This window comes from Capra hircus, chromosome 10, assembly GCF_001704415.2.
Source record: "Capra hircus breed San Clemente chromosome 10, ASM170441v1, whole genome shotgun sequence".
Taxonomy (NCBI): domain Eukaryota; kingdom Metazoa; phylum Chordata; class Mammalia; order Artiodactyla; family Bovidae; genus Capra; species Capra hircus.
In genome coordinates, this window is record NC_030817.1 from 8,145,501 (window position 1) to 8,217,589 (window position 72,089).

Below are 72,089 nucleotides of genomic sequence, written 5' to 3' on the forward strand. Positions count from 1 at the left end.
GAAAACCATAAAGATCCAATTAAGAATTACCTCTGAAATGAAGGCTTGTCACCACCATACATTTTTTCCAGGGGTCTTCATCACTATATTCCTTATTCACCTGCTTTACCTTGTAATCACTTCTTTTAATACATATAATACTTTATTGGCCATCTGCATATCACGACTATTTTAAAGAATGCAAGTTCCTTTAGTGAAGGCACATTTTATCTTTTAAAGTCAGCTCTTATTATGAGCTTTTGAAACTGTTTTTTTTTGTGAAAATACTGAAAAAAACAAATAAATGAATAAAGTTGTGTCATGCCTTTCTAGAAGCAGGGTCTCCCTGGTTTGCATTTTTGGAGTAAAAAGTTGCTTCATTTGAAACTTTGGCAACAAGAGACAAATAAAAACAAGAATGTTTGCCTGTGACTATATCTTTGTTTTTTGCTAGATAATCTTTACTGAAATTTGAAGCTACAGGGTGCTTCATTAAGAGAGACAACCAGATTTATCACTACAATTTTGAGAGAAGAAATGGAGATAATCTGAAAGCATTTTCTTTTTAATACATATTGCTCTTTCCAAATAAATAGCTGATTAAAACAGGACTCTTAAAACCAGTGAGGAACATATGGTAACATATTATCTTCATCATATTAAGATCCCAACTTTAAGGCTATCTTTTAAAAAAAAGAAAATGCTGCGAATAGGATTTTTACCCTTTTGCAATAGTGTTTTCTCCCTGCATCCAATACTTCTATCATAAGATTCTCTACTTTATTCCTATGTTAAAAAGAAGTTTCTGTGACTATATTTACACACTGACTTTGGTACAATGAATAGTGAATAGTGTCATCACTAACAAAATAAAATGAAAACTAAACTGAAAGTAAGATCACTTTATAATATTAGCATGGCTTATAATGTCCAATTTTGCATTTACTTTGGTGATGAAATATCTCACATTTTCTTTGTGCCTTTTCTCTGCCAGATGTATCAACCTCAAATATCATGTTGGTACTTTTTCACTGCAGTTAGGTCATAGCTGTCATTAGCCAAGAAATCCTGGGGAAAAAGGAAAACATATCTGGAGAAAACTAAAAAGTAACCAAAAACTCTGTCAAAATATTCAGGTTTGTAACAGGTAGTAGTTCTTATGAAAACAGATTCCAGAAGAAGGAAAAAAAAGAAGTCAAACACTGAATGACTAGTCTGAATATTGCAAAGTGAACCAAAAAGCCACAGATGTTTCCAGGTTTATGTCTGAAACTCTGGAAAGATGAATGATTTATGTATTTTCATTTTTATGATGGGGAGAGTGAAGTGAATTGTTCTGTAAGTAACACGTCATGAGTTGTTGGAACATATGTTGAAAAGCTCAGTGACTTGGATGCTGAAATTGGCCATTCTGCTTTTATTTCTAGTTCTTAGATTTTTTTTTCCTGCTTTAATACAATTTTTATTATTTTTGGGAGAAAATGGAGAGCTGACAGATAACTTTGACTACCTAAAGTATTGAGAAGAAATTTAAGAAGTTTTCTTAGCTGAAAAACAGGCCCTAGAGCCCATGCTTTGCAACAAGAGAAGCCACCACACGGAGAAGCCCGGGCAACTCAGCTGAGAATAGCCACCACTTGCCGCAGCAAGAGAAAAGCCCGAACGGCAACAAGACCCAGCACAGTGGATAACATATTATTTTATTTAAAAAGATGCTTTTGGAAAACTTACTTGAAATATTTCTAAGGAAAGGCAAATAGAATACAAGGAAAAATATTCATATTTTATTTCCTGTATCCATATTCTATAATTTTTAATCAATATTTCTTTAAATTATGTATTTATTTTTGACTGTGCTGGGTTTCCTTGTTGTTTCGGACTTTTCTCTAGCTGTGGCGAGTGGGGTCTACTCTCAGCTGAGTTGCCCGGGCTTCTCAGTATGCTGGCTTCTCTTGTTGCAGAGTATGGGCTCCGCAGGGCCTGTGGCCTCAGTCATAGCAGCCTCCAGGCTCTAGAGCACGGGTTCAATAGTTGCCGCCCAAGGGCTAGTTTGCGCCAAGGCATGTGGAATCCTCCCAGATCAGGGATCAAACCGCCGTCTCCGGCATTGGCAGGCAGGTTCCTCACCGCTGAGCCACCAGAGAAACCCCATGTTCTACACTCTGAAGAAAAATTCTTAAACTCACATCCCTGACAATCGCTATAACAGAATATGATTTTGAATGTATTCATTGTGAATCACACCATTGATCAGTAAGTATTACTGTAATCTGCCGTCATCAAAGTGACTAATATTGCTTTGAATATGATTCAAAAGGTGCTTATATTAACTTGATACATGCATCTAAATTTTAGATTTGCTTGTTCCTACATTTCTAATGTATGTTTTTCCTTCCTTGTCTCTTTACCTCAGACTCAGGAAACCACAAGATGGGTCAGCTATTTACATCATCCCTGCCCAGCTCTTTCAAACATATCTGAAAACACCATTTCTAAATCAGTCTTTAAAATGAATAATAACCCTAACAGTCAGTTTAATATTTACAGAAGAAAATTCATGAGCTAATATACACTAGTTATTTGGTATGATTAACTTTATAGAAATCTAATGTTCTTAGTAGCAGATATGCAAATCTGCAGAAATCTACCAGGATACCCAGGGTTTCCCTGTGGCTCAGACAATAAAGAAACTCTGCAATGTGGGAGACCTGGGTTTGATCCCTGGGTGGGGAAGAACCCCTGAGAAGGAAACGGCTACACACTCCAGTATGCTTGCCTGGAGAATCCCATGGACAGAAGACCTGGCGGGCTACAGTTCATGGGGTCGCAAAGACTTGGACACGACTGAGCGACTTCCACCTCCACCAGTATTCTCTCCTCAGTCTCTCCTCACTATATGCTCTTCCTAATTTTAAATACAATCTGTTACATTCGCACTCGTGCTAGTGAGACTCCAGTTAGGAGATATAAATCACATCAGTTATTATAACAGAAGAAATTAATAAACATAAATTGCTAACTAGGTATGAAGCTGTTAACTAGATAACTCAATAGGTAAATGAAAATGAAGGGTTAATAGGGTAGCAGAGATGTGCCTGCAAACGGGCCTCTCTGCTAGGGCTGGACGTCCTTGCAAACGAGGCGTTCTGCCAAAGAGTCTGGACACAGCCTTGAGTTTAATGGTCCCTTGCAAACGAGGGAGCATTCCCTTCTTGTGATAAAGAAGGAATAGAGGGCTTTGTACAGACTCTGCAGTAGACTAGGATTTTACTCCCCTTTGCTATACGATAACATGTATGCACCTGCGCTGTGCTGAAAAGGCTTATTCATGCAGTCTGGAATTCTGCCTAGGGGGCTTTTATAATAAACGGCAATTAGTTTTTTGCCCAGTTCTGTTCCTCCAGCCAGAGTGTGCGTGTCGTCTGTCTCTTGTGTGTCTTGTTCTGTGTCATTTCACTCGTAATCTCCAACAGAAAACATGAAGGTATCAGGGAAGTAGCAATTTCAGGAAGCATTCTCCTAGCTGGGCCTAAAATCCAAAATGTTTCATAAATGGAAAATTGTCAGCAATCTTTAGTTCACCTTGTAATGGTTCCACCTTTCTAGAAGGTAACTCATGCAGAGATCTCTGACATCTTTAAATATAAATATATATTCAATGTAACCAGCTTTTGTCTAGTACATGCAGTAGAAGCATTAGCCTAGTATGATCTAGTACATTCTAGAAATGGTAGTCTCTGAAATATACGTTATTAAATTCACAATGTTACTTAGTATGCTTAAGCTACCGTGTTAGTCCTCAGTCATGTCCGACTCTCTGGGACCCCATGGACTGCAGCCCACCAGGCTTCTCTGTCCATAGAATTCTCCAGGCAAGAATACTGGAGTGAGTTGCCATTTCCTTCCCCAGGAATGCTTAGGCCGAATCAGTGGTAATTATTTAAACACTGCTGGCACATCTTATTGAGTGAAATCATTTAGGCAATTTTGAATATTCCCACATAGTTTTCTGTATATGGAACTAAATTTTCTTTTAAAAGCCATAATTTTCAACACAGATATTTGGTAGAATAGGTATGTCCATGGATAAAATTCTAGATAAAGATACAGGATAGACAGATAAATCACTAATATATATTTATATATTAACTAACATTGTTCAGTTCAGTCACTCAGTCGTGTCCGACTCTTTGTGACCCTGTGAATCAGCACACCAGGCCTCCCTGTCCATCACCAACTCCCGGAGTTCACTCAGACTCACGTCCATCGAGTCCGTGATGCCATCCAGCCATCTCATCCTCTGTTGTCCCCTTTTCCTCTTGCCCCCAATCCCTCCCAGCATCAGAGTCTTTTCCAATGAGTCAACCCTTCTCATGAGGTGGCCAAAGTGCTGGAGTTTCAGCTTTAGCATCATTCCCTCCAAAGAAATACCAGGGTTGATCTCCTTCAGAATGGACTGGTTGGATCTCCTTGCAGTCCAAGGGACTCTCAAGAGTCTTCTCCAACACCACAGTTCAAAAGCATCAATTCTTTGGTGCTCAGCTTTCTTCACAGTCCAACTCGCATCCATACATGACCACTGAAAAAAACCATAGCCTTGACTAGATGGACCTTAGTCGGCAAAGTAATGTCTTTGCTTTTGAAAATGCTACCTAGGTTGGTCATAACTTTTCCTCCAAAGAGTAAGCGTCTTTTAATTTCATGGCTGAAGTCACCATCTGCAGTGATTTTGGAGCCCCCCAAAAATAAAACCTGACACTGTTTCCACTGTTTCCCCATCTATTTCCCATGAAGTGATGGGACCGGATGCCATGATCTTCGTTTTCTGAATGTTGAGCTTTAAGCCAACTTTTTCACTCTCCTCTTTCACTTTCATCAAGAGGCCTTTTAGTTCCTCTTCACTTTCTGCCATAAGGGTGGTGTCATCTGCATATCTGAGGTGATTGATATTTCTCCCAGCAATCTTGATTCCAGCTTGTGCTTCTTCCAGCCCAGCGTTTCTCATGATGTACTCTGTATATAAGTTAAATAAGCAGGGTGACAGCATACAGCCTTGTCGTACTCCTTTTCCTATTTGGAACTAGTCTGTTGTTCCATGTCCAGTTCAAACTGTTGCTTCCTGACCTGCATATAGATTTTTCAAGAGGCAGGTGAGGTGGTCTGGTATTCCCATCTCTTTCAGAATTTTCCACAGTTTATTGTGATCCACACAGTCAAAGGCTTTGGCATAGTCAATAAAGCAGAAATAGATGTTTTTCTGGAACTGTCTTGCTGTTTCGATGATCCAGCAGATTTTGGCAATTTGATCTCTGGTTATTATTGTAAAATAAGACATCAATTTCAAACTTTTTCCTTGTAGACCACTGTGCTGTGAACCAGATTTCAAACATTGTTTTTCAGCACCAAACAACATATTTTATAAGGTATAAAACTAACATTCAAAATATATTATGATTAAATTCTGTAATCTTGGCTCAAGAACATCAACCATTAAATAAAACTGCTGATTTATCTGTGATATGACAGGATTATCCTGCAGAAAGTGGGATTTTTTCTTTAAACTCTCCTAATTTGAAGCTCTCCTAAACTCTCTTATCACACAAGTACACATCAAAACAACTTCATATTTGGATATTAAATATGTTTTCGGTCACATACATTTATGTTAACTTCTCGGAGTGTTTCGTTCCATACATCTTTTCTGGTCTCCAAAATAATGTATCTAACTGACAAATTTGACGCTAGTGGTAAAGAGCCTGCCTGCCAATTCAGGAGACCTGAGAGACTCAGGTTTGGTCCCTGGGTTGGGAAGATGCCCTGGAGGAGGCAATGGCTAACCACTCCTATATTCTTGCCTGGAGAATGCCATGGACAGAGGAGCCCTATGGCCTACAGTCCATGGGGTCACAAAGAGTGAGACAAGCTGAGCTGCAAACACTTTCACTTTAGGTCATGAGGGTTGGGCTCTCACGAATGGGAGTAATATCCTTATAAAAGAGACCCCAGAGTCGGACCCTTCTCCTAGGAGCCCGCAGCAAGTTTCAATAGAGGGCAGTCTATGAACCCATGGCCCAGCCCTCAGCAAACATTGCATCTGCCAGCACCTTGACTTTGTGGTGATGATCACCACTTCTCAGCCTCAAGAACCTGGAAAAGTAAGTTTGTCCTTTATAACCTACTCAGTCTTTGGTGCTCTGTTATACTCTCCCAGACAGACTAAGATGTACATCTCTCCAAGACGCAGAGATAAACGTTATCAATTTGCCTTTGCGTGCACACACATATGTCTGCCTCTACACTCTGTAAACAGACCTTACATGAGTAGAACCAATATTAGATATTGATCATAGATCTCATTTGATAAGTAAAAGCATTTATTTTAGATACTTTCTCATATATACCTATTGAAAATGTTTATCAATGAAATATTTTAAACAATGAGGTAATTAATCTCATAGTTTATATATACATATATAGATATAGTTATAGATATAGCAAGGTAGATATCAAAAGTAATATCTATTAATGTATCTTTGGGCTTCCCAGGTGGCGCTAGTGGTAAAGAACCTGCCTGCAGTGCAGGAGACTCAGGAGACATGGGTTCAATCCCTGGGTCAGGAAGATCCCCTAGAGCAGAAAATGACAACCCGCTCCAGTATTCTTGCCTAGGAAATTCCATGGCTGGAAAAGCCTGGTGAGCTACAGTGTTCTTCTGTAACTTAAGCCCTGCTTATGACAAAATATGCTTAGAATATAGAAATTTATCATTATAAAGTAGATTAGTATACTGTTATTAAAATGATCCATCAAACTATAAAAGTCATTTTATTGTATCAAAAATTTTATATTTTTTTAGAGATTGGACATAGCAAGGTATTTACATGAAAATAGCAATTATTAAATCAGTCCTTGCAAAACTAAAATATGCTTTGTAAGATTATCCAGTTCCACTTTCACATTTAATCTAATTAGTATGTTCAATTTTTTTGTCTGATTTTGAATGCAGTGTCTTTTATTAGCAGAATGTTTTCTTTTATAATCATCATGATCAGTCAACAAGATTGCTATGCTGTTTTTAAACAGCAAGTGGAGCTGTCAAAAGGAGTCCATTTAGACTTCTTTTTCCTTTTCCCTCAAAAACATGTGATACCTGATCAAATAATTGGTGTACCAGATTATAAACTGTGAAGATGCTTGTATATTGAGATGCTTATAGACCCATAGTTACTGCTCTGTAATCCTAATCAAAGTTCTAAGAATCTATGGAGACTGACTGGGACATTGGAAGGTAAGATGGAGTATATATTTCCTCACTCAGACTTCTGATGTCTATTCAATACATCTGTACAAAACTTTTTACTGTCTCATCCGTGTCATCATTTTTTACTTTGTTTTTTATAGACATCTTCAAGAATATTATGGAAATCAAAAAATAAATACTTTTTAATAAAAAAGACCCTCCCCCACTTTTTGTTTCTATCTCACCTATGTTTGCTGTTGTTGTTTAGTTACTAAGTCATTTCCAACTCTTGTGACCCCGTGGACTGTAGCCTGTCAGGTTCCTCTGTCCATGGGATTTCCCAGACAAGAATATGGAGTGTGTTGTCATTCCCTTCTCCAGGGGATCATCTCAACCCAGGGATCGAACCCATGTCTACTGAATTGCAGGCGGATTCTTTATGACTTAGCCACCAACGAAGCCCTGTTTCTATGTAAGTATACTTAAGGTAAGATATCAGGGGATATATATTATTTAAAATTAAGGCTATTTGTATAGAAGATGTTCTATTCATTTCTTCATGGATCCTGTTGTTATTTTCATGTAATAATATTTTTTTAGTACCAACGGTAACAACTGTGTGTCTCTTTGTTAGAAGACGGGCTTTAAGGTTTTGGAGTATGTATTTTTATGTAAATGTGGAAACCTTTTATATTACATCACTTCCACAAGCATTTCTTAACAAGTATCTGATTGAGGTGGGAATATAAATACCCTTTAGTCACGACCACCTGGACATATGATAGACACTTGAGAAAAAGTTACCCCTCATGGAACTTTGCATCAAATCATAGTTTCTTGACCTTCTTCCTTTTTTGGTTCCATTTTCCTAGTTTCTTGCTAAGTTTTCCCATGAACATTTCTTAACCAATCACTCTCAAATCTTGCATCTGAGGAGCCTAATCTAAAATAAGACATGTGTAAAAGGTAATGCTAGCGGCAAAGAACCCACCTGCCAATGGAGGAGACATAAGAGACGAGGGTTCAATCCCTGGGTCAGGAAGATGCCCTGGAGGAAGGTATGGCAATCCACTCCAGTATTCTTGCCTGGAGAATCCTATGGACAGAGGAGCCTGGCAGGCTACAGTTCATAGGGTCGCAAAGAATTGGACACGACTGAAGACATTTAGCAGAAAAAAAAGCAACAAAAGCCTTTCAGTGGAGGTGATTCTGAAATGATTCTGGGTAAGAATCTCTCAACAGCGGAAACTAAGGCAGGTTTAAAAGGTACCGTGAAGCAGCCCTCATTGCTCTCAACACCACAATAGTCAGATATGATGATAAGCAAGGTGAAAGATTCCTGGCAAGCTTCTGCCTGCCATCAGTCTCCTCTTGCTCCTCTCCCAGCTCATACTTCTAGCTGCTAGCCCAGCTGAGCACAGCAAACTTAGGACCACCTGCAGCTTAGGAGCTTGACTATAAACCACAGAAGTGATAGTTACAGAAGGCCAACAGCTCCCCGTGGACCCCCCCCGTGAGTTTCCCTCCTGCGCTTTGGTACCTGAGGGAGGATGATTTCTGTGACTGACTTGTTAATGTCTCCTCCTCTGATTCTTCTGTTCTTTCTACGTTCATTTCTGCAGATCTCACAGTTGTGCCAGGTCTAACTGTTCCTTAAGTTCACTATTTACAACTTTCATTGTGACTTATACATAGTGGCACACACTTAATGGCCATTCCATAAATATGTAATGAATACATGACAGTGATTTTACCAAAAGAGATCATTTACAAAGTGACTGGGAAATATTTATTTCCAAATAATAAATACTACCTTTTCACTGAAAGAATTAAGATGAGCTAAACTTAATTTTATCAGTGAAAAGGTGGTACCTTAAGCTAAACTTGGGCTTCCCTGACGGCTCAGATGGTAAAGAATCTGCCAGCAATGTGAGAGACCTGGGTTCAATTCTTGGGTTGGGGAGATCCCCTGGAGAAGGCAATGGCAGCCCATGCCAGTATTCTTGCTTAGAAATCCTATAGACAGAGGAGGTTGGCAGACTACAGTCCATGGGGTCACAAAGAGTCAGACATGACTGAGCGACTCAGCACAGCACAGCACATAAGCTACATTTAGAGATGCTTATGAAGCTTAGAAATCAAAGCAATTATTTTGTGAATTTAGAAAAGGAGCAAAAGGAAGGCATAGGAATAGAATATTCACATCCTCAGTTGATAATTTAAAATTGATCAAGCGCTCGATGTACCAACCATTACTTGTTTAATTGGAGCATAGATAAATGTGTACAGAGAAAAGATGATTCATTTTCTCTGCAAATATTGATAGACTGGACCATATTGAACTTCCTTTTTCTTGCTGAACAAAAGAAACATGTTTCTCAATAAGCATCCAGGAAGCATTAAGTAAGTAATTTGTGGTTGAACATGTGAAATTTTATACATCGCAACTAAAAACTAAGCCTTGAAAAACAGCAGTGTTTAGGTGCTGCATCTGTGCAGAAAGATTAAAGTACCACTTATTTTATTCAGCAATAATACAGTGAAAAAATTTAATAGAAATCACTAGGAATTATGTCAATTAAGTAGACATGATATTCAAACATGGGAAAGGGAAGGTAATGAGACTTGATTTCCAAGATTTATTATATATGTAAGAAACCACTCAATGCAATAAAAACTCATGAAAATTAATATTTTCAAGTTAAATTATTGTAGCACATTGTTTATATGTCACTTGTTAATGCTGCTGTCATTATTCACTCTCAAGGTGCTGAATAAATTTTAGTGGAAGCATAAATATGTTATCTTCAATTCAGGATAGCCTTTATTCTGCTATTTCAGTTGGATTGACCATTTTTATTTCCTACTCCACTCTTCCCCCATTAAAATGTGTCTATTTTTTTTAGAAGAAAAGTGAACTATGGTGTGACTGCATTATAAAATATTGCCTTTATCACTTATTTAGCATCTTAGAGATCCAAATTGCATATGATAAAGGTTGCAATGTGTTTATACATTAAAGACTTGCAGGGAGTTATGCTGTGAAGATAGCATCTCAAACCACTTTTGTTTACCATATAGCGGTCTATAGATATAAACAGGTATAGATAACTACTTGCTTATAAGTAATCTATAGGAAGCAAAGATTACTTAAAAGTTAAGCAATGTTTAATAACATTTTTCACACTAAATAAATTATGGAAAATATCAGCTCTAGTATCCATTGGCTGTGTGACCCTAGCTTCATTTCTCCCCTCTGAGATATGTTTCCATAGCTGCAAAGAGAAGGGAATGGCTATCCACTCCAGTATTTTTGCCTGGAGAATTCCATGGACAGTGGAGCCTGGTGTGTTACAGCCCATGGGTGGCAAAGAGTTGGATACAACTGAGCAACTAACACTAAAGAGAAAAGCTATCCACCGAGTCTACCTTACAGAGTACTCTGAAAGCTCTATAGAATTAATGAATGCACATGTGTGCTTTGTAAATCCTGAAACAGTGCATGGCTGAAAAAAAAAAAATACTGTGAATTATTCAATGTATTTTAATTAGCTGTTCTTTTAAGCATAGCTCCAAATTACTTCATTAAGACTAGTGTTTGACCAAAGAGATGTTCATCATGACCCACATGATACACCAGAGTAGCCATCAGAGTAAGCCTTAAATAAAGAGAAAATACTTGCCACAGCATGAAAAGGTATGGATACCATTAACATAAAGAGTGTGAATTTGCTGTGTGGCTCAGGAAAATCAAACAGGAGCTCTGTATCAACCTAGAGGAGTGGGAGGGGAGGGAGATGAGAGGGAGGTTCAAAAGGGAGGGCATATATGTATACCCATGGCTGATTCGTATTGAGGTTTGAAAGAAAACAACAAAATTCTGTAAAGCAATTATCCTTCAATTTAAAAAATAAGTAAATTTAAAAAGAATGCACTTTTAAAATAAAAGCTTTCACAAACAAAAAAGAAAAATTCAAATGATCACTCAACAGAAGGAAGAATTATATATGTTGCTATCATTGCAGGAGAATAGGAACATAAAAACAAACAAACAACCAAAATTATTGTAATTATTTTAAAATGATAGACTTTGTTGGATAACCGTTTGGTGGTATCTGAAAAAACTACATACTTTTACCATATGATCCAGCATTTGTGCTCTTTGGTATTTCACCCAACAGAGTCAAAAACTTATGTCCATACAAAAAACTACACAGTGATATTTATGGCTGCATTATTCATAATTGCCAAAATTTGGAAGCAATCAAGATGTCCTTCAATAGGTGAATAGCTCGACAAGCTGTGGCATATTCAGACAAAGGAATACTCAGCACTTGAAAAAAGAAAAAAGAAAAGAAAATGAGCAACCAAATCACGAAAAGATGTGAAAGAACTTTAAATGTATAAGGATTACTAAGTGAAAAAAGCCAGTCTGAAAAGGCACATGTTGTCTGATTTTGACTATATGACTTTCTGGAAAAGGCAAAATTAAGAGGCAGTTAAAAAAAAAATCAGTGGTTACTGGGACTGGAGCAGGGTAAGGGATGAACAGGCAGAACATAGAAGATTTTTAAGGCAATAAAAAACTCCCTGTGCAAAACTGTAATGATGGGCAGCTGTCATTACATATCTGCCCAAACCCACAGAATGCACAAAACTGAGAGTGAACCCTTATGCAAACTATGAGCTTTGAGTTATTTGGACATGTCAGTGTAAGTTCATCTATTGGAACAAAGATAATGTAAAGGGGATGTTGATAATTGGAGAATTCATGCATTGTGGGGACAGGAGGAAGATGGGAAAATTCAATTTTTGTCTCAGTTTTCCTATGAACCTAAAACTGCTCTAAAAAATAATATCTTTTAAAAAGTGACAGATATTGTCCTTTGTAAAAACTGTACTATAAGAATTAAGATGGGTGAAATTGTCACTCAAGGATTAGGAAACATCAGCCAATCTATATCTCAAAATTATATAATTTCTGTAATGCAGAGGTGTTATCTATGACCCTTCCATGAATAGCCTTGTGATCAATGAAGTGGAGAAACCTAAGGATAGCCCAGCTGGCAGAGAAGACCTCTGAACCCTCAGGAGAGAATCAGGAAATTGTAGCACAGCTAAACTCTTTGAGAAATTTTAAAAGACAGTTTGGAGATATTTGGAGCCTGTGGAAGCCTGCTGGGAACAGGACTCTAAAATGACAAATATGTTGGAAAAATTATGGTACAAGGCCATTATTGCTGGCTGCAAGTGGGATCTCTGGAACCAAAGGGAGCACACAGCTCTTCCTAAATTGAAGTTGTTTATGTCAGAGGTTAAACTGATTTCTATCTAGGCAAGAGATATGCTTACGCATACAAAGAACAGCATAGTAACTCCTGGCAGAAAACCTAACAAAACCAGGGTAATCTGGGGAAAGGTAACTCTGGCTCGTGGAATCTAGCAAGGCTCTTGCCAAATTCTGAAACAACCTTCTTACTAAGGTCATTGGATACAGAATCTGTGTGATGCTGTACCCTTCAAGGATTTAAACTTATTGAAAATTAAATAAATAAAAGTGTGAATTTGTGGGGGAAAAAAAACAATTTGGAAATACTATTAGCTCACATATCTTTTTAAAAGTTCACAATATTTACCCAGTGAAACGTATAGAATCTATAAAGGGCTCAGGCTGATTGTTCATAATATGAAAATACTAAGAAACAGTCTGACAACTGAAACTTCAACTTTTAAAATATGGGACAAGTAACACTGTCTTCTATAGAAAGTCATTCATACTCCTGATCACTAGCCCTCAAAATATAAATCTAAATTATATTTCCCTAGGAAATTAGGAGAAGACTCTTGAGACTCCCTTGGACTGCAAGGATGTTCAACCAGTCCATCCTAAGGGAAATCAGTCCTGAATATTCATTGGAAGGACTGATTGCTGAAGCTGAAACTCCAATATTTTGGCCACCTGATGTGAAGAACTAACTCCTTGGAAAAGACCCTGATGCTGGGAAAGATTGAAGGCAAGAGGAGAAGGGGATGTCAGAGGATGAGATGGTTGGATGGCATCACTGACTCATTGGACATGAGTTTGAATAAACTCCAGGTGTTGGTGATGGACAGGGAGGCCTGGCATGCTGCACTCCATGGGGTTGCAGAGTCAGACACAACTGAGTGATTGAACTGAACTGAACTGAGGAAATTAGGAAAAGAAAAATGAGTTTCTAAACTATAATATTTGTATTAGTCCTCACATGTTGCACTCTAAACTTAAAAGGCTAAGACCTAAGAGGGAGTTTCTTATAGGGTCATTGGGACTCTAATAAGGAAAAAGGGGAAGAAGGAAAAGGGAAATTGAATTTGACCTTACGGTTGTTCATATTTTTCAAAGAAGATATTTGTGAAATTTGCATAACTATTCTAAAGGACCTCTAGCTATCAAAATTAAAATGTAGCATTTGTGGCATTTCTTTATCAGCAAATTTGGAACATATTATCCTTACTCTTAAAAATGAAGGTAAATGAAAATTAAGTTGTGGCTACTGTTTTACATATTAAATGTGCCAGTATCAGAAAGAGGGAATGAAGTAAGTGGAAAATATCAGCTTCTAGCCAGGAAATTAAAATAAAGTAAGAAAAAAAATAGCAGGAACACATAGACCCTTAAATCAGCACTGTCAGGAATGCGACAGACCACTTTTTTCTCTCCTTGTGGCTTTGATTTGCACATGGACTCTGAGTTGCGTTTGTGTCAGAAGGTTTCACTTAAGTAAGGAAAGAAACGAAGTTGGGGCACAAATTGAAAAATGGGCTTTGGTTAAACAACCCGGGTGTGAATGGATGAGAAAAGTTCTGGCCTATCTCTCAGTAGATTCATCACTTAGGTGTGATCTCTATTCATCTGAGGAGTCATGTTTACTCTCTGAACATCTTTAAACTATATTCTTTGAAATGCATCTAAAAAGACACACGTTTCAATCAAGATGAAAAATAGGTATTTCTCCAGAATCTGTTTAATGTGACTGAGTGCAATCTCCTGTTAAAAGTTCCAAAATCAGAATTAATGGAGTTGACATATTTTTAGAGATATCTTCAAAATCAGTTGCCTTTATCGTATCAGAAAGGCTTTACCTCCATATATTATGTGTGTGTTATGTATACAGATATGTTCAGCCACTAAGTCATGTCCAACTCTTTGCAGCCTCATGGATTGTAGCTCACCAAGCTTCTCTGTCCATGGGATTTCTCAGGCAAGAATATTGGAATGGGTTGCCATTTCCTTCTCCAGGGGACCTGATTGAATTAGGTATATAACACACACACCTCCTGCACTGGCACACAGATTCTTTAGCACTGAGCCACCTGGGAAGTGCTATATGTATAAAAAATGTCAACATCAACAAGTTATAAGTTTTAAGAGAGATTTTAAATTCTTAGAACTTATGGTGGTTACAAAATCTTGCCAGAAACTGAGAATAGTGAGTAGAGTTTATGATCACAGTGAAACATACTGCAATTCACATAAAATGGAAGGAATTCCAATGCCCTGCCACAGAGGAAACACAATTTAAACACACCAAAACCACACCCAAACTATCTCACATTTAATAGCAAAAAGTCAGTTTTAAAATGTCTCACGTGCGGCAGTTCTGACCCATTGGCCCCAAGCTTCTCCATTTCTTCATTCTTTTTTTTATTATAAATTTATTTATTTTAATTGGAGGCTAATTACTTTACAATATTGTATTGGTTTTGCCATACATTAACATGAATGGGCGTACACGTGTTCCCCATCCTGAACCCCCTCTCTCCTCCCTCCCCATACCATCCCTCTGGGTGGTCCCAGTGCACAAACCCCAAGCGTCCAGTGTCATGCGTTAAACCTGGACTGGTGATTCATTTCATATATCATATTATACGTGTTTCAATGCCATTCTCCCAAATCATCCCACCCTCTCCCTCTCCCTCTGAGTCCAAAAGACTGTTCTATATATCTGTGTCTCTTTTGCTGTCTCACATACAGGGTTATCGTTACCATCTTTCTAAATTCCATAATATATGCATTAGCATACTGTATTGGTGTTTTTCTTTCTGGCTTACTTCACTCTGTATAATCGGCTCCAGTTTCATCCATCTCATTAGAACTGATTCAAATGTATTCTTTTAATGGCTGAATAATACTCCATTGTGTATATGTACGCAGCTTTCTTATCCATTCATCTTCTGATGGACACCTAGGTTGCTTCCATGTCCTGGCTATTATAAACAGTGCTGCGATGAACATTGGGGTACACGTGTCTCTTTCAATTCTGGTTTCCTCGGTGTGTATGCCCAGCAGTGGGATTGCTGGGTCATAAGGCAGTTCTATTTGTAGTTTTTTAAGGAATCTCCACACTGTTCTCCATAGTGGCTGTACTAGTTTGCATTCCCACCAACAGTGTAGGAGGGTTCCCTTTTCTCCACACCCTCTCCAGCATTTATTGCTTGTAGACTTTTGGATCGCAGCCATTCTGACTGGCATGAAATGGTACCTCATTGTGGTCTTGATTTGCATTTCTCTGATAATGAGTGATGTTGAGCATCTTTTCATGTGTTTGTTAGCCATCCGTATGTCTTCTTTGGAGAAATGTCTGTTTAGTTCTTTGGCCCATTTTTTTGATTGGGTCATTTATTTTTCTGGAATCGAGCTACAGGAGTTGCCCAGAATATTGGAAATAAAAGCAAAAATAAACAAATGGGACCTAATTAAAATTAAAAGCTTCTGCACAACAAAGAAAACTATAAGCAAGGTGAAAAGACAGCCTTCAGAATGGGAGAAAATAATAGCAAATTAAGTAACTGAGAAAGAACTAATCTTTATTCTTGACTTACTTTCCTTCACTGTTTCCACACTCATCTTCCTTTTTCCTTCACTTGCCATGTACCATTATCACTTTCTCCTACACTGATAACATTTTATTTTCTGAAAATTCTAGTTTAGTTTCTTGTTTAGCTATACATTTTGACTTGGAAAGTATCAAAAGGCAGTGGCAAACACAGTCTAAAAGAATCATCTCTGAGTGTTGAAGAATTAATGCTTTTAAACTGTGGTGTTGGAGAAGACTTCTGAGAGTCCCTTGGACTGCAAGGAGATCATACCAGTCCATCCTAAAGGAGATCAATCCTGAATATTCGTTGGAAGGACTGATGCTGAGGCTAAAACTCCAATACTTTGGCCTCCTGATGTGAAGAACTGACTCATTGGGAAAGACCCTGGTGCTGGGAAAGATTGAAGGCAGGAGGAAAAGGGGACGACAGAGTATCAGATGGTTGGGTGGCATCACCAACTCGAAGGACATGAGTTTGGGTAGACTCTGGGAGTTGGTGATGGACAGGGAAGCCTAGCCTGCTGCAGTCCATGGGGTTGCAAAGAGTCAGACATGACTGAGCACCTGAACTGATGGACTGGTTCATTGGAAGGACTGATGCTGAAGCTGAATCTAGAGCTCTAATACTTTGGCCACTTGATGCAAAGAGCCAACTCATTGGAAAAGACCCTGATGCTGGGAAAGATTGAAGGCAGGAAGAGAAGGGGATAACAGAGGGTGAGATGGTTGGATGGCACTACCAACTCAATGGACAGGTGTTTGAGCAAGCTTCAGGAGATTGTGAAGGACAGGGAAGCCTGGAGTGCTGCAGTCCATGGGGTCACAAAGAGTCAGACATGACTGAGTGACTGAACAGTATAGGGATCTTTTTATTCTTTTTTGTTTGTTTGTTTGTTTGTTTTATTATTTTTCTTATATTACTATGTCACAGAATTTCAAGTACATAGGGTGAGACCTAGATATTTGTTGGCCAATCATTTCTATATATTCATATTTTTGGATTATATACATATATATATATGTGTGTGTGTGTGTGTGTGTGTGTGTGTATGTATATATACACAGTCTATGGGATTCTGCAGGCAAGAAGACCAGAGTTGGTTGCCATGCCCTCCTACAAGGGATCTTCCTGACCCACAGGATGGAACCCATGTCTCCTGGATTGCAGACAGATTCTTTATTGCTGAGCCACCGGGGAAGTTTTATGTATATCCACAAAAGTCCCTTGACAGAGGAGAGGATTTGAGAAAATGAATATATGAGTAAATCTTTCTCTTTGAAAAGTCTCCCACTTTAATTTACAAAATTATCTCCTTCTGGGTTAAATTACAAATATTAATATCCACAAAATATTTTTTTAAAAAGTCAAAGTTTCACATGTATAAAAAGTACCACTGGAATTAGGCAGTGCAAATAATGAAAAATTATATGTCTTTTTCTAGAGAAGTATTTATTCAACATGCCAACATATGAAAAAACTGTGGGAAAACTTTGCAGGGATATAGGAGGAAGATCTGCTACATATATAACGGGGGTCTATTTCAGCAAATCATAGTCTTTGCTTAGTGTGAAATTGTATTGGCGCACTTAAGCTGTTATAATAAAACTACTGCAGAATATTTGACTTATAATCAGAAGGAATTTATTGCTCAGAGTTCTGGAGGCTAGAAGTCCAAGACCAAGGTGTCAGCATTATTGGGTTGTGGCAAAGTTACTTTTCCAGCTGCAGACTACCAACTTTTCACTGTCCTCATAGAGTAGAAGGGGCTGTGGAGGCCTGTGGGATTCTTCTGTAAAGACACTAATCCTATTCATGAGTGTTCCACTCTCTTGTCTTAAAAACCTGCCAAACCCCTACCTCCTAAAACCATTCCATGGAGCACTAGGATTTCAACATGTGAATTTTGGGACGGATACAAATGTTCAGACCATAACATTCCACTTCAGTTATATAAAATTTGGGGCTTCCCAGGTGGCATTAGTGGTAAAGAACCCACCTGCCAATGCAGGAGGCATAAGAGACAAGGGTTCGATCTCTGGGTCGGGAAGATCGCCTGGAGAAGGAAATGGCAACCCACTCTATTATTCTTGCCTGGAGAATCCCATGGACAGAAGTTTGGAGGGCTACAGTCCACTGTAGAGCTGGACACAACTCAGCAACTAAATGACAACAATAACATACAAAATCCATATCTTTCTCATATGTTAGCAACTCAAAAGTTTATGTCCAAATTCTCATCTGAATATCATCTGAATCAGGTATGGATGGGACTCCAGTTGTGAACTTGTGAAATCTAATGTGCTGTATGCTTTTAAAATACAATGCTGGAACAGGCATAGGATAGACATCTCATTCCAAGAGGTGAAATCTAAGTGGAAAATAAATTATAGGCCCCAAGGAAGTCCAAAACCCTAGGGCCCACAGGGTCAGGCAATCCTGCAATCTGGACACACTGATATGGGGATCCCCCTTTCAAAATACAATGAGTTGGCTCCTAGCTCCCATGGCTTTTCAGGGAAGAGCACACTTTTCGGCTTTCATGTGTTGGGATTCCATGCCTGTGACTCTCTTGAGTTGGAATTTCACACCAGTGGCTCTACTGATACGAGGTCTTGGTGGCCCACTCATCCCATTGGTTCCACTGAGCATTATCTTAGTGGAGACTCTCTGCAGTCACCACACCTGAGTGCAACACTCCATGGTTCTGGGTCCTCCACAGTCGAAATCTACCTGGAGGCGTAGCAGAACTACCAAACTAGTGACAGGTCCCTGTGTCTACAAGTCATACTCTTTGCCTAGTGGGAAAAAAAAAAAAAAAACAACAGTCCCTTACATCAAGGCAAACTATTATTTCAAATACAGTTTGAGAAATGAGTTAGGAAAGTGAAAAAAAAATAATTGTAATTTAAATGTAATATCACTGTAACAATGAAATAATTGTTCTAATGGTGTGCATAATTAATATGAAAAACTCACCCAGAAAAAAGATTGCTGTGGAAATTCAAAATAGAGCAAGAACCTTGGTCTCAGAACATTAGAGAAGTTTCTGAGAGTAGGTAGGATTTAAGCTGGATGACAAAGAGTAGGTCAGATTTGAACAGAAGCTAAATTTAGAGAGAACAAAGATTAGCCATAATAAAGTATTCCATTAGCAACTTGATTGCCCAAATTAGAATTAATAGAGTTGGCTTGAGGACAGGGAAAGAGATAACAACAACTTTAAAAACAAATGCTAACTGGAGTTAAATTTTGGTTGCAGCATATTCATAGCATGAAAAATCTTTTTCATTTTTCTGTGACTTCTGTACATCAATTTTAATATGATTAATTAATTGTCAATGCCTTTTTTATTGAAGACAACTTTGAAGAAAGGTATTAAAGGAAGAATAAAATCGATAGGAGAGGATAACTTTAATTAGATAATTTTATAGCTAATAATAACTTTATTATGACCATCTATATAAAATAGTCTAAATAAAATTGTAATATTTAAAAAATACTTTTACATGCAGTCTTAGTTCACAATTCACTTAAGATATTGAATTACATATACTAGTAATTATCAACTAGAAAATGCAAAATTTTCAAAAATTCTGTTTGCAATAACAAGAGCATAAGGTTATTAGAAATACAAATAACAAAAGTGTAAATTCTTGGCAAAATTTTTTTAAACTATTATTAAAGAACAAAAACAGATGTTAATAAATAAAGAGATAAAACACAATATGAGTTTTGAAATTGTCATTTCTATCCAAATTAGTCTATAGAATCAAAACAACTGCAATAAAAACAACACATTATTTTTCTTAGAACTTGACAAGATATATTCTTCAAATTCATATGAAAAAGCAAGGTGCCAGAAACAGTCAAGATAATGTTGAGGAAGAATAAGCAACTATCTGGTTTTTGTAGGTATCAAGACTTAAACTAATAAAAACTGCAATTAAGACAGTGCAGTTCTGACATTTAAGATATCAGTGGAGTAATGGGGTCCAGATTAGAGTTGGAAACATTCATGCAGATGTGTGCCTTGATATCTGACAGAGGTACTCCTGCAAATACCTGTAGAATTAATGAATTATTTAGTATGTGAGTGTCCCCCTTTCATAACAACAACAAAAACCACTAAGTTCTGTAGTAATACTTTTCCAGGTGGAGATTCTGATACAAAGTAGTTATTTTCTTCTCCCCTCTAGAAAAGCATTCAATGACAAGGAGAAAAAGAAAAGAAACATACACACACATTATATTTTTGAGAGAATTAGAAAATACAAAAATATAGAAAGAATACGTACTGCTGTGCAGAAAGAGGCCATTAGGCAGGCATGTGAATAGAGAGCACACTACAGAATTCAGGAAGCATTAGCAAAGTATCCTCTCTTTTCTAAAAAAATGTAATTTGTCATGATATTTTATTTTGTTTTAATTTTTATTAGATTATAATTGATTTACCATGCTATGTTAGTTTCAAGTGTACAGCAAAGTGAATCAGATATGTATCTATGTATGTATATATATATATATGTATGTGTATATATATGTATGTGTATATATATAAAACCACTCTTTTTTACATTCTTTTCTCATACAGGCTATCACAATATTATTTTCTCATATAAGCTGCCACAGAGCATTGAGTAGAATTCCTCGTGGTATCTGTAGGTTCTTATTAATTTCATATTTTATGCATACGTGTTAGTCACTCAATCTTGTCCAATTCTTTGTGAACACATGCGCTGTAACCCAATAGGCTCCTCTGTCTATGGGATTTTTCAGGCAGAAATACTGGAGTGGGTTGCCATTTCCTTCTCCAGGGGATCTTTCCAACACAGGAATCAAACCTGGATCTCTCCCATTGGAGGCAGACTCTTTACCATCTGAGCCACCAGGGAGACATTCTCCCACCTTATCCCCTCCACCACCACCTGGTAACATCTGTAACTGTAGTTCCAGCATCTTTCTTTACAGGTCCAAAGGAGTGAGTGTAGCCTGATGGATGAAAGCAAAATTGCTGTCTTTAACCTTCTTTATAATGAATGCATGTTGCAGGGGCTGGCATTAGGAATTTCCCAGGGCAACTGTGGTTTCAAGAAACATGTTTCACAGCAGATTTTACTGAGTTGCCCCAAGAGATCATACTCTATATCAGCAGTTCTTACCCAGGTCTCACAACCCACTGATGTACCAGGTAATGGTGCAATAAATCATATGCCATTTGGTATAACAACATTGAAAATTCTAAATTACATATCTTTTCTTAAATAAGGATGATCCGAGATTATCTCTGGCCATATTTATCTCTACTGGATATTGACATGGCTTTGGCCAGTGTATTTCCTAAAGTATCGTCAATCATACGAGTCAGAACAAAGCAAATGGATTGGGGATGTGTGCAGGGTCCTTTTATGTTAAACCTATTCATGTCAGATGCCTTGCTAATTAGAGATCTGCATTTTTACAAGGTTCTACACCAAAATATATCAGTGAACCCTCATCCTTTTTGCTATAAGACCCTACACTATAGAAGGGAACTTCTGGGAACCCTGGAAAGTTTTCCTTGTGCCCAGATGTCTGCTGGCCAGAGGTTCAACAAAGAAGCTGTGCATGTGTGTTCCTAGTATATTTCAGGAAAACTGAAAGGGACCAAAAATTAAAAATTACTGAGGAAAGGTATTTTTCCCTCATCTTTTTTTCATTTTCATGTTCATGGCCTCATGGCATTTTCCCTTGGGAGAAAGGAGGGAACAGAAGAAAATCTACCAGCAAAGAATCATTTATATAAAATATTTCCCTGTCAACACCTTAATTCCAGCAGAGACTGTTCCTGTACCTCAACCAGCACCACAGTTTGTAAGACAAACCTAATAGCAGGATATGCAGGGCTACACACCTGAAAGAGAACCTTTGTCTTTTCTCAAAAAGAAAAACTCAGGAATTCAAGAATGTTTTCATTACATCTCACAGAGTGCCTTTGATTAGATTGGTTTATTGCTCACTTTTTTTTTTTCCTCCATTGCTCCATAAATGATAGGAGAGAAGGCTGAGTGGTGAAGGCTGGTGGAAGCATTAATCTCTTATATCCATTCTAAGTGGTTGCTTTATCTGACAAAATATTTCCTTATGGCGAGGAGATTGCATATTTCCAGATCTCCTTTGTGTCCTTAATCAGGAAGGCACTAATAGATCACAGAACGTTTCCTATCTATTATATTTCAGTTTTGTTTCCTTGTGTCTTTTTTTTTTTTTTTTTTTTTTTTTTACATATGGTCTTCTTTTGTGATCTGATGTTGTGTGAAGAAGCTTTGGTTTTATAAAGTAATAACATTAGGAATCACTACAGGTGTGCCATGTGCTTCTTAAAAATTAGAATATGCACTTTTTTAAAAAGACCCTTTTTACTAAGATTATCGATTAAGCATAGTTTTTTTTTTTTTTTTTTTTTTTTTTCCCCCTAGACTTTTCCATTTATGCGTTTTTCCCAAGGGACTTGCCAGGTGGTGCTAGTGGTAAAGAACCTGCTGCCAACACAGAAGACATTACAGACGTGAGTTTGATCCCTGGGTGGGGAAGTTTTCCTGGAGGAGGACATGGAAACCCACTCCAGTATTCTTGCTTGGAGAATACCCATGGATAGCGGAACCTGACTGGCCACAGTTCATAGAGTTGGACACGACTGAAGTCACGTAGCATGCACACAGTAATAGATAATATAGATCCAATACAATATGATAGGTCATAAACTGTAATATATGAGAAGCTATTTTTACTACTTAAGGTCTTAATAGCCTGGCAATGAGGGGAATAAAAATGCATATCCATGTAAAGTCAAAATTAAGAGTGGTATAGGTGATAAAAATAAGAAGGGAAAATAGTGAAAATACAGATAGTCAGATCTCAGAAGACTAAGTTTCATCGGTGTGGATGTGGTGAAAGAATACCATCTGCTTGAGGATATAAATGTGCTTTATTGTAAGGGAAGTTGATAAAAATTAGTACAAATCTGAAAATAAGTTTGAAATTAAATCATAATTATAGCAAAATAATAATACTTACGAACATTATAAATTAATAACACATTGTATCCCTATCATATTTTATAGCTTTTAAATGCTTTTTGCTTTCTTTTATAACATTTTGCTGCCGCTAAGTCGCTTCAGTCGTGTCCAACTCTGTGTGACCCACAGACGGCAGCCCACCAGGCTCCCCTGTCCCTGGGATTCTCCAGTCAAGAACACTGGAGTGGGTTGCCATTTCCTTCTCCAACGCATGAAAGTGAAAAGGGAAAGTGAAGTCATTCAGTCGGGTCCGACCCTCAGCCACCCCATGGACTGCAGCCCACCAGGCTCCTCCATCCATGGGATTTCCCAGGCAAGAGCACTGGAGTGGGGTGCCATTGCAAAAGCCTTCTACCTAGCCTTCAAAAGTACATGAACCAAGAACTTCCAAGATGTAGAAACTGGATTTAGGAAAGACAGAGAAATCAGAGATCAAATTGCCAACGTCCTTTGGATCATAGAAAAAGCAGGAGAATTCCAGAAAAAGATTTACTTCTGCTTCACTCTAAAGCCTTTGACTGTGTGGATCACAACAAACTGTGGAAAATTCTTGAAGAGACGTGGCTACCAGACCACCTTACCTGCATGCTAAGAAACCTATACACAGATTAAGACACAACGGTTAAAATTGGACATGGAACAATGGGACTGACTTCAAATTGGGAAAAGAGAACATCAAGGCTGTACATTGTCACCCTGCTTATGTAACTTATATGCAGACAACATCACGCTAATTGCCAGCCGGGATGAAGCACAAGCTGGAATCAAGATTGCTGGGAGAAATATCAATAACCTCAGATATGCAGATGACACCACCCTTATGGCAGAAAGTGAAGAGGAACTAAAAAGCCTCTTAATGAAAGAGGAGAGTGAAAAAGCTGGCTTAAAACTCAACATTCAAAAAACTAAGATCATGTCATCTGGTCTCCTCACTTCATGGCAAATAGATGGGGAAAAACGGAAACTTTATTTGTTTAGGCTCCAAAATCACTGTGGTCATGACTGCAGCCATGAAATTAAAAGACACTTACTCCTTGGAAGAAAATCTATGGCCAACCTAGACAGCATATTAAAAAGCAAATACATTACTTTGCTGACAAAGGTCTGTCTAGTCAAAGCTATGGTTTTCCCAGTAGTCATGTATTAATGTGAGAGATGGACTATAAAGAAAGCTGAGTGATGAAGAATTGATGCTTTTGAACTGTGGTGTTGGAGAAGACTCTTGAGAGTCCCTTGGACTGCAAGGAGATCAAATCAGTCAATCCTAAAGGAAATCAGTCCTGAATGTTCAATGGAAAGACTGATGCTGAAGCTGAAACTCCAGTACTTTGACCACATGATGCAAATAACTAACTCATTGGAAAAGACCCTGATGCTGGGAAAGACTGATGGAAGGGGAAGGGGATGACAGAGAATGAGATGGTTGGATGGCATCACTGACTCAATGGACATGAGTTTGAGTAAGCTCTGGGAGTAGGTGATGGACAGGGAGGCCTGGTGTGCTGCAGTCCATGGGGTCACAAAAAGTCAGACAGGACTGAGCGACTTAACTGAACTAAACTGAAACTTAATTAGAACTACATTGTTCCCTTAGTGATGGCTGAGAAAATATGTAGTTTTCTCTTATTCTTCTATTGTTGAACATATACACATAGAGTAAAAGAAATAGTTCTTGTCAGAATGTATGATATTATACAAGAACTCCTCCTCCCCGCCAAAAATCAAGATTTTGTGACTTCCCTGGTGGTCCAGTGGTGAAGGCTCTGTGCTTCCAAGGCAGGGAGTGCAGGTTTAATCCCTATTCAAGTAACTTAAGATTTGGTTTGTGGCATGACCAAAGAGAAAATGTTAAAGAAAACAAAAAAATCAACAAGATTTTATGTATATTTTTCATCTATCTTATAATAATCATTCTTTAGTTTGCACGTTTCAGGAAGATTTTACACTATCCTTAATAACCTGTACACTAGGTATTTTCTTAGTATATTTTTATAAAATTAAGCATTTCGGAAATGAGTGAAGTAGAAATTTTATGCATCAGTTAATCCAACTGAAAATTAGTTGGAACATGAGATTGATATCCACTCATTTTTATATAATAAAAGCATTACTATATTACCTAAATATATACGGTTGGAGAAAAAGTTCCTTTGGGTTTTTTTGTAAGATGTTATGGAAAACCCCAAAGAACTTTTTGTCCAACTCAATATTTAAAAATACAGCAGATATTTCTTCTGAGTATGAAAATCAGTCATGTAGCCTACCAGGCTCCTCTGTCCATGGAATTCTTCAGGCAAAAATTCTAGAGTGGATAGCCATTCTCTTCTCCAGGGCATCTTCCCAACCCAAGGATTGAACTCAGATCTACTACATTGCAGGTGAACTGGTTAGCTTCTGAGACACCTACAATGCAGTAATAAAAAATAATAATATGTTGTAATAGTAAAAGTTAGATTTTTTTTTAAGCACTTACTTTGTGCCAAGTACTTTTTAAGCACTCTGCATGGGTTATTATCATTCAGTCCTCACTGCACCTTCCAGATAAAGATTGCCATGTACCCAATTTTCAAATGAAGGCATACAAATGATATTCACCTAAGGCAATACAGGTAGTGATAGAGCCAGTATGTGTACTCTCCTTACAACTGAAATATCATGTGAAGTAAAATATATGAAACCTAAGAAGCAAAAATAATGTGCTGGCAATTAGGTGAAAAGAGTTGGCCCCAGGTATACATGGCTTCTGGTTTGCTTCCTCTCAGTTCAGTTCAGTCGCTCAGTCGTGTCCAACTCTTTGCGACCCCAAGAATCGCAGCACTCCAGGCCTCCCTGTCCATCACCAGCTCCCGGAGTTCACTCAGACTCACATCCATCAAGTCTGTGATGCCAACCAGCCATCTCATCCTCGGTCATCCCCTTCTCCTCCTGCCCCCAATCCCTCCCAGCATCAGAGGCTTTTCCAATGAGTCAACTCTTCGCATGAGGTGGCCAAAGTACTGGAGTTTCAGCTTTAGCATCATTCCTTCCAAAGAAATCCCAGGGTTGATCTCCTTCAGAATGGACTGGTTGGATCTCCTTGCAGTCCAAGGGACTCTCGAGAGTCTTCTCCAACACCACAGTTCAGAAGCATCAGTTCTTTGGTGCTCAGCTTTCTTCACAGTCCAACTCTCACATCCATACATGACCAAGGAAAAACCATAGCCTTGACTAGACAGACTTTAGTCGGCACAGTAATGTCTCTGCTTTTGAATATACTATCTAGGTTGGTCATAACTTTTCTTCCAAGGAGTAAGCGTCTTTTAATTTCATGGCTGCAGTCACCATCTGCAGTGATTTTGGAGCCCCACAAAATAAGGTCTGACACTGTTTCCACTGTTTCCCCATCTATTTCCCATGAAGTGATGGGACCAGATGCCATGATCTTCATTTTCTGAATGTTGAGCTTTAAGTCAACTTTTTCACTCTCCTCTTTCGGCTTCATCAAGAGGCTTTTTAGTTCCTCTTCACTTTCTGCCATAAGGGTGGTGTCATCTGCATATCTGAGGTTATTGATATTTCTCCCAGCAATCTTGATTCCAGCTTGTGTTTCTTCCAGTCCAGCGTTTCTCATGATGTACTCTGTATATAAGTTAAATAAGCAGGGTGACAATATACAGCCTTGATGTACTCCTTTTCCTATTTGGAACCAGTCTGTTGTTCCATGTCCAGTTCTAACTGTTGCTTCCTGACCTGCATACAGATTTCTCAAGAGGCAGGTGAGGTGGTCTGGTATTCCCATCTCTTTCAGAATTTTCCACAGTTGATTGTGATCCACACAGTCAAAGGCTTTGGCATAGTCAATAAAGCAGAAATAGATGTTTTCCTGGAACTCTCTTGCTTTTTCCATGATCCAGAGGATGTTGGCAATTTGATCTCTGGTTCCTCTGCCTTTTCTAAAACCAGCTTGAACATCAGGGAGTTCACAGTTCACATATTGCTGAAGCCTGACTTGGAGAATTTTGAGCATTACTTTACTAGCATGTGAGATGAGTGCAATTGTGCGGTAGTTTGAGCATTCTTTGGCATTGCCTTTCTTTGGGATTGGAATGAAAACTGACTTTTTCCAGTCCTGTGGCCACTGCTGAGTTTTCCAAATTTGCTGGCATATTGAGTGGAGCACTTTCACAGCATCATCTTTCAGGATTTGAAACAGCTCAACTGGAATTCCATCACTTCCACTAGCTTTGTTCGTAGTGATGCTTTCTAAGGCCCACTTGACTTCACATTCCAAGGTGTCTGGCACTAGATTAGTGATCACATCATCATGATTATCTGGGTCGTGAAGATCTTTTTTGTACAGTCCTTCCGTGTATTCTTGCCACCTCGTCTTAATATCTTCTGTTTCTTTTAGGTCCATAACATTTCCGTCCTTTATCGAGCCCATCTTTGTATGAAATGTTCCCTTGGTATCTCTAATTTTCTTTAAGAGATCTCTACTCTTTCCCATTCTGTTGTTTTCCTCTATTTCTTTGCACTGATCGCTGAAGAAGGCTTTCTTATCTCTTCTTGCTATTCTTTGGAACGCTGCATTCAGATGCTTATATCTTTCCTTTTCTCCTTTGCTTTTCGCCTCTCTTCTTTTTGCAGCTATTTGTAAGGCCTCCCCAGACAGCCAATTTGTTTTTTTGCATTTCTTTTCCATGGGGATGGGCTTGATCCCTGTCTCCTGTACAATGTCACGAACCTCATTCCATTGTTCATCAGGCACTCTATCTATCAGATCCAGGCCCTTAAATCTATTTCTCACTTCCACTGTATAATCATAAGGGATTTAATTTAGGTCATACCTCAATGGTCTAGTGGTTTTCCCTGCTGCTTCTGCTAATTCGCTTCAGTCATGTCCGACTCTGTGAGACCCCACAGACGGCAGCCCACCAGGCTCCCCGTCCCTGGGATTCTCCAGGCAAGAACACTGGAGTGGGTTGCCATTTCCTTCTCCAATGCATGAAAGTGAAAAGTGAAGTTGGTCAGTCGTGTCCGACTCTTCGTGACCCCATGGACTGCAGCCTACCAGGCTCCTCCACCCATGGGATTTTCCAGGCAAGAGTACTGGAGTGGGGTGTCATTGCCTTCTCCAAGCGGTTTTCCCTACTTTCTTCAATTTGAGTCTGAATTTGCTAATAAGGAGTTCATGATCTGAGCCACAGTCAGCTCCTGGTCTTGTTTTTGTTGACTGCATAGAGCTTCTCCATCTTTGGCTGCATAGAATATAATCAATCTGATTTCGGTGTTGACCATCTGGTGATGTCCATGTGTAGAGTCTTCTCTTGTGTTGTTGGAAGAGGGTGTTTGCTATGACCAGTGCATTTTCTTGGCAAAACTCTATTAGTCTTTGCCCTGCTTCATTCCACATTCCAAGGCCAAATTTTCCTGTTACTCCAGGTGTTTCTTGACCTCCTACTTTTGCATTCCAGTCCCCTATAATGAAAAGGACATCTTTTTTGGGTGTTAGTTCTAAAAGGTCTTGTAGGTCTTTATAAAACCATTCAACTTCACTTTGTTCACCGTTACTGGTTGGGGCATAGACTTGGATTACTGTGATATTGAATGGTTTGCCTTGGAGACGAACAGAGATCATTCTGTCGTTTTTGAGATTGCATCCAAGTACTGTATTTCGGACTCTTGTTGACCATGATGGCTACTCCATTTCTTCTGAGGGATTCCTGCCCGCAGTAGTAGATATAATGGTCATCTGAGTTAAATTCACCCATTCCAGTCCATTTTATTTCGCTGATTCCTAGAATGTCAACGTTCACCCTTGCCATCTATTGTTTGACCACTTCCAATTTGCCTTGATTCATGGACCTGACATTCCAGGTTCCTATGCAATATTGCTCTTTACAGCATCGGATCTTGCTTCTATCACCAGTCACATCCACAACTGGGTATTGTTTTTGCTTTGGCTCCATCCCTTCATTCTTTCTGGAGTTATTTCTCCACTGATCTCCAGTAGCATATTGGGCACCTAATGACCTGTGGAGTCCTTCTTTCAGTATCCTATCATTTTGCCTTTTCATACTATTCATGGGGTTCTCAAGGCAAGAATGCTGAAGTGGCTTGCCATTCCCTTCTCCAGTGGACCACATTCTGTCAGACCTCTCTACCATGTCCCACCCATCTTGGGTTGCCCCAGAGGCATGGCTTGGTTTCATTGAGTTAGACAAGGCTGTGGTCCTAGTGTGATTAGATTGACTAGTTTTCTGTGAGTATGGTTTCAGTGTGTCTGCCCTCTGATGCCCCCTTGCAACACCTACCATCTTATTTGGGTTTCTCTTACCTTGGGCATGGGGTGTCTCTTCACGGCTGCTCCAGCAAAGCGCAGCCACTGTTCCTTACCTTGGACGAGGGATATCTCTCTACTACTGCCGTTCCTGACCTTCAACGTGGGATAGCTCCTCTAGGCCCTCTAGGTTGCTTCCTCTAACCAATGTTATTCAACTAGGAAGTGTTAAAAAGTGTAACAAGAAAGTGTTAGTCTCTCAGTCATGTCTGACTCTTTGCTACCTCATGAACTGTAGTTCATCAGGCTTCTCTGTCCATGAATTCTCCAGGCAAGAATACTGGAGTGTGTTGCTGCGCCTTTTCAAGGATCTTCCCAGCCCAGGGACTGAACCTGGGTCTCCTGCATTACAGACGGATTCTTTACAGTCTGAGCCAATGGAGAAGCCTGATATATAAAATATAGGAAACATGGAAAGCAAATGTAACCTGCTGGTAATTAGGTGGAAAGGGTTGGCTCCTTGTTCATGTGGCTTCTGGTTTGCTTCCCCAAGCCAAAATCGTCTGCAACTTGAGAGCCATTTTCCCTAATACAACGAATCATTGTTGTAGTTCTAAATATATACCAATAGTCACATATTATAGTTTACTTACATATTACCAAGAATATAGGGGCTTTCCAGGTGGCACAATGGTGGAGAATTCATCTGCAATAGGGAGACACAGGAGCCATAGTTTCTATCTCTGGGTCAGGAAGATGCGTGGAGGAGGAAATGGCAACCCTGTCTAGTATTCTTGCCTGGAGAGTCCCATGGACAGAGGAGCCTGGTGTGCCACAGTCCATGTGATCACAAAGAGTTGGACAGGACTGAACACCAACAAGCATATATAGTGAATATACTTTTGCATTTACTCATCTGATCATGTGAATTCTACACCCTTGACTCTGAAAAAAAAAAAGGGGGGGGTAAGAATTTTGAACTTGGATTCACTGTCTCTGCAGGTGAATTTTGCCTCTGTCATTCTCTGGCTAGCTGAGGCTATGAGAATCCTTTACCTTCTTGAGATAGCTTGTATATAAAAAGCAGTGATTGGCCCCTTCCTAAATTATTTATGTTATTAGCAAGTGAAGATCCTAGTACATGTTAAGGACAGAGCTGCTAATCAATAAATGGCAGGTATTTTTATTATTCTTTCAGTAAGTTAATAAATATTAAAATATATTAATGTTTCACTTCAGTATGATGTTTATGTTACCTCTACTATGTATTACACATTTCACAATTTTGCTACATAAAGCTCCCACTCATCAGTTAAGCATTTAACTACACAACCCATCATGTGTACAGCACATGTGTCAGAAGTCTTATTGTATTTACAGAAGTATTTATCAAATTATTAGCTCAATTGCAATTGAGTGTGTTGACTTTGTAAGAGAATATGCAAGATGCTTACATTATTGAAAGATGTTTACATTATTGGTATTTATTATTGTAATTCTTGTGTTTACTAAAATATGGTGGTTATTTTTAAAAGATATTCAAATCTTTCAAACTGCATTCCTTGTAGTACAGATTTTCTAAATGTCTTAGATGAGAAAAGTATATAAACCCAAAATGTATAATAATCTTCACAATTAATTATTTTGAGATAGGAATTATTGCATGAAATAATCTCATAAAGTTGGCCATACTTTATTTACTCTGAAACGTGGGCTACAAGTTAATTATGTTAGATAAATATAACAGCTCATTTGCTTTAAATATGTGACTAATGAGGCAAACTCACAGGTTTAATTGCATTAAAGGTCAGTCAGCTTTGCTTTGCTCCATGGAAACAGATTGCACTTCAAACACTAATGATGCTCATCACAATTGAATGAAAATAAGCATAAGAAATTGCAAGACGTTGAACAGTTAAGTCAAAGTTCATGATCAAAACTAGGTAAAGTCTTCTGAATTGCAAGTCAAGGATACCATCAAAATAATACTCAAAACATATTAAAAAATAAATAGAAATAACTAACAGTTTTATTTTTTAACCTAAGGGGCTCATAAAAGATTAAACTTCTAGTGTGATTTCAGAAATAGATATAGAGCTTCTTCGTACACATGTTCTGAAATGGGATCGACCCTGCCTGACACTCAGAGTCCACTCTGAACTGATATTCTACATTTGAGAGTTTTCTCTCCCATTCTTCCTGTTACGTATGCTTCATGGCCATCCCTGAACACATCATACTGTCTGTGGCCTTATTCTTTCTGTGACCCTCTTGTTTTGTCACTCTCCTTCCCCATAACAACTCATAGCTTTTGCTTTTTAATACACAGTCAATAAACTTTATCTGAAAAAAAAAATATATATATATATATACATACACAATGGCACTACACTTTAAAAAATGGTAGCTTGTCTAATTTATCTAGTGATAAATTAATGTACCTTGCTCCTCAGAATAACCCAATATATAAAGTGTCATGATTAGATAGAATCAATTTTAAGAATGAAGAAATTAAAATGCAATAATGCTAATAAATTCTGTCACCCTGAAAGTTAATAAAGGGCCTATAAGATCACCATGATTCTATTTCCATGCCTTCTTGAAGTATCACATTCAACTACTAAACAGTCTTGACAACAACTGGGACTTCTTAGGTCTCTTGTACCAGAATTTTGTGTCTTGTCTGTCAAGTTCTCTGCTTGTGTGATTTCCCTTGGAAATAGATGTAAAGAGGATCCTCTTGAGCATCTACTATTAGATTCTTATATAAGGCACAACCAAGAAAAAGACCCAGACCTATCACTAGTTGGTTTCTTTTACTTTCAATAATTCTCAGGTATGCCAAATGATTGTCCTTTCACCCACAGACCAACTTTTCTCATACAGAACACTCTTTCCAAGTTTGGTAACAGTTTATCTTGTTCTAGCTATTTCACTGAATTCTATTAAAGAAGACAGCACATGATATTCAAACATTTTTGTCACTAATCCTTTTAATATGAACTTATTATAATATATTTCAGTACAGCTTTAGAAAAGTAACATAAGTTAGACAAATCAGAACGATTGCTATTCAAGTAAAGTTGGTGTTTTTTTTTTTTTTTTGCACTCATTCTAAATATAGCATGTAAGCAAAGTGCTACTAAATTTAAAAAGAATGATGTACACAAACATTAATTTTAAGACAGATAACCTACTCTGATTTTAGGAAGAAATATACTTTTTGGATAGAGGATGTATGTGCATGTGTGAGTGTGTGTGCCTGTGTGAGAGAGAGAGGAAGAAAGAGAGAATGATTTAATCGCAATATTGTAAAACAAATAAGCACTAATTATTCTTGAAAAATAAAAATTTAGAGAAAAATGAGAAGTTTTTCTGAGTACCATATTAAATTAACAGTTTAAAAAATTACTTCTATTAGTAATCATGGCACATTTTTTCCAGGAAAAAAAAAAAAACAAAAAGCTGTTAAATTTCCATGGGGAAGTGGAAAGCACAAATATTACCTTTTCTACCAGAAATTTGGGAGTATGCTGAAGAGAGATAAAAGCAAGTAGGTTCGTTTAAAGTCAATTCTATTGCATTAAATTATAGTCATTAAAATTATGTATCAAATGATAAATACAAACTTTAATAATCTTTTTTTATTTAATTGTAAATCACTTGAAAAGTCATCATCAAGTTTCAAGCAACTTACAGTATGGACAGAATAAGGCAGGGTTTCCCAGAGCTACAAATAATTGCTCTCCAAGAAAAATTAAAGTGCATTTTGCTACTCTTTCACCTATCAATCAACAGCACAAAATAGGCATGTGAGAACTCAATACTTCTAAATTGCTGTCTGCTTCAAAAAATATACTAATTACACACATTGTTATTGGTCCTTATATAATTTTTTACTGTATTAACATAACATTTTAGGCATTAATTAAAATTTGCTGATATTTCAAAGTACATAGTTTTCTCACTTGTCAATGCAGGACTCATTTGAAATTTATAGTTTAAAAATTAGTTTTATTGTTGACATTTTAGTTCTCTTAGCATTCAGTGACCTACTACCTGAAATCTTGCATTCTACAAATGCTTTCTAAGGAAATATGATTAATTAACCAGAATATAAAACCATTCACAAACATGTAAGAAGCATATAATATAACTGACTTTGCACTAAGTTTTTCCTGTTTCCTCATTATTTTCATGTAGGAAACAGAAAAGAAAAAATAGCATAATTTATTTACTTGGCTAAATTTTTATTCATAAAAGAACCTTTGAAAATTAGAATCAAATAGATCTTTAAACTGTGCAACTGTATTCTAAAAATAAAATTCTTCCAACAGCTTTAGCAATGAAATAATAATTGGACTAGAACAACAGAATATGGAAATGAAATAAGAAATTCATCAAGTAAAATATACATGCTGTACAAAAGTTTGTCAAAATATTTACTTCAAGAGGTCCCTCTCCATTAGATATATTCTGTCCTTGTGGAATGGAGGTTCAACATAATTCAACAAACACTGAGTACCTATTATTTACCAAGCAGAGGATCAGTTTTATAGAGGATATAAAGAGGAAACAATCCTTACCATTTCCTCTTCCAGGATATCTTCCCAACCCAGGAATCAAACCCACATCTCCTGTGTCTCCTGCATTGCAGACAGATTGGTTACGCACTGAGCCATGGGGAAAGGCCCTGTAATTATGGAATTGAAAATAAACATGGATACAGCATTTAGTATACAATAACTAGACAAGTATATAATTAAGTCATTATGAAAAAAAACTTTATTTAAAATCACTGATGTTCACACAAGTAAGGCCAATGTATTGTGTTATGAGAATAGAATAAATCAGAGTTGGTTGGCTGGTTAAGAAGTTGTATGGAAAGACTGGAAAGAAATTGAGTTTTAAAACAGTGTAAAAAAATGTTATATTCAAATTAGAAATGCTGTACTAAAATATGCTAGAATATACCAAAATTTTTGCAAAAGTGAAAAAGTATTCACCTTTTCATGAACACTGGCAAGTACCTTGGGATTAGAAATAGCTGCAGACCCAGCTATTGGGAAGTTAAGGTTGATGAACTTGAGTTTCTAAAGCTTCTTGGGAACGCATGTAAGAAAAAAAAAAATAAATAAATAAACACACACAAAAAAAAAACAAACAAAAAAAAAAAAAAAAAAAAAAAAACCAAAAAAAAAAAAAAAAAAAAAAAAAAATAAAGCTTCTTGGGGAGTGCAAAAGTGGCAGGGAAAGCTAGATACAGCTCCATCTCAAGATCATAGTAGTGAAGAGGGTCTTTACTCAAAATCTGCCAGGAGGGATAGATCTTTGCATATCTGTGTTCAAGAAACATCTCCCACATTTATCCAAAACATACATCTCAATCCCTTGCTCTGACCAAAATCTATTTTTTCCTGAAGACTTTAACATTTTATTGACTGGGCCAACAAGCCACCCAGTTGATGAAGACCCATCTTTGTTAATATCTCCTATTTTTCTCCTCTTTGAAGTACAATCCATAAAAAGTTCTATTGTTTATCATTCTAAAATATATTTGAAATGTTCCTCCTTTTACAGCTATTCTATGTAGCTAGCCTAATCTAAATCATAATCTTTTGCCTTTTCTGCTGAAGTAGTTATTAAATGGTCTATCCAAATTCAAAAATGTAATCTCACAGAATTCAGAGTTAGGTTTTTAAATCCCAAACCATTGCACTCTATTCTCATTCTAAAGATAATCTTCAAATAACTTCTCTTGTTAAAATAAAGTCCAATTCCTTACCATGGCCAACAGAGTCAATTTCAACTCTTCACAATGGTTTTATGACTTCATCTCTATCCCACATCTTCTGGTTCACTGCTGCTGCTGCTGCTAATACCCTCCAATATCTACATATGTAAATTATTTTTCTTTTATTGTTCCAAGTCCTTTCTCATTTATAGACTTCACACATGTTTTTCCCTATGTGCAGTTCTGTTACCCCAACTCTTCAAAAGGTTAATTCAATGATATGTCACCTTGTTATGCTAGGTGGTCTCACCCAGAAAATATAATTCTCAAATGGGAAAATTATATGGATGGGAAAAATATTGGGCTTGATTTGTGGGCCAAAATCTCTGTTTTAGGTATTTGTAAAATTGTTTCCATAATTAAACTTTGGGTAGTCAATTATATACATAGAAATAAATCTCTTTGACAAGGAATTTAAAAATTAGAGAGATATTAGATTCAGTTAAGCGATGCTCTGGGCTTCCTTGATATCTCAGTCGGTAAAGAATCTGCCTGCAATGCAGGAGCCTCTGGTTCGATTCCTGGGTTGGGAAGATCCACTGGAGAAGGGATAGGCTACCCACTCCAGTATTCTGGCCTGCCTGGAGAAGTCCATGGACTGTATAGTCCATGGGGTCACAAAGAGTCAGACACGACAGAGACTTTCACTTTCAAGTGATGGTCTATGTCATAAGATTCTCTCTCAGGAAAACAGAGAACCATGTCAACCATGTAATATAAATATTCAACAGAGAAAAATATAAACTCCCAGTGTTATGTACACATACATATTTGACCTCACTGGAGTGGTGAAAAACTCTCGTCTGGTTTTTATGTTTCCATAAAGTGGCAGAGAGTTCAGTAGTACTTATTTGTTTGACATCCTAAACACGGTAAAATTACCTAATCAAATTTTCTGCGAAAGTAATCAGTGTCTTCCCACATCATTCCCTGTTCTCAGGGGTAAGTATTTATTTTTTATCATGGTTTATGAAATTAGATTTACCTTAAGATGAGACCAAACAGTTCGGTGAGACCAAACAGTTTGGTATATATGTGGTTTCTAAACGTGCTTGATAACTTTTGTTTATTTGACATCTACCATAAGAAAACTGCTAAATGCCCTTGCAATTTAAATCTTGACGACAAGTGCAGAATTACTTTGAATATCATTCACTGCATAGAACGGATAGATACAACAGCAATTTGCATGATTATGTAAAACATAGCATAGTTGATTTGCAAAACAGCTCTGTTGATGAACCTTATCTAGTTCAGGTTAGACAATATTAACATAATTTTCCTCAGTGATCTCATTACAATAGATTGAATTTACAAACCATCCAGTCATGCCTATTAAGAAATCAGAAGGTTTGACTTTTCAAGCTTGATCATATTCAAGCATAAGAATCTGTCTACATTTTAACTGGGAAAACAATGCAATTTCATGAGCTCAGAATAGAATTAGAAGTAAACGTTGGTTCTTTAAACGGAAGACAGCATTTTCTCATTTATGAAAACCAAAAGAAAGAAAAAAGAACAATGTGTTACCTAAAAGTTAACTTTCTGAAAATGGATTACAAAAAGTTAAAATATTTTCTACCATTCTGCTTTATTTTATATATCTCCCTGTGTATTTTATAGCATGTTAGAAAACCACAGTTTTTGTAGAATGTAGATTCTATAATGGGGCTTCCCAGGTGGTTCAGTGGGTAAAGAATCAGCCTGCATTTCAGGAGACACAGGAGATGCAGTTTCAGTCCCTGGGTAGGGAAGATCCCCTGGAGGAGGGCTTGGCATTAATTAATACATCATGCTCATGCTGTCATGTCAAACTTTCTGAGACCCCATGGACTTTAGCCACCAGGCTCCTCTGTCCGTGGAATTTTCCTCCTCTTGCATAAGATTTTCCAGGCAAGAGTACTGAAGTGGGTTTCCATTTCTTACTCCAGTTTTTAGAGTAGAGTAACAAAATAGCTTCTCTCAAAAGGAGAAGAATAAAGAGTAAGTAAAACACAGTCCTTAGTTATTTGATGTTTCTCTTTTATAACCCTCAAAACTATCATATTGGATTTTTTCAGCAACAGGAACACTTTTAACTTACTAAAAGTGCATTAATATAAGACAATGCCTATTTGTAAAAAAAAAAAAAAAAGAAATAGAAAATAGATACTAGTTCAAATGGAAAGTAAAGCACAGAGCTAGATCTTTTATGTTTTATAGCAGTCATAGAAAATAATAATTTTTTCTAAAATTGCAATATTTTGCATATGCAAAGTTGAACGTCAAAATTAGATAACATCATCTGCAACTGTGGTGTCAGAAATCTGATAGCAAGTTTGCTGCTCCATTCTGCTCACAGCATCATATGACTTGATGAAACATTCCAACCATGGGGATTCATTAGCTTTTGCTCTTGGAGGACAAAACATGCCCATGTTCATATCCACACTTTGCTGAAGGTCATCATTGGTTAAGACTTCTGGAATCTGGAAGAATTTTTCAGAATTCATGAGGTAAGCTTCCAATACATCCATTCCATCATCCAGAGTAAATGTCATCACAAACACATATTGGAGGGTACAATATCCAGTACTTCTGCCACAGAAGAAGGACTTCACGAAGTTTTATCTACTGGGGAATTTATGACAATCTGAGACCTAAACACTCAACAAACTTTACTGCTATTGTTTATTACACTAGTCCTAGCCAATATAGGCTTCCCTGATATCTCAGTTGGTAAAGAATTCACCTGCAATGCAGGAGGCTGTGATTCAATTCCTGGGCGAGGAAGATCCACTGGAGAAGGGATAGGCTACCAACTCCAGTATTTTGGGGCTTCCCTTGTGGCTCAGCTGGTAAACAATCTGTCTGCAATGTGAGACACCTGGGTTTGATCCCTCAGTTGGGAAGGTCCCCTTTAGAAGAGAAAGGATACCCACTCCAGTATTCTGGCCGAATTCCATGAACTGTATAGTCCATGAAGTTACAAAGAGTAAGACATGACTGAACAACTTTCATTTCACTAGCCAATGTAATCTCGTGCTGACATTAAAATTTGGTAGAACTTCAGATACATAAACAAGGAATAAGGAGTTTAACTAACTTGACCACTGTCATTTGTTTAGTATTTTGTAACATTTCAAACCTAAGAATTTCAACAGTAGAGTGTCATCTGCCAAAGTAATGTGATAATGAATAAAGCAAACATCTATTAATGTAATGTAATGGTTCACAAAAAACCAAAATTATAAATATGAGTAAAAAGGTTAATAGAAAAGGTAACATTTAAGTTCTACCTCAACGGAAAGATTCCACATGTGTGTGTTAATACACAGAATTTGTTTTTCTCTTTCTGACTTACTTCACTCTGCATGACAGTCTCTATGCCCATTCATGTCTCTGTAAATGGTTCAATACTGTGCCTTTTATGGTTGAGTAATACTCCATTGCATATATGTGTTACATCCATTCTTCTGTTGATGGACATTTAGGTTGTTTCCATATATGCAGAAAAATGGTACAGATGGACCTACTTGCAAAGCAGAAATAGAGATACAGATGCAGAGAACAAATGTATGGACACTAAGAGGGGATGAGCTGAGAGACGGGGACTGACGTATATATACTACAGTGTATAAAACAGACAAACAATGAGGACCTACTGCAGTTCTTTAGACCCCAAATGGACTTTTCTTACTTGCCATCTTGAGCTTTTTTGTTGTTGTTTGGTTGACATTGATCTTAGAAGGGTAGTATATTTTGCACCCTCTTTTGGGATGCCTCTTGAGGCCATAGAGTTGTTCACTACTGTTTGTCCAGGAATACTTACTGAAACTTGACAAGGTATTCAAAACACATTTTTACAGTATCTGTGTGGTCAAAATTTGGCGAAATTGGAAGCTAGTATTCAGGGCCTAATGGGATCATTTTTAGGCCTTTTTCACTCAATCAAAATGAAACTATGTACCCAAAGGGAAGGTAAAATTTTCTGAAGTTTTTGTGAAGGAATGTAATGAAACATTCCAAAGATACACAGTTCTACATCTAGATGTGGGAATGTTTGATTTCCATCTTAGCTGAAGATATGCTCCCTCATATACATGGAAGTAAACTGAGGAGGCTGTAGTTGGAAGCTGTGTCAGCCTCCCTATCATTCAGGTTGTATCCTGAGGAATTACAAACTCCCAGGGGGCTCAGTGGTAAAGAATCTGCCTGTCAATGCAGGAGAAGCAAGAGATGCAGGCTTGATCCCTGGGTTGGGAAGATCTCCTGGAGTAGGAAATGGCAACCTACTCCAATATTCTTTCTTAGAAAACCGCATAGACAGAAGATCCTGATGGGCTAGAGTCCCTGGGGTGTCAAAGAGTCAGACATGACTGAGCGATTAAGCACACATACTTGTCTTGCAATTCAAGTCTTTACAAGCATAGAGAGATGGCTCTGAAGTCCATCTATTGTTTTACAAATACCCAAATCTCTCCTATTTATCTTAGAAGATATACAAATCTTGTAAAACACCTGGACTTACCAGAAAAAACTCCTTCTTGATGGAAGTTGCTTCCTTTTTTCTGCCTCTTTTCTGATAGAAGTATTCTGCCTGTACTTCTCTGGAAACTAAGTAATCTTTTCAGAAGGGGTTGGTGGGGGGAAGGGCCTGTTTTGAAAGCTAGGCCTAGGAAAAACCTCAAAATTCTCTTTCACAAATATTAGTAAAAAGCTTTAGCTGTCTGAGGAGATAACTTTCATTTATTCCATCTGCAGAAACACAATTTAGATCCAACTCTTCTTTTACAAAATAGTGATTTTTGCATTATTGCACCTGTCTCATGGCTAAAATTTTAAAACAAAAGCTCTAAGATCTCTATTTGTGTCTGTCTGTATGCTTATAGTATGTATATGTATTTACTTTATACATGTGAAATTGTCTGGGTCTCATTTCCAAAATTATTTTGTAAAGAGTTCGATTTAATTGATTTCAAGTCAAACAAGCATAATATAAATTGAGTACCCTTTCAGAAATACAGAATCTAACCCAACTGTTTCTCAAGATTACATGAACTAGGATAATCTTTGGTAAATAAAAGCTGGTTTCAACTTGCTTACTTTGTTATATACAGAAATTGTCAGTAATAAAGATACCATAGGGTGATGGTGAGCTGTATAATGTTATGAAATTTTCATGATTAACCTAAATATAATTGTCAAAAACAAGTAAATTAAATAAGCATAAAATAAAAAATGTATAAATAGTGTTAGTCGCTCAGTTGTGTCCGACTCTTTGCATCCTCATGGACTGTAGTCTGCCAGGCTTCTTTGTCCATGGAATTCTCCAGACGAGAATACTGGCGTGGGCTGCCATTCTCTCATTGCAGGCAGATTCTTTACCATCTGAGCCACCAGGGAAGATCTTATAAATAATACTTTCATCAATAATTACGCTTTAAGGTATGAGTGAAGTCGTGAGTGAAGTCATTCAATCGTGTCCGACTCTGTGCGACTTCATGGACTGTAGACTACCAGGCTCCTCCATCCATGGGATTCTCCAAGCAAGAGTATTGGAGTGGGTGCCATGTCCTTCTCCAGGGGATCTTCCCGACCCAGGGACTGAACCCATGTCTCCAACATTGTATGCAGACGCTTTACCCTCTAAGCCACCAGGGAAGTTTTTTAAAGGTATATTTACTTAGAAATAGTTTCCAAAAAAATTTGTGATGCCTCAAAATTTATCTACACTGAGATAGATTAAATAATGGACATACGTCAAATATCCAGATCATTTCCAATAGATAAAATACTGACAAATTAATTACTGAACACAGAATTATCCACCCTCACTTTCCTTTTACAGAGGAACGAAAGATATTTGGGTCTTTTAGTAAAAATGTTTTGTGCCACATTGGAATTTCTATTGTGGAGAAGAATATACTTCTAGAAATTATAAAATGCATTTACAAATTTGCCAGTTCACAGAATACTGTCCACAGTTGCTTAGTTCTTAGGTTTTATTAGGAATTAAAGATTTAGGGAATAAAATTATAATCAATACATGACATTAAAACCACTTGGTCATGGGACTTCCCTAGCAGTCCCCTGGTGAAGACTGCCATGCAGTGTAGAGGGTGCAGGCTCAATCCTTGGTCATGGAGATTAGATCACAAATGTCTTGCAGCCAAAAAAAAAAACCAACACATTAAAAAAAAAAAAAAAAAAGAGGCAAGATTGTAACAGATTAAAGAAAGATTTAAAAAATGAGCTACATCAAAATAAAATGAAACTACATAGGCATAGAAAGAGTGAAAGGGGAAAAAATGTGTATGAAAGCAGTAAGAAAAGTAAAATGATTCATTGCTCCCGAATGAGAAAAAGAAAAACAGAAAGTATTTCATTGTGTATAGCTCCTCAGGTCTCCTTTCTGTTAGATTGGATTCTGCCCAATTCAAAACGATTTTTATTCAAACTCTTTTAATGTTATAAGTTCCAGTTTCACTTTTAACAGCTTTATTTTTCTGTCTCTATGTTTTCCTGTCCTCAGGCTCTGCCCTTCAAGCAGCGTACAAAGATGCTTATGTGTTTTGCCTGCACTATTTCATTTAATGCTTTGCCATGGAACTGGAGCAGGAAGTGGCAATACACGCCAGTATTCTTGCCTGGAAAATCCCATGACAGAGGAACGTGGTGGGCTACAGTCCACAGGGCTGCAATCATGACTGAGTGCATGTGCGTGTGCGTGCACACACCGACACAGAAAACAGAGATTATCATCTTGATTCTACATGTGGGGAAGCTAAGGTCATGGAAACTTGTCTAACTTTCCTGACCTTGCACAAGTAGGAAGTCACTGAACTGCTTCGAATAATAAGCTGATATTTGAACTCAGGCATTTGCCTTGAAAGACTGGCAAGACAGCTATCCATAATGCCTCCTGACCTGAAGTAGTTGCTTGCTGGTGCTGGCGGTTTAGTTGCTAAGTCATGTTCAACTCAACTACCACATAATTAAAAAGCATATAGCTAGCCAGCAAAGAGTGAAACAGTTTTAGGTTATCATTCTCTTATCAGGAAAAAAAAATAATTCAATAAAGTCAGTTTTCTTGATTACTAAACCATAAAATTAGGAATATTTGAAATTAACTCAGAGAACCTATCTGTAAAAGTTAGGTGGCAACTGATGAAAAACAAAACAAAAAAAAATGCCTGTATTTGGGTATAGAACTATAGAGAATGAGATGGCTGAATGGCATCATCAATGAAATGGACCTGAACTTGGGCAAACTCTGGGGGATGGTGAGGGACAGAGAAGCCTGGCTTGCTGCCGTCCATGGGGTCGTGAAGGGTCGAACATAACTAGGTGACTGAAAAACAGCAGATTTGGGTATATTTGTATGTGTTATATTTATAAGAAGTAGCATAGCATATAGCTGAGAGCATACTTTTGAACTAGGCTACCTTGGTTCAAATTAGGTCAGCATGCATTAGCTCTATTACCAGAAAAACTTACCATTTTCTGCCTGAGTATCCTCATGTATAAATGGGTGATATAATAGGACCCACATAATAGACTTGTTCTAGGGATTAATTGAGAATTCAAAAGAGAACCTCATTTATGGACATAAATATGAAAGTGTTCGCTCTGACAATGACGATGATAATAGTGATGGCAATATGATAATGATGATGGAGAGATATATAGATATATATATATATAGATATATAGATATCTTCTGGATCGCCTAACTTCTTGTGTGTATATTATAGCCAGTATTGATCCAACTTTTACAATAGAAAAATGGATGTAATGAATTGCTATGTGTATGAGTATCTATGGATTATTAGCAATGAAATGATGCAGAGCACATTGCTATAAACATGAGGAAGGATACTTCTTAGAATCGGGGGTGGAATGGGTGAAAAAAGAGAGAAAATAGATAACCAGAGTTCCAAATTATCCATTTCTGGACAAGGCATTGGCCAATACAATGAACTAGGAGCTGGAGAACAGAATTAACACCATAACAAATGAAAGGAGTGCACCGACTCTCTAAGTTGAATCTACATCTTCTTGCTTCAAAAGTTGATAGATCCATGTTTTCAAGTTTTTCTAAGTTCAAAACATCCTTTGATTTTCATTTTGTATGTGTTTTAAGTCCTTGACAATGTATCAATAGAAGTATTCTACATGATATCCAGATATTTGGTATTTCTTAATTTTTAAAAATTGTTGGTTATCTTTAATTAACATTAGTAGGATAATATACTCTTGCTTCATTTACTAATTGCTTCATTTCCTTCTTCATTTCATTGGAGAAGGAAATGGCAACCCACTCCAGTATTCTTGCCTGGAGAATCCCATAGATGGAGGAGCTTGGTGGGCTACAGTCCACAGGTCACAAAGAGTCAGACACGACTGAGCAACTTCACTTTCATTTACGAACATATTTTTATTTTTGCAAATATTCCACATGCTTCAGTTATTGGCACTATTTTTAGATATAAAAGTTTGATAATTGTCAGTTATAGTGAACCTTTGTTTTTCCTGGCTTCCCAGGCGGCACTAGTGGTAAAGAATCTGCCTGCCAATGCAGGAGACCAAAGAGGCATGGGTTTGATCCTTGGGTTGGGAAGATCCCTCGGAGAAGAGCATGGCAACCCACTCCAGTGTTCTTGCCTGGAGAATCCCGTGGACAGAGGAGCCTGGTGAGCTGCAGTCCATGGGTTGCAGAGTTGGACTCGACTGAATGACTCGCATTCTTTCTTTTTCCTACATATTAGGTTTTTTTCTTATTCTGCTGTAACTAAGAGAAATAAGTTAAAATCTTCGAATATCATTGTGAATTTGAATAGTTCCCCTTTTGGTTTCTGCCCATTTGGCTCAAATATTTTGACATTATGATATAGGTAATATATGCTTAACATTTTACACATGTAAGTCAGTAACCCTTGTATCATTTTGATATATGCCTCTTCATCTTATTAATGCTCCCTGAAATTATATTTGTCTATTAATAGCACAGTTGCATCATTTTTCTTTTGGTTAACATTGATCAGTTCTATTGCTTTCTTATTTTTCTTCTGTAGCTTCATATTTAAAGCAGGTTGTAAGCAGAAATGTTTTCTTTATTTTTGTTTTATTCCTTTTTAAACTTATCTGACAATATTTCTTTTTAATTATGTAAAATGGTTTTATGTAACCATTGACATATTTGGACCTAAGAGCAGCATCTTTCTCTCATGTTGCTATATATATGTATCTTTCCATCTATCATTCTGGTCATGTTTATTTTATTTTCGACATGTATCAAAAAAAATTGCCCACAACCATACACATCATCTAAGTGCTTGTATATCGTTTTCATTGTATGCCTTCATTCTTGCCTACTTATTTGTAAAGCAAACAATTTTTCCTTATAATTTGCTAGTATCTTTTATCATTACTTTTATGGTTCTCATAGAGATCATAATCTAAAATTTTGATGTATAAAATATATACATGCAATTTTCCCATGACTCAGTGACCTTAGATAACTTTAAGTTAACATATCTGTTCTTTCTCTGGATGCTACCTTAACAATTTAAATTTATTTGATACACATTTTTAACTCAGTAAAACAATTAAAATGGTTTTTTATCTAGATTTGCCTATATGCTTACTTTTTATATGGCTCCTTATTCCTTCCTGTTTCTCTATTCTTTTTCCTGCAGCTAATTTTCTGATAAAGAATACTCTTTACTATTTCCTTTATTAAAATTGTATCACAGATGAGTCATCTCAGCTTTCTAAGAGAAACCAAAATGTTTTTTTTCTTTTTAATATTTTTGTTAAATTCATTTTTAATTGAAAGATAATTTTTAAATGTTTCTGTTTCACTTTTTTTATTTGTTGTAAAATCTTAATTTTACCAGTGATGGATTTGGGTCATTTGAACACTCATGTACCCACCACCTCGATCAGGAGACAGAGCGTTTCCATCATCTCGGATGATCCTGCCTGTTTCTTTCAGTCCTTCATCACCATCCACAGGCAACACTTTCTGGTTTAGATTAACAGGCATTAATTTTTCTCATACATGATCTTTAGATTTCCTTTATTTAATGTTTTTATTCCTTCCTGTTGTTATATGTATTGGATATAGCTATAAATGTAGAGGTAAACAGGTCATATGTTTTGTGGTATTAGCTTCTCTTAATTTATCCTTTACATTTCATATTTGCTATATTAAATGTATATAAAATCTTGCAGTGAATAAACATACTCCAGTCACTTAAATTATGTAATTATTAATATTTTGGCATATTTGTTCTATTTCATACATATCCTTCTCTCTTGCCAGCTATCAATTTGTTTTACGAAGTTTCAGACAATTCTACATCCCTCTCCAAAATGTCTCAGGGTTCATATTACTAATTAGAATTTAATATTTATTTAGAGTTCTTCTTTCACGTAAATTTTACTTTCTGTAAAATATGAATGCATTTTAATTGTTAATAAGTACCTCAATTTGCTTATCCATTTTTATGTTGGTGGCTGCCCAGTTTGTTTCTGGATTGTTAACTATAAGTAACATTATTATCAAGGTTACTGTTACAAATATCTCTCTAGAAATCTTTGTCAATTGCTCTGGGATAAGTGCCTGGAATTAGAACTGCTGAGTTAGAATATATGTATGTTAAAATTTGTTTTAAAATGTAGCAAGATTGCACAGACCCACAACCTAATAATTAGACCTTTTCAACTCTCTTCTCCTGCATGGTTTTGTTCAGTCGCTAAATTGCGTCCAACTATTTGCAGCCCCATGGACTGCAGCACGCCAGGTTTCCCTGTCCTTTACTATCTCCCGGAGTTTGCTCAAATTCATGTCCATTGACTCTAAATGAGTCAGTGATGCCATTCAATCATCTGACCCTCTGTCACCCATTCTCTTCCTACACTCAGTCTTTCTCAGGATCAGGGTCTATTCAAAGAGTTGGCTCTTCACATCAGGTGGCCAAAGTATTGGAGATTAAGCTGCAGCATCAGTCCTTCCAATGAATAGTCAGGGTTGATTTCCTTTAGGATTGACTGGTTTGATTTCTTTGCAGTCCAAGGGACCTTCAAGTGTCTTCTCCAGCACCACAGTTTGAAAGCATCAATTCTTCAGCATTCAGCCTTCTTTTAGGTCCAGCTCTCACATCCATACATGACTGTTGGAAAAACCATAGCCTTGATCATATGGACCTTTGTTGGCAAAGTGATGTCTCTGCTTTTTCATACACTGTCTATGTTTGTGATAGCTTTTCTTCCAAGGAACAAATATCTTTTAATTTCATGATTGCAGTCCCCGTCCACATTGATTTTGGACACTAACAAAATAAAATCTGCCACTGTTTCCACTTTTTTCCCCATCTATTTGCCATGAAGTGTGGGACTGGATGTCATGATCTTAGTTTTTTGAAGGGTGAATTTTAAGCCAGCTTTTCCACTCTCATCTTTCACTTTTATCAAGAGGCTTTTCATTTCCTCTTTGCTTTCTGCAAATAGAATAGTATTATCTGAGTACCTGAGGTTATTGTTATTTCTCCCAGCAAACTTTATTCCAGTTTGTAATCCAGCCAGTCTAGGATTTCACATGATGTACTCTGTATAGAAGTTAAATAAACAGGGTGACAATATACAGCATTGACATACTCCTTTCCATTGTTCCATGTCTGGATCTAATACTTCTTGTCCTCCATACAAGTTTCTCAGAAGGAAAGAAAGGTGGTCTGGTTTTCCCATCTCTTTAAGAATTTTCCAGTTTGCTGTGATCCACACAGTCAAAGGCTTTAGCGTAGTCAGTGAAGCAGGAGTAGATGTTTTTCTGGAATTTCCTTGCTTTTTCAATGATCCAAGGGATGTTGGCAATTTGATCTCTGATTTCTTTGCCTTTTCTAAATCCAGCTGCACATATGAAAGTTCTCTGTTCAGGTACTACTGATGCCTAGCTGAAGGATTTTGAGCATTTCTTTGCTAACATGTGAAATGAGTGCGATTTTATGGTACTTTGAACACTCTTTGGCATTACCTTTCTGTGGGATTGCAATGAAATCTGACCTTTTCAGTCTAGTGGCCATTGCTGAGTTTATAAATTTCCTGGCATATTGAATGCAGCACTTTAATTGCATCATCTTTTTATATTTCAAATACCTCAGCTGGCATTCCATCACTTCCTCTAGCTTTGTTCACAGTGATGCTTCATAAGGCCCACTTGACTTCACGCTCCAGAATGTCTGGCTCTAGATGAGTGACCACAATATCGTGGTTATCCCAGTCATTAAGACTGTTTGGTTTAGTTCTGTGTGTTCTAGCTACCTTTTCTTAATCTCTTCTTCTTCTGTTGGGTCCTTGCTATTTCTGTCCTTTATTGTATCCATCTTTACCTGAAAGGTTCCTTTGATGTCTCCAATTTTCTTGAAGAAATATCTAGCCTTTCCCATTCTTTTGTTTTCCTCTATTTCTTTGCATTAATCACTTAAGAAACCTCTCTTATCTCCTTGCTATTCTCTGGAAATCTGCTTTCAGTTAGGTATTTCTTTCCCTTTCTCCTCTGCTTTCTGCTTCTCTTCTATTTTCAGCTATTTGTAAGATCCCCTCAGACAACCACACTACACATGTATAAACACATACAGATACAGATATTGTAATGCACTGTGATCAGCAAAACTCCCAAGTGGAATGCTGTAATCCATCACAATATTCCATCTTTCTTGGAACTCAGCATCATTTTCACTCTGAAAAACACTGAATTTTTACTATACATTCCCCATTATAATGCTTTATACCTCGAGTTCCTGTTTTCTCCTAGAGTAGAGTAATGCTGCTTTTTGACAACTTAACTACCTATTTGATATTTGTACATTTCTGAGATGTATTATGCTTTCATCTTTCATCATTTAAGCATATTGATTTTTCTAATGATTTCCTGTCATCTTCCATCTCAGTTTCTAAACCTCTCATGATTTTCATTTTCACAGTGATTAATATGGCCATTTTTAAAGATAAGGAGGGGAGAGGGAAAGATGGCGGAGGAATAGGACGGCAAGACCACTTTCTCCCTCACAAATTCCTCAAAAGAACATTTCAACGCCGAGCAAACTTCACAAAACAACTTCTGTAGGCTGGCAGAGGACATCAGGCAACCAGAAAAGCAGATCATTGTCTTCAAAAACAGATTTTTAATCTTTGCTCTTAGGTTTTTGTGGTCAATTTTGTACATTTAAAAACCCAAACTTCACTATCCCAGTTTACCTGAGAGCGAGATTACTGGCTTGACCACTCTCTCCTCCTCTGGACTCTCCTTTTTCTCCACCAGGTGGCCTCTGTCTCTTTTCTCCCCCATCTCTCCTCTATCCAACTCTGTGAATCTCTGTGTGTTCCAGACAGTGGAGAACACCTAAGGAACAGGTTACTGGCAGGATTTGTCTCTCTCCTACTCATTCCTCTCTCTGATCCTCCTGGTCACCTCTGTCTACTTCCTCCCTCTCCTCTTCCCCGTATAACTCTGTAAATACCTCTGAGCGGTCCAGACTATAGAGCGCACATAAGGAAGTGACTACTGGCTAGCTTGCTCTCTTCTCTTTTGATCTCACCGCATCTCATTCCAGTTACCTCTAACTACCCCCTCCATCTTCTCTTCTCCTTATAACTCAGTGAACCCCTCTGAGTGTCCCTCAATGTGGAGAAACTTTTCATCTTTAACCTAGATGTTTTATCATCAGTGCTGTATAGATGGAGAAGTCTAGAGGCTACTGTAAAAATAAAACTGAAAATCAGAAGCAGGAGGCTTAAATCCAAAGCCTGAAAACATTAGAGAACTCTTGAATTCAGGGAACATTAAGCAATAGGAGCCCATCTAATGCCTTCATACCTACACCGAAACCAAGTTCCACCTAAGGGCCAACAAATTCCAAAACAAGACATACCACGCAAATTCTCCAGCAACACAGGAACACTCCCCTGAGCTTCAATATACAGGCAGCTCAAAATTATCCCAAAACCTTTGATGTCTCGTAACCCATTACGGGTCACTCCATTGCACTCCAGAGAGAAGAAACCCAGCTCCACCCACCAAAACTCCAACACAAGCCTCCCTAACCAGGAAACCTTGACAAGCCACTGATAGAACCCCACCCAAAGTGAGGAAGCTCCATAATAAAGAGAACTCCACAAATTCCCAGAATATAAAAAGGCCACCCCAAACGCAGCAATATAACCAAGATGAAGAGACAGAGGAATACACAGCAGGTAAAGGAACAGGAGAGTTGCCCACCAAACCAAACAAAAGTGGAAGAAGTAGGGAATCTACCGGAGAAGGAATTCCGAATATTGATAGTGAAAATGATCCAAAATCTTGAAATCAAAATGGAATCACAGATAAATAGGCTAGAGACAAGGATTGAGAAGATGCAAGAAAGGTTTAACAAGGACCTAGAAGAAATAAAAAAGAGTCAAAATATAATGAATAATGCAATAAATGAGATCAGAAACACTCTGGAGGCAACAATTAGTAGAATAACGGAGGCAGAAGATAGGATTAGTGAAATAGAAGATAGAATGGTAGAAATAAATGAATCAGAGAGGAAACAAGAACAACGAATTAAAAGAAATGAGGACAATCTCAGAGACCTCCAGGACAATATGAAACGCTCCAACATTCGAATTATAGGAGTCCCAGAAGAAGAAGACAGAAAGAAAGATCATGAGAAAATCCTTGAGGAGATAATAGTTGAAAACTTCCCTAAAATGGGGAAGGAAATAATCACCCAAGTACAAGAAACACAGAGAGTTCCAAATAGGATAAACCCAAGGTGAAACACCCCAAGACACATATTAATCAAATTAACAAAGATCAAACACAAAGAACAAATATTAAAAGCAGCAAGGGAAAAACAACAAATAACACACAAGGGGATTCCTATTAGGATAACAGCTGATCTTTCAATAGAAACTCTTCAGGCCAGGAGGGAATGGCAAGACATACTTAAAGTGATGAAAGACAATAACCTACAGCCCAGAATACTGTACCCAGCAAGGATCTCATTCAAATACGAAGGAGAAATCAAAAGCTTTACAGACAAGCAAAAGCTGAGAGAATTCAGCACCACCAAACCAGCTCTCCAACAAATTCTAAAGGATATTCTCTAGACAGGAAACACGAAAAGGGTGTATAAACTCGAACCCAAAACAATAAAGTAAATGGTAACGGGATCACACTTATCAATAATTACCTTAAACGTAAATGGGTTGAACGCCCCAACCAAAAGACAGAGACTAGCCGAATGGATACAAAAACAAGACCCCTCTATATGCTGCTTACAAGAGACCCACCTCAAAACAAGGGACACATACAGACTGAAAGTGAAGGGCTGGAAAAAGATATACCACGCAAATAGAGACCAAAAGAAAGCAGGAGTGGCAATACTCATATCCGATAAAATAGACTTTAAAACAAAGGCTGTGAAAAGAGACAAAGAAGGCCACTACATAATGATCAAAGGAACAATCCAAGAAGAAGATATAACAATTATAAATATATATGCCCCCAATATAGGAGCCCCGCAATATGTAAGACAAATGCTAACAAGTATGAAAGGGGAAATCAACAATAACACAATAATAGTGGGAGACTTTAATACCCCACTCACACCTATGGACAGATCAACTAAACAGAAAATTAACAAAGAAACGCAAACTTTAAATGATACATTAGATCAGTTAGACCTAATTGATATCTATAGGACATTTCACCCCAAAACAATGAATTTCACTTTTTTTTCAAGTGCTCATGGAACCTTCTCCAGGATAGATCACATCCTGGGCCATAAATCTAAACTTGATAAATTCAAAAAAATCGAAATCATTTCAAGCATCTTTTCTGACCATAATGCATTAAGATTAGATCTCAATTACAGGAGAAAAACTATTAAAAATTCCAACATATGGAGGTTGAACAACACACTTCTGAATAACCAACAAATCACAGAAGAAATCAAAAAAGAAATCAAAATATGCATAGAAACTAATGAAAATGAAAACACAACAACCCAAAACCTGTGGGACACTATAAAAGCAGTGCTAAGAGGAAAGTTCATAGCAATACAGGCATACCTCAAGAAACAAGAAAAAAGTCAAATGAATAACCTAACTCTGCAACTAAAGCAACTAGAAAAGGAAGAGTTGGAGAACCCCAGAGTTAGTAGAAGGAAAGAAATCTTAAAAATTAGGGCAGAAATAAATGCAAAAGAAACAAAAGAGACCATAGCAAAAATTAACAAAGCCAAAAGCTGGTTCTTTGAAAGGATAAATAAAATTGACAAACCATTAGCCAGACTCATCAAGAAGCAAAGAGAGAAAAATCAAATCAATAAAATTAGAAATGAAAATGGAGAGATCACAACAGACAACACAGAAATACAAAGGATCATAAGAGACTACTATCAGCAGTTGTATGCCAATAAAATGGACAACGTGGAAGAAATGGACAAATTCTTAGAAAAGTACAATTTTCCAAAACTGAACCAGGAAGAAATAGAAAATCTTAACAGACCCATCACAAGCACAGAAATTGAAATGGTAATCAGAAATCTTCCAGCAAACAAAAGCCCAGGTCCAGACGGCTTCACAGCTGAATTCTACCAAAAATTTCGAGAAGAGCTAACACCTATCCTCCTCAAACTCTTCCAGAAAATTGCAGAGGAAGGTAAACTTCCAAACTCATTCTATGAGGCCACCATCACCCTAATACCAAAACCTGACAAAGATGTCACAAAAAAGGAAAACTACAGGCCAATATCACTGATGAACATAGATGCAAAAATCCTCAACAAAATTCTAGCAATCAGAATCCAACAACACATTAAAAAGATCATACACCATGACCAAGTGGGCTTTATCCCAGGGATGCAAGGATTCTTCAATATCCGCAAATCAATCAATGTAATTCACCACATTAACAAATTGAAAAATAAAAACCATATGATTATCTCAATAGATGCAGAGAAAGCCTTTGACAAAATTCAACATCCATTTATGATAAAAACTCTCCAGAAAGCAGGAATAGAAGGAACATACCTCAACATAATAAAAGCAATATATGAAAAACCCACAGCAAACATTATCCTCAATGGTGAAAAATTGAAAGCATTCCCCCTAAAGTCAGGAACAAGACAAGGGTGTCCACTTTCACCGCTACTATTCAACATAGTTCTGGAAGTTTTGGCCACAGCAATCAGAGCAGAAAAAGAAATAAAAGGAATCCAAATTGGAAAAGAAGAAGTAAAACTCTCACTGTTTGCAGATGACATGATCCTCTACATGGAAAACCCTAAAGACTCCACCAGAAAATTACTAGACCTAATCAATGAATATAGTAAAGTTGCAGGATATAAAATCAACACACAGAAATCCCTTGCATTCCTATACACGAATAATGAGAAAGTAGAAAAAGAAATTAAGGAAACAATTCCATTCACCATTGCAACGAAAAGAATAAAATACTTAGGAATATATCTACCTAAAGAAACTAAAGACCTATATATAGAAAACTATAAAACACTGATGAAAGAAATCAAAGAGGACACTAATAGATGGAGAAATATACCATGTTCATGGATCGGAAGAATCAATATAGTGAAAATGAGTATACTACCCAAAGCAATTTACAAATTTAATGCAATCCCTGTCAAGCTACCAGCCACATTTTTCACAGAACTAGAACAAATAATTTCAAGATTTGTATGGAAACACAAAAAACCTCGAATAGCTAAAGCAATCTTGAGAAAGAAGAATGGAACTGGAGGAATCAACTTGCCTGACTTCAGGCTCTACTACAAAGCCACAGTCATCAAGACAGTATGGTACTGGCACAAAGACAGACATATAGATCAATGGAACAAAATAGAAAGCCCAGAGATAAATCCACACACATATGGACACCTTATCTTTGACAAAGGAGGCAAGAATATACAATGGAGTAAAGACAATCTCTTTAACAAGTGGTGCTGGGAAAACTGGTCAACCACTTGTAAAAGAATGAAACTAGATCACTTTCTAACACCGTACACAAAAATAAACTCAAAATGGATTAAAGATCTAAATGTAAGATCAGAAACTATAAAACTCCTAGAGGAGAACATAGGCAAAACACTCTCAGACATAAATCACAGCAGGATCCTCTATGATCCACCTCCCAGAATTCTGGAAATAAAAGCAAAAATAAACAAATGGGATCTAATTAAAATTAAAAGCTTCTGTACAACAAAGGAAAATATAAGCAAGGTGAAAAGACAGCCTTCTGAATGGGAGAAAATAATAGCAAATGAAACAACTGACAAACAACTAATCTCAAAAATATACAAGCAACTTCTGCAGCTCAATTCCAGAAAAATAAACGACCCAATCAAAAAATGGGCCAAAGAACTAAATAGACATTTCTCCAAAGAAGACATACGGATGGCTAACAAACACATGAAAAGATGCTCAACATCACTCATTATTAGAGAAATGCAAATCAAAACCACAATGAGGTACCACTTCACACCAGTCAGAATGGCTGCGATCCAAAAATCTGCAAGCAATAAATGCTGGAGAGGGTGTGGAGAAAAGGGAACCCTCCTACACTGTTGGTGGGAATGCAAACTAGTACAGCCACTATGGAGAACAGTGTGGAGATTCCTTAAAAAATTGCAAATAGAACTACCTTATGACCCAGCAATCCCACTTCTGGGCATACACACCGAGGAAACCAGAATTGAAAGAGACACATGTACCCCAATGTTCATTGCAGCACTGTTTATAATAGCCAGGACATGGAAACAACCTAGATGTCCATCAGCAGATGAATGGATAAGAAAGCTGTGGTACATATACACAATGGAGTATTACTCAGCCGTTAAAAAGAATTCATTTGAATCAGTTCTGATGAGATGGATGAAACTGGAGCCAATTATACAGAGTGAAGTAAGCCAGAAAGAAAAACACCAATACAGTATACTAACACATATATATGGAATTTAGGAAGATGGCAATGACGACCCTGTATGCAAGACAGGAAAAAAGACACAGATGTGTATAACGGACTTTTGGACTCAGAGGGAGAGGGAGAGGGTGGGACGATTTGGGAGAATGGGAATTCTAACATGTATACTGTCATGTAAGAATTGAATCGCCAGTCCATGTCTGACGTACGGTGCAGCTTGCTTGGGGCAGGTGCATGGGGATGACCCAGAGAGATGTTGTGGGGAGGGAGGTGGGAGGGGGGTTCATGTTTGGGAACGCATGTAAGAATTTAAGATTTTAAAATTTAAAAAAAATAAATTAATTAATTAATTAATTAAAAAAAAAATAAAGATAAGGAGAAGAGAGTTCTTCTCAGTATGCTTATTTTCCAGTATGCTTATTTTATTTCAATATTGAGTGTATTATTACCTTGAATGTTTCAGAGATAGTAGATTAATAATTAAAAAAAAATTCTATACCTGAAGTGGCCTAACAAACAAATGCAAAACAGAATAATTAAAAGTGAAAACCGATGTTTAGACAATCTAAAAGGTACATAAGAAATGGGGCTTCCCTGATGGCTTAGCAGGTAAAGAATCCACCTGCAATGCAGGATGGGATGATCTCCTGGAGGAAGAGTAACATTCCAGTATTCTTGCCTGAAAAAGTCTTACAGGCAGAGGAGCCTAATAGGCCACTGTGCACAGGGTCACCAAAAGTCAGATATGACTGGAAGAAAATATTGTTAGCAGTCTGCTCTTAATCTGCTAAAGATCTTCTGGAAATTAAAGCAGGATTGGGAAAATTATGGGGTAACATAACTAGCTCATAACAACCCCCAATTTTTCTTTTCATGTATCTATAGACAGCCTTCTTCATGGCACAAGGGTTTACTGGGCTTGTATTTGTTATTATTGGAAGAGTTGCTAATTGAATGTTTGAGATCCTAGAGAGAAAAGGATGATGCTCTTATTCAGTTATCAGTGGCCTTCAATTAGACCTTACTCTTGTCCCTAAAGATGGGGAAACAATTGAAACAGGGACGGACCTTATTTTCTTAGGCTCCAAATTCCCTGCAAATAGTGACTGCAGCCATGAAATAAAAAGATGCTTATTCCTTGGAAGTAAAGCTATGACCAATCCAGACATCATATTAAAAAGCAGAGACATTACTTTGCCAAGGAAATTAGTTATAGTGAAAGCCATGGTTTTCCCAGTAGTCATGTACGGATGTGAGAGCTGGACCATTAAAAAGGCTGAACACTGAAGAATTGATGCATTTGAACTGTGGTGTTGGAGAAAACTCGTGGGAGTCCCTTGGACTGCAAGAAGATCAAACCAGTCAATACTAAAGGAAATCAGTCCTGAATATTCATTGGAAAGACTCATGCTGAAGCTGAAGCTCCAGTACTTTGGCCACCTGAAGTAAAGAGCCAACTCAATTGGAAAAACTGTGAAGCTGGGAAAGATTGAAGGTGGGAGGAGAAGGGGATGACAGAGGATGATATGGTTGGATGGCATCACTGACTCAATGGACATGAGTTTGGGCAAACTCTGGGAGATGGTGGAGGACAGGCAGGCCTGGTGTGCTGCAGTCCATGGTGCCACGAAGAGTTGGACATGACTGAGAAACTGAAAAACTTTGCCTTAAAGAAATTCAGCTCATGTGTGGGAAACAGAAAGGTTTACACGTAGAGTTGACAGTCTTTCTAAGAACTATGCAGGATTGTTTTCAATCACATGCACTGCTGAGACCTAAATTCTGGGACATTTGTCATGAAACAAAAAACCTAATTTGAAAACATTCATGAAACTTACAAGGAATTGAAATGCTCATTATCATTTGGATCTCAGTATAGGTTCTCTCAGGCTTCCCAAGTGGCACTGTTCTTGTTGTTCAGTTGTTCAGTCATGTTCTACTCTTTGCAATCCCATGGACTGTAGCACCCCAGGATTTCCTGTCCTTCATCAATTGCCAGAACTTGGTCAAACTCATGTCCATTGAGTCGGTGATGCCATCCAACCATCTCATCCTTTCTCATCCCTTCTCCTGCCTTCAATCTTTCCCAGAATCAGGGTCTTTCCTAATGAGTTGGCTCTTCACATCAGGTGGCCAAAGCATTGGAGATTCAACTTCAGCATCAGTCCTTCCAACGGATATTCAGGACTGATTTCCTTGAGGATTGACTGGTTGGATCTCCTTGCAGTCCAAGGGATTCTCAAGCATCTTCTCCATCACCACAGTTCAAAAGCATCAATTCTTCAGGACTCAGCCTTCTTTATGGTCTAATTCACATCAATATATGACTACTGAAAAAACCATAGCTCCCACGTGATGCAAGTGGTAAAGAACCTGCTTGCCAATGCAGAAAACATAAAGAGACACAAGTTTGATCCCTGGGTCAGAAAGGTCCCCTGGAGGAGGGAATGGCAACCCACTCCAGTGTTCCTGCTTGGAGAATCCCATGGACAGAGGAGTCTGTGAGGCTACAGTCTATAGGGTCACACAGAGTCAGAAACTACTGAAGCAACTTAGCATGCACCACGCATAGGTCCACTTGTTGTTAATCTAAGAACATCTTGAAGGACATGCCAGGAAGTTTAAACTTTCATAATCACTCCTAGAGAATTCGAATGTTCTGACATAGGAGGGGGCATTTAGGCATGTTAAAGCATTTCCTAAGTAATGCTTCTTCAAGATGCATTTTTACATAATCATAACGTCATGAACTGCTGATCCCAAGAAAAGCAATCAGTGGATTCATCTATCTTAAGATTACTTTCCATCCAGTCCTCAAGATTCTTCTCCAGCACCACTGTTTTGAAAGCATCTGTTCTTTGGCATTCAGCCTTCTTTATGACCCAAATCTCACACCCATACCTGACTACTGGCAAAGCCATAGCTTTTACTATTCGGACATTTGTCAATAAAGTAATGTCTTTGCTTTTTATTATACTGTCTAGTTTGTCATAACATTTCTTCCAAGGAGCAAGCGTCTTTTAAGTTCATGGCTGTAGTCACCATCTGCAGTGATTTTGAAGCCCAAGAAAATAAAGCCTATCACTGTTTCCTTAGTTTCCCCATCTATTTGCCATGAAGTGATGGATGCTGTGATCTTAATTTTTTGACTGTTGAGTTTTAAGCCAGCTTTTTCACTCATTACATCTCCTTTTTCCCCATTATTTAGTTCATGTTACTGTTTACTTACTAAAGTCATGTCCAACTCTTTGTAACCCTAGAGACTAGAGTCTGCCTGTCTCCTCGGTTCCTGGGATTTTCCAGGCAAAAATATTGGAGCGGATTGCCATTTCCTTCTCTAGCGGATCTTCCTGACCCAAGGATCAAACCTGTCTCCTACTTGACAGGCAAATTTTTTACATTTGAGCCACCAGGGAAACTTAGTGTCTAGTCCATAGCAGGGTCTAATAAATGCTAGCTCATGCCCCTTTTCCATTTACTTTTAGTTCAGCACAGAAAGTTTGAGCACAGAAATCCCCCCTCCAAATATTGCAAATATGGAATTTTTTTGCATATTTTCTATATATAGTATGTCAAATAGACCTATTCCCGATCTACACTGTAAACTGAAGCCTATTCTTCACTATTTACTTCTTGCATCCTCTTAGGTTAATGGATTTAGTAAATGTCTAAACAAGACAGCATTCTTTGCAGATCCTTTGTACGATGTACAAACATCCTTTGTACATTCACTTTGCCTGAAGATAATGCAATTTAAAACTCACTTTGTATGAAATTGTATCACCTGTAAAAGGGAGAAAATACAGAATAAATGCAACAATTCTTTATTCATGTCTGATTTCCTATAAGGGTTTTACACTAATGGGATCCTTCAACAAAAAACAAGAGAGACAAGGGTAATTTAGATGAGAGCAAAGTTTGTAATAGTTCAATGTGATTTCCTGATGGCAATTTAAGATGAATTTCTGCAACAAGGCATTTCAAAATGTTTCTTGAAGATGAATCCAAGTTCTAGTAAAGGCCAAAAATAATCTAATTACTGCTTGAAAATGCCCTGAATTAAAAGTGTTGGTTTTTTAGAACCGGGTGGAAAAGTGCAAATATATGGTTTATATGCCTGAATACTATTGTTTAACATTTTTTAACATTGCTCAAATTAATAGTGTGTCTCAGAAGAGTTTTTTCTGTTAATCTTCTTAAAAGTATTAACTCTCATAACTGCATAAATATCAACTTAAATATATTCATTATAATAAAATCAGAGGTAAGAAATAGCAGGGGATTAATAAATAAAATGGTAACTGCTATATACCTTTTAATAAGAAATTTTAAAATCAGAAGTACCACCATAGTTTCAGGTATTATATAGCGTCAGCTCTCTCAACGTTTTTCTGTACATGAACTTCATTGCTTGTGATTGTTAAATACTCACTCATGAAATAAAGATATCAAACAGGAATCAGTGATTCTGAAAACATCAACATTCCTATCTCTCCTTTTCTTGAAATAAGAATTTTTCATATTATCATTGCTTGAGTTATCGAAGTACTTTCTTAAGGTTTCATCTTACTTACTCTGAGACTATCATAATCACAACTAAGCTCATGGCAGTTTAGAAAAGGAAAAAAAAAAAAAAACAGTACAGAAAAAATCACCATGACTTGCAACATATATAATTGCAAAATACAGCTTATTTATATCATTGTAAAATACCTTGTGCATTAAAATGAATCTGACAATTTACCATCTTCCCTTTTCACTTGAAATTGTCATTGCTATCTAATCAACCAAAAATGGTTTTACTGTAGTTCTATTCACTCTATGAGCTAAGGAAAAATTTTCAGAAACTCAAAGCACCTTGAATATACATACATCTTCAGTATTTGTGACTTAGAAGCCTATTGATATTCTCACATCTTCTATGAATTTGCTTTTGTTAGTAATTGTTGCAGGCACCTTGTAGTCAATACAAATAAAACCATCATGATTTCAGATAAAATTGGTTTCATAACTGCTAATTCGTGTCATTTCTGCAGTGACACACAGAGACAAATATGTTACTTACACAAGAGTGTGAATAAAGAAGCAGCTGTGCATGTATCGCTGTTGTTGTTCAGTCTCCCAGTCGTGCCCAAGTCTTTGTGACCCCATGGACTGTAGCACGCCAGGCCTCCTTGTCCCTCACCGTCACCTGGAGTTTGCCCAAGTTGATGTTTGCTTCATCAGTGATGCCATCCAGCCATCTCATCCTCTGATGCCCTCTTCTCCTTCTGCCTTCAATCTTTCCCAGCATCAGGGACTTTTCCAATGAGTCATCTGTTTGTATCAGATGACCAAAACACAGCTTCAGCATCAGTCCTTCCAGTGAATATTCGGAGTTGATCTCCCTTAAGATTGACTGGTTTGATCTGCTTACTGTTCAAGGGATGTTCAGGAGTCTTCTCTAGCACCATAGTTTGAAGGCATCAATTCTTTGGTGTTTTGCCTTCTTTCCATTTTAGCTCTCACAACCATACGTGATCCCTCTGAAGACATAGCCTTGACTATATATTAATTTATATCTTTATATTTACATGTATATTTTTAAGGTAACTGAGTATGTAAATAAGCATATTTTTAAAAAACTGACTATATAAACATCTATATATGAATCTATATATAAAAATTAATCTTTTTCCACCAACCAAATGAGATGGCAAGGGAGTGACAGCTACTGCTATATACAACAATAATGCTATTTCTACTAGTATTATTTTATCAATAAAATATTCATCAATTAATAGTATCAACACAATATATAATGTATTTTCAATGAACTCACATTTTAGACGTTAATCAGTTTTCTAAGAATCAGTCATTTAAATGTCAAATATGTATCTATTAAACTGAAAAATTAAATAATAACTGGCTATATTAATACATATTTATACATTCAAAATTTCTTCTTAAATAACATTTGTTTAATGAATGAACAGACTAATAGCTAAAAGACCTGCCTTTGATACAAATGATTTACTTATAGCAAAATCAATTTTCTTTAAAAATTCAAGAAACTAAATTAATTATATTCTATTTATTAACATATATTTCCAACATTATTTACTAACACCTACATAATGTTAATTGAGGTTATTGTTCTTGATATGTTCATCAACTCATGGCCTGGGATTCATGTTAATGTCATACCTAAAGTGAGTCATCATTATTTTCTCAAATTTAGTACATATTTTCTATCTCATTTTTCCCAGTGAAATGATAATCAAGTGTTCACGTTAAATAGAGCTACACATATAAATTGAGCATGAGCTTCCACCTCATCTTCATATAAACAAATGACTGAAGTGAAGTGAAGTCACTCAGTCGTGTCCAACTCTTTGCGACCCCATGGACTGTAGCCTACCAGGCTCCTCTGTCCACGGGATTTTCCAGGCAATAGTACTGGAGTGGATTGCCATTTCCTTCTCCAGGGTATCTTCCCAACCCAGGGATTGAACTCGGGTCTCCTGCATTCTAGACAGACGCTTGACCGTCTGAGCCAATCTGATATTGTCTTCCTCAATTAATATCTCCTTTTCTGTTATTGAAGCATCATTAAACTATGCACACAATGTCATACATGTACCTCAGAAAATAAAGATCTTCAAGAATAGAAAACACTATTTAAATAGTATTTATCTATCCATCCATGCATATGTGTGCATCACCGCAATCCCCAGAAGTTCTTATTTCAAATGTGAGCACTGGTCAAAAGTGACCACATTGAAAACATTTCCATGTCACTTAAGATATATAAGCATTAAAAGTTTCTCTCCATCAATTGTTAAGTATTTTTAAATGAATAATAGTTTAAAATTCAGAAGAATATTGTCTGTTAGATTTCTAACACCATGGGACAAGAAACATTTGCCTCATTCACAAAGTGAATAGCACAATGTCATCACTTGGTAGGATTTTGGAATAAATAACTAGTTTAGCAGTTTTAAGCTACCAATTTTTCAGTGTCTATAAAATTAATGAGAATGCTTTAAAAAAACAACAAGTAATAATTCTTGCTTTTAAATACACTAATATTGGGCTTCCCAGGTAGCCCAGTGCTAAAGAATCTGCCTGGCAATGCAGGAGATGCAATAGACATAGGTTCAATCCCTGGGTCAGGAAGATCCCCTGGAGAAGGAAATGACAACCCATTCCAATATTCTTGCCTGGAAATCCCAAGGACAGAGGAGCCTGGAAGGCATTCTACAGTCCACGGGTTGCCAGGAGTCAGACATGACTTAGCGACTGAACAGTAACATTATAGAAGTAGCAAAATCCACAATGCTTAATACCATTCCCTAAAAGAAATAATGATATATAATGAATGCTCAACAAATGTTTGTTGAATGCAACTACTCCTTCCATAATTTATGCATTTATCCCACAGGCAATCCCTTTTTTTCCACAAAATACATTCTCACTTATCTTTGGAATTATTTTTAGAGCTACAGTTGTTCTCTGAATTCAGTTCAGTTCAGTTCAGTTCAGTTCAGTTCATTCCCTCAGTCGTGTCCGACTCTTTGCGACCCCATGAATCGCAGCACGCCAGGCCTCCCTGTCCATCACCATCTACCGGAGTTCACTCAGAGTCACGTCCATCGAGTCAGTGATGCCATCCAGACATCTCATCCTCTGTCATCCCCTTCTTCTCCTGCCCCGAATCCCTCCCAGTATCAGAGGCTTTTCCAATGAGTCAACTCTTCGCATGAGGTGGCCAAAGTACTGGAGTTCCAGCTTTAGCATCATTCCTTCCAAAGAAATCCCAGGGCTGATCTCCTTCAGAATGGACTGGTTGGATCTCCTTGCAGTTCAAGAGACCCTCAAGACTCTTTTCCAACACCACAGTTCAAAAGCATCAATTCTTCAGCACTAAGCCTTATTCACAGTCTAACTCTCACATCCATGCATGACCACAGGAAAAACCATAGCCTTGACTAGACGGACCTTAGTCAGCACAGTAATGTCTCTGCTTTTGAATATGCTACCTAGGTTGGTCATAACTTTTCTTCCAAGGAGTAAGCGTCTTTTAATTTCATGGCTGCAGTCACCATCTGCAGCAATTGTGGAGCCCCCCAAAATACAGTCTGACACTGTTTCTACTGTTTCCCCATCTATTTCCCATGAAGTGATGGGACCGGATGCCGTGATCTTTGTTTTCTGAATGTTGAGCTTTAAGCCAACTTTTTCACTCTCCTCTTTCACTTTCATCAAGATGTTTTTTAGCTCCTCTTCACTTTCTGCCATAAGGGTGGTGTCATCTGCATATCTGAGGTATTGATATTTCTCCCGGCAATCTTGATTTCAGCTTGTGCTTCTTCCAGTCCAGCATTTCTCATGGTGTACTCTGCATAGAAGTTAAATAAGCAGGGTGACAATATACAGCCTTGACGTATTCCTTTTCCTAATTGGAACCAGTCTGTTGTTCCATGTCCGGTTCTAACTGTTGCTTCCTGACCTGCATACAGACTTCTCAAGAGGCAGGTGAGGTGGTCTGGTATTCCCATCTCTTTCAGAATTTTCCACAGTTTATTGTGATCCACACAGTCAAAGGCTTTGGCATAGTCAATAAAGCAGAAATAGATGTTTTTCTGGAACTCTCTTACTTTTTCCATGATCCAGTGGATGTTGGCAATTTGATCTCTGGTTCCTCTGCCTTTTCTAAAACCAGCTTGATATCAGGGAGTTCACGGTTCACATATTGCTGAAGCCTGGCTTGGAGAATTTTGGAGAATTTCTCTGAATATGTGACTATTTACCGAACACTGAGCTTCCCTTGACGCTCAGCTGGTAAAGAAACCGCCTGCAATGCAGGAGACCTGGGTTTGATCCCTGGGTTTGGAAAATCCCCTGGAGAAGGGAAAGGCTACCCACTCCAGTATTCTGGCCTGGAGAATTTCATGGATTATATAGTCCAGGAGGTCGCAAAGAGCCAAACGTGACTGGGCGACTTTCACTTTCATTTACAGAACAGTAGAATAGTTTGCTACCACTGGATATATATCCATTGGGAAATGTTGGTCAACCTCTGGTTTGGGAAGATCCTTGGAGAAGGAAATGGCAATCCACTCTAGTATTCTTGCCTGGAAAATCCTATAGACAAAGGAGCCTGGGGGGCAATAGTCCATGGGGTTGTAAGAGTTGGATATGACTGAAGCGACATAGCTTTCATGCACAGCTGTCTAACTGGCTACCATCTATCTATCTATGTGTCTATGTTTATAATGTTATGAGAAATGCTTATCTGGAAGTGTATTTGTTGTGTCTGTTGTTTAGTATTGTCATAATGGCAAATATCGCATGGATTGCCCTCATTTCACATTGGAATAATATTAATAGCCTCAACTGAGATACATTTTCATGTCTGGATATATATAAATACAAAAAAGAGAAATATGAACATAAATATTTAAAATTACACACACATACATATTTATACACTTTTTCTTATCATTCTGTATTTCAGAAAACAGTTTCTGAGGCCTCACATAGAAAATTAAGCCAATAACATATGTTATGTTTTTTATATAGGCACAGTAAGCATTCAAAAGAAATATCTCATTATTAAAATATAAAAAAATAAACATGTCAACATATTAAGAAGTATTTAGCTAATGGATATCTAAAATTTTTGGAGAGTTTGTGTATTTAAGGGGAAAAACCATTGGAACTGTAAGTTATAATGACTGGCTGATTCAACATGAGAGCAATATTTACATTCTATTTATTTTCCTAAATTAGAGAACTGTGACAAAGAAAAATAGACTGATATTTACAAATTTTCTTAAAAAGGTCATGTTTACTGAGATTTGTTAGTTATGTTTTTGTGATTTATTACAATGATATAAAGTAGACTTGAAAAACTTCAAAATCTGTAGCTTCTTTAAAAATGATAAGTATCCCCTTTCCTATTCATCATCTAATTTTGCCCCTGGTTAATATCAAATGGATTAAAGTTTGATTTTATTTTTCACCAGAAGATTGTATTCTTCAAAAAATTATAACTGATCTTTATAATAGAAAATTAAGCTGTCTCTACCCTGGAAAGACAAAGAATTGGATTCAAGTTCACTTCAGTTCAGCTGCTCAGTTGCCAGGCTTCTCTGTCCATCACCAGGTCCCAGAGCTTGCTCAAAGTCATGTTCATTGAGTCAGCGATGCCATCCAACCATCTCATCCTCTGTCGTCCCCTTCTCCTCCCTCCTTCAATCTTTTCCAATATCATAGTCTCTTTCAATGAGTCAGTTCTTTGCTTCAGGTGGCCAAAATATTGGAGCTTCAGCTTCAACATCAGTCCTTCCAATGAGTATTCAGTACTGATTTCCTTTAGGATTGACTGGTTGGATCTCTTTGCAGTCCAAGTGACTCTCAAGAGTCTTCTCTCTCCACAGTTCAAAAGTATCAATTATCTACCTTGGAAAGACAAAGAATTGGATTCATAGGATCCTGATTTTTCAATCATTTTGCCTATTGAATATAATCATTGAAAAGGCCCTTAAATCAAAAGCAATCAGTGAAAAGGTAACTAAACTTAATGTCTATTTACATTAGGAGCATATGTCCTGTTTCAAATACATTACCTCTCTTTGGCTGCAAGGACCTAAAATAAAAATGCTTATGCCTAAGAGAGAAGTCTGAGGATAACTAACCAAGGCTAATCCATTGAGCAGCATAATTTCAAGGATAAATTGCATTGGTTAACTGTTGAATCCAATAAAACATATTTGCTGGAATCAGATTATACATTAGACTGGCTCATATACAGATTCACTATTTATTTGAAGTGTGTGTGTGTATATATATATATATATATATATATATATATATATAAACAACCAGAAACACAAAGAGACAGTAAGCTTAGTTTATACCACTGATATGAGATCACATAGAAATTGATAGTAATTTTTTCAGCTATGAACAAGTGACTTTCTCAGCTATGGTCTCTGTCCTATCTTTGTGAAATATGTGCCTGGGTTAGCCACTCTCTGTCTTTCTTTCCTTAGTGTGTTTTATGACTTTAGCCTTAGAGAATTCTCCTAAAATTTACTACTAGCATAATGATTTCTATACTAGATCTTCTGTGTACTGTTTACATGTCGTTACTGAGTAAAGTTTTCCATTCGTATACAGCTTTTCTTAACCAAAACTTTTATGATTATAGCTTTGTTTTACCTGCAGGTAGCACGTTTTCTCTGAATGCTTTCTCTACTTGTTGTCTCTTTCTCTGAATTTAGGAATCTGCTGTGATTATCTGCTGTGAATCTGTGACTATTTCTCAATGTTATTTTGCTCTGCCATTGAGTTCACTTTCTTTAAATTTTGAGCATCTGCAATTTTTTTGTTCACTTGTTTCACAGCCTTTACTATTTCCAACATTAATTCTAGGCACAAGACAGGTAGAGTTATTTATTTCACTTTTGAAGATTAATCATTTTGGCAGAAATAACACACTTTACAGTTTAGTTATATTGCATAAAACCAAAATATTTATGCCAATAATTTAACAGATATAAATGGCATGATTTTACTCACTCAATTTTCACAGCTATGCCTGTGAGATATGTGCAATCATTATCCATTTTTCAGATGTGACAATGGAGGCTCAGAGAGTTTCCATGGATTGTTCAGGGTAATACAGCTAGAAAGTAGGTCTGGGATTTGACCCAAGCAGTATAGGACTCATATTCTTAAGCACTATGTGCCCTCTTGGTTAAATAAATAACTCATTTTAAGGAGAATTTTCATAGAACAGATTTACCATTCATCATTACTTGCTAATGATGTTATAGCATTATTTTATCAGAAGTATTTGCCATCAACCATATAAGTGGAAATTACCCCTTTGTTATTGTATGCATATTCAACATGATAATATTGAATATTATCACAAACTTAGAGGCTTAAAACAACACACCTATTTTTTTTTTTTTCATGCTGTTCATGGGTCAGGGGTCCAGACACAATTTATCTCAACCCTCTCCTCAAGATCTCACAAAATACAGTCAAGGTGTTAGCTGAGCTACGTGTTCATCTTGATGCTCAAAGTGAGAATTTCTTCCCAGTTAGCTAGGGTTGTTAGCAAAATTCAACTTCTTTCAATTATTGGAATGAGGTCTCCACATTTTTGCTAACTCCTAGGTCTTCTGTACTCCATTCTGTTCCTTTCCACGTGACTCTTCACAGCATAGATGCTTGCTTTTTCAAGACCAGCAAAAGGGAGTATGCTAAGACAGAACATTATAGAATATAAAATAATCATCGGGTGTTTTCCCATCACCTTTTCCATATAAAATAAACTAAATCAAATTAGTTATTATTATTATTTCATAGCTATGACAAACCCGGACAGCCCATTAAAAAGCAGAGATATCACTTTGCTGACAAAGGTCTTTTTGTCAAAGCTATGGTTTTCCCAGTAGTCATGTACAGATGTGAGTGTTGGACCATAAAGAAGGCTGAGCACAGAATTGATGCTTTCCAGTTCTGATGCTGGAGAAGACTTTTGAGAGTATCTTGGGCTGCAAGGAGATCAAACACTCAATCCTAAAGGAAGTCAACCCTGAATATTCATTGGAGGACTGATACTGAATCTAAGCTCCAATACTTCGGTCACCTGATGCAAAGAGCCAACTCATTAAAAAGAGCCTGATGCCAGAAAATATTGAAGGCAGGAGAAGAAGGGGGTGACAGAGGATGACTTGGATGGATGACATCACTGACTCAATGGATATGAGTTTGAGCAAACTGCAGGAGATAGTGAAGGACAGGGAAACCAGGTGTGCTGCAGTTCATGGGGTCACAAAGAGGTGGACACAGAGACTGAGCAACAATGTTATCTTTACCATAGAATAAGTTCTCTACAAACAAATAAGTTCCAGTCCAAGAGTGTATCCTTAAGTCCAATTTGTTCCTAAGTATAACCAAGTTAGCCTAGATACCCAGCTATCACAATTGTCTATATATCACTGCTTTTACACTGGTTTTGAACATCCTGGACTTTAAGGTACTGTACTGTTATACAGTATACTGTATAGCACTGAACTGTACTTACTGCAAGTAAAGTCCACAGAAGCACAACCACTTTTAGAGGATGCACACACATGATGATGTATTCCAGACACGTGAACTAACTTACATGATTGGCTATCAGAATATGCACATTCGCACCTTTCAAAGTTCGCATCTTGAAGATTCATATGTAGGGGACTTGCTGTAGCCTATTAGTTAGAATCAGCTCACTGGTCCCACCTCCACTCAGGAAAAGATGACATGAATTCCTGGGTACCAGAAAGTGGGAAATCACTGTAGCATGTCATTGTCCACCACAGTCATTATCGCCATTTTAACTACAATATTAATGCCAAATAATTGTATACCTTGATGAAGAATTTGGGGCACAGAAGTTTCAAGTACCCACTCATCAATTTATTCAATCAGGAGACTATTTCCACCTGAAGCTCTTTTCTTCACTCAGTCTTCCCAGTGGCAGAGGTAACCACAATAACGCTTGCAGTTACCTCTTGGAGTACTGGAAACAAACTGTAAGAGGACGCTTGCTTCACTGATGGTTGATCAGTGGTCAGCCTGCACACAATTGATCTGGGTGGCACCACAGTACCCAGTCTATGCATCTAGTGGAGGTTTTAGTGAATAACACCTCATGTATTGAGCATGATTTCAGAAACAAAGGACCCTCCTTGAATGGATCATCTAATAAATGCGAACAGTTCATGATGCTACTTAAGTTAATTTTCATGTCACCTACTTCTAACTATGCTTCTACCCACAGCATATAACGGCTTCAGATTTAAATTCCAGCTGTATATGTATTTTTCTATTTATAGTTGCTTAGGAAACTCTTACCAGTCTAGGATTAAGAGAGCTTGAAAGCATTAACTATTGAGTAAATGCAACTTAAAAATTAGATAACAAAATAGTTTCCATATGGGATGACACACATAACAAAATAACAAGTAATTGTACATTTAAATAAAGTATGTTTCCTTGACAAGGAATGAGTACAGGTACAGAAGAATATGGAACTCAGGGCAGCTAAAAAATATGAATGTGATTCTTTGTTGCACCTATTGGAAGAATGAAGACTGTCCTCAGCATTAAGACTGTCCATATTCCAGAGGGTATCAAAATCACTCTGAAGGGATGCCCAGTTGTTGCAAAGGGTTCTGGAGGCACCCTGGGGAAGGACTCCAATCACATCAATGTAGAACTCAATCTCCTTGGGAAAAAAGAAGTTCCAGGTTACAAAGGGTGGGGAGATAGAAAGGCACTGGCTTGTCTGCACAAACTGTAGTCATGTACAGAACACCAGTGCTGCGGCCTGCCTCTGCCCGCTTCACTATCAACGTCATTGTTCAAGAGAATGGGTCTCGTGATGAAACTCAAAATTTCTTTGGCAAAAAGCAATGCGTCTACTGGGCTTGGATGAAGCCAGGAGTTGTTTGTTGTCTCAAGCCCAAAACGATGAGTTTTTTTTTTTTTAAGATGAGTTAATTCTTGAAGGAACAACACTGAACTTCTATCAAATTTAGCTGCTTTGATTCAGCAAACTCCACCAGTTACAAGCAAATATATCAGAAAAGTTTGAACAGTATCTGCATTTCTGAAAAAAGGAACAGTTTTTTAGGCTGATGAATAAAATCTAAGTTGTTCAGTTACAGAAACAGCATGAAACTGGATAACCCCTCGGAATTATTTGTGGTATTTTAAAAATGCAAAAAAAAAGCCATGCAATGAAAAACAACAACAACAAAAAAACTAATGTGCTTATGCGATGCTCATACATGTAATGCTTAATTTATTATTAAAGATAGCCCAAGGCAAAAGCTCTGCTCCAAAGATTGGAAAGGGCATTTCAGGGACCAAAAATATCCAGTGACTAAGCCGGTTTTGCATAATCACATGTTCAATCGCAAGCTGGCATAACTTTTTAAAAAACTTGGTGCTACTTCAAGTGTGCGACAAAGTCTATTTGATAACAACTCACACAGAAAGAAAAATCACTCCATGTACTTTGTGTTTCACAGCGAGTTACTTGTTAGATGTTCAAAATGAGTCTAGAAAGGCACCTATTAGCTTTCTTTTTCAAAAACAGAAAAACATGGGGGTACCCAGAATTTTAGGATATAACTCACTTTCCATAAATCCTGACACAATGGTTTTAAGAAAAAATACAAGCTAAAGTGGATATCACCCAGCAGATTTCAAGACACATCTCTCAATATTACCGTAGGACATGTGGTACAGTAATTTTGGAACCCTACAAACCTCCACCGAGTTTTCTGCTTAGTGGCTAGAACTTTCCCTAAATTTTCAGAATTAATAAATCTCTCCATATTTGTGGAGATATCTGTGTGCATACCATTACAAGCTTTTACCACTCTGTCTTGGCCTTTAATTTCTGGTGTGCAGTTTCAAGTCCATTTGTCAGTGAGATGTTAAGACATTCTCAAGACCTTCCTAGACATATAAACAAGATCACAAATGTTCACAGCATTCTAGACTCCAACAATACATCAGAGCTTTCCAAAGGCTCTGTGATATCTTCTGTGGACAAAATCGTGTTTCCCCAAAATCATTTGTTGAAACCCTACCCCTCCATATAAGCATATCTAGAGATAAGCTCTTTGGGAAGTAAAGTTAAATCAGGTCAGAAGGGTGACCATAATTTGGTCAGAATGTGTGGCCTTATAAGAAGATAAAAAGATGTCTCTCTTTCTCTCTCTCTCTCACTGTCATGTGAAGACACGGTGAGAAAGTGGATTATGCAAGCCAAGAAAAGTACTCTCACAAGATATCACCACACTGGAACCTGGATCTTAGACTTCAAGCCTCTAGAACTGTGACAAAAAATATTTCTGCTGCTTAAGACACTCAGGCTATGGCATCTTATTAGGGCAACATCTTATTTCTCAGTTTTTCTTTCTAAGATGTTTAGATGGTTTATTATTTGGCCCAACTTTTATCTTCACCTGCGGCAACTGCAACATTAAAACACTTTCCTGTAAGTATTCTTTTAAATGTAAGGATACACTTTAGTAATGCATGAATTCAAGTCATGTTTAATAAGGACAAAATTTTCATCTGGAGCATTTCCAGGGAATGAAAAAAATAAACATTTCATTTTTGTTGCAGAATGAGGTTTTAAAAAAGCTGGAGCTTCATGCTTTTCGTTTTGCTACCAGGAAGTTTGACTTGTTATTTTGGCAATCTATCCCTAGGCTAGATAGCAGGACACAGATATAGAGCAAGTTACAAGATCATAAAGCTCACTGAACATTCAGGAATTTTTAAAATAAGTGTTGCTGCAAGTCTTTGCTTAATTTTCATAGTTTTGAAATAGTTAATTCTGACAATTTTTGACAGATGTTTTTCATTGGTTTTAAGGAGGTTTATATTTTCAGAGGTCCATATCACACCATTTTTGTTTATAATATTCTGTTGTTTATTTTTAATATGCTCCTAATATTGGAGAAGACTCTTGAGAGTCCCTTGGACTGCAAGGAGATCCAACCAGACCATTCTAAAGAAGATCAGCCCTGGGTGTTCTTTGGAAGGACTGATGCTAAAGCTGAAACTCCAGTACTTTGGCCACCTCATGCGAAGAGTTGACTCATTAGAAAAGATTCTGATACTGGGAGGGATTGGGGGCAGGAGGGAAAGGGGATGACAGAGGATGAGATGGCTGGATGGCATCACTGACTCGATGGGCGTGAGTTTGAGTGAACTCTGGGAGATAGTGATGGACAGGGAGGCCTGGCGTGCTGCGATTCATGGGGCCACGAAGAGGTGGACACGAGCGACTGAATTGAACTGAATATTTCAAAATTTAGAATTCTCGTTCCTCCATAAAATTTGGAAATCTAACAATACTGTTCTTCTAATATCAAAAGATCAAGGAAAGGATGGTAATAGCTGTACTTTCCTATTTTATAACATATATTCTTTGTTAACCACATCTCTCCAGCCCTCCCTCTTTATTCACCTGGTCCCTATGGGTTCTGAAAAATCACCTTTGATAAGTTATTACTGAAATACATTAAGTGATATTATAAGGAACTCAGTTTTCTAGAGAAGAAATCAAAATTCTCAAAGCATGACATTCCCCCCCACTTCAAATATTCTTAAGGGATATAAAAACACATTTATTAACTGCATATGTAAATTTACCTAGAAGTAAAAGATAGTTTTTAAAAATCCTTTTTCTCTCTTTTTGACCATCTGGATTTCACGGAGATTTGTAACGTATATTCAAACAGTCTGTTTCTTTTGAAAAATCTTAACCAAATAATTCGGGCTTCCCAGGTGGTGCTAGTGGTAAGGAACCCACCTGATAATGTGAGAGACATAAGAGACACACGTTTAATACATGGGCTGGGGAGATGCCCTGGATGAGGGCACGGAAATCCACTCCAGTATTCTTGCCTGGAGAATCTTTTGGACAGAGAAGCCTGCCAGGCTATGCTCATAGGGTCACAAAGAGTCAAAAAAGACGGAAGTGACTTATCACACATGCAACCAAATAGTTTCATTTAAAATGATCCTAAATTTGTAGTGCCTCCAGTCAAATGATAGCAAAACAAACAAAAACCCTGTCCAGAGTAACTCAGCTTTAACATTAAAAAAGTGAAAGTGTTAATTGCTCAGTTCTGTCTGACTCTGAGACCTCTTGAAACGTAGCCCACCGAGTTCTTCTGTCCATGGGATTCTGCAGGCAAGAATACTGGAGTAGGTAGCCATTCGCTTCTCAAGGGGATCTTCCAGCCCCAGGGACTGAACCTGGGTCTCCTGCACTGCAGAGAAGCCTAACTTTAATATAAGCTTACTGTATTTCTACAGATTGTCTAAGGAATACAACTTTATAGTCAAAAATCACAGAA